Source organism: Gossypium hirsutum, chromosome D11 (assembly GCF_007990345.1).
Source record: "Gossypium hirsutum isolate 1008001.06 chromosome D11, Gossypium_hirsutum_v2.1, whole genome shotgun sequence".
NCBI lineage: Eukaryota > Viridiplantae > Streptophyta > Magnoliopsida > Malvales > Malvaceae > Gossypium > Gossypium hirsutum.
The window spans coordinates 38,925,644-38,997,732 of NC_053447.1; the positions used below are offsets into that span (position 1 = coordinate 38,925,644).

A 72,089-nucleotide genomic window follows, 5' to 3' on the forward strand; every position below is an offset into this window, starting at 1 on the left:
ATTACAAAGGGTGGTTGCTGTGTGCTGAATCCACCGTGTATTTGTTATTATTCCAAAGTGTTCATCGGAACATTATTAAGTGAAAATACATGAGATCATGTAACGATTAAGTGTGACTGAATTATGAATATAGGTGTGGAATTGAATTGAATAATGATTGAAAGTGAAAAAGTGAAATTATGAAAAAGTAAAATTAGCAACAAAATAGTTTTGGACAGTAACAATAGTGTGACTTTGAAAAATCACCAAAAATGGTGGAAATTGAATTAGAGAGAGAATAAGATATAAAATGGAATCGTGATGAGTCTATTTTTACATAAAAGAAACAGATCAAGCAAAAAGTTATATATTTTGAGATATTTGAATTTTAGTGAGGCAGGGTTGGATTGATTTTGGAATCCCCTATTCTGAATTTGAAAAATAATTAAAAATTGTAAAGAAATAATTATGAGTTATAATTTATATGCTTATAATACTTAATAAGTCTATTTTCAAAAGAAATAAACAGAAATATCATCTGAATTCTGTAAAATGAGATAATTCATTTTTAGCAAAGAGAGGTCAGAGATGTTGAGCAGTGAAATAGAGGTGATTTTAAAGAACAAACTGTACTAATTGGCTAAGCCAAAAATTCTGAAGATTTTATGGTAAGAAGATATGTGAGTTTAGTTTTGGGGAAAATTAACAAAACTTAATTTGGAGCTCTGTAGCTCCAGATAAAAATAATTTAGTGACTATAACTCGACTAGACAACTTTGAATTTAAATATAAGTGAATAGTGAAATTATGTATAATGCTATTTAAGCATGTTATATACATAAAGGATGTGAGATGGAGAGGGGGAGGAGGACAATAAAGTATATGAATGAATTGTGTATAATTGGTTAAATGCCGGATTATAATCGATAAATGTTGAAATAGGAGTGATGCTTATATTGGTGCATTACTGGTCATGGTAAGCTCATGAGAGAAAATAAAGTTTCATAGCACATGCGTGTGGTATATTTGGCATGAAATGATGTCATGAGTGGCTCATGAATTAACTCATGTTGGTAAGTTGATGCATGATTATAGTATTCAAATATATACATATTTGTAATATTTTGCTATGTGATTCAAAAAAAGGGGATTAAGTAGCATACTGCAAAATTCGACCATGGTGCTAGTTTATGTTAAAGAAGTGTTTTATGGCATATCTTAAGTAATGGAATGTTATGAATTTTGAGATTAATTTGCTAGCCAAATAAATGATAAATGAATTCATTACGTATTCGTAATTTTGACATATGCTTGGTATATGAAACGTAATAATATATGCTTGAATAAACTTTAAGTATTCGAATGACATGGATTTGATGGTGATCGATTCGAACATTGAATTTATGAAGCATAGGTGATGTATTATTGTTGTGTGATAGCTTGGTTCGAGAAATTGGTTAGGTAAATGGTAAGTGAAAGCATTTATGGATATAGAAGAAAATTTGGAGTGAATATGAAATTTAGCTCAATTAAATGATTTCATCAATTAAATATTGTGTATACCAGAATGTTTTGGTGAATTACATATTCGTAAATTGACATTCAAAGTTCAGTTAGTGATATATGAAAATAACATGAAAAGATTTATGATTGTGATTAATATTGATTCTGACTTAAAGTGGATTCTTCAATATTGGATTGATTTAACGGATATATTGAGCATATGAATAGGTATGTATTGGGCCTCGTAAACCCTAATTAGCGACTCGAAGATAATAATTTGAAAGTTTTTAATTTGGATGAAATTTTATAACTCGGTTTAATATGTTTATAAGTGTATTTATTCTGGTAATGCCTCGTACCCTATTCCAGCGTAGAATATGGGTAAGGGGTGTTACAATGTGACATCACAAGATTCGGCCCTAATGTTTAGGCCGAGTTTTGGGTGTCACATTTAGTGGTATCAGAGCTATGGTTTAGTCAGTTCTCGGACTAACATAGCGAATGTGAGTTTAGTTATATATGTCATATTATTACTCGTGATAGTGTAATATCTTCTGGCTCGAAGGAAATTGTTCTGTTAAGACAGAGATGGCTTCTAACCGAGCTGCTTTCAATAATGCTGAAAATTTATATTGAGGTAATTGAAATGTGTTTATGAAGAAACGAAATTTAGGAAGGTATAAATAATGAAAGAATAAACTTAAAATTATATGATTGAATTTTTCCTCAGGTAAATTTGATTAAAGTTAATGAGTTCAATCAAAATATTTGTTTCCTTAAACTAATACAGTTAAAGGATCTTTGGTTTGCATGCTAAAAGAATGTTGAAAGATTGTGTGTTTGAGCTGTATCCTCATCATGAAGAAAATAGTATCTTGATATGTTAGTGTTTGATAGTTGAAATCAATAAGGTTGTTTTATTAAAGTGAATTGAATTATCGAGATGTGATTTGAGTTATATGTAACTAAGCATGTCCTCAGCTAAGAGAATAAATTCAGTACACTTATGAGTATGAAGATAGATAGTCGGAATGAAAAAAAAATCCTATATTTCAGAAAGTATGAAAAGAGATGATCATAAGTTAAAAAAAAAGCTTATATTGTGATAAGCTCATCTAAGTATGTTGGTGATTATATGATGCTATGTGCTCAACATATTTGATTAAGTGAATATGGTAAGCGAATTTACTTAAATAGATTGAATGTGTGTTTATGTATATCTGTTAGAATAAGTGAAATCAGTACGTGCATATGGTAGAATCTTATGTTTAATTGTTAAGTTAAAGATAATAAGATATTTTGTTTTATGTCTTTACTATTAAACCATGAATATTATAATAGTATGAAAATTGAATTGGAAGATTAAATTGAGTAGAACGCAAGAATAGTACTTTCGTTCAGTGATATGTGATGAATTAACAAAAATACCATGGTTGGACCATGGCAACATGTGATATGTGATTTCCGTATAAGACCATATCTGGGATATGACATCGATGTGATATGTGCTACTGTGTAAGACCATAACTGGGCTATGGCATCAATATGTAAATATGTGTAAGACCATAGTTGGACTATGGCATAGAGAAAACGAAGTACTCAATTCTGTAAGACATTCTCTAATTGAAAAATGTCGGTAAGTAAAATAGAAGCTAAGTATCAGAATATAAATAGATATTAATATTGAGCTCGAGTAAGTAAATTAATTGTGTGAAATTGTGGGTGACAAAAAATATTCATAATAAATAGATGTGTTAATTTGTTTGGAATGAACTACGTGGTTATGATGGTATTACATTGATGATGAATGCAAAGTCATATATATATGTATGTATCTATGAGAGTAAGTTAAAAGTTTTATGTCCTCACCATTACCCCCTCATCAGTATTGTTTTATGATGAAAATTATCTTGATGAGACAGATATGTTTTTCAACTGAATTAATTCTGACAGTATAGAAGTAAACACTTAAACGTTTGAGTGAAAATGTATTGATTATGAGTTGAAACTCATAAAGGCATGGATCAAAGAGTATAACATTTTGTTATTGATAGATGTTATAATTATATGAGCACATGAGTTATGATATTTGGATTATGATGCTATATAGAAATTTCGATTGTGAATTAGTGATTTGAGTTGGCATATGAATTATGTGTTGAGAACAAAAGTGATTAAAAGCAAATGTTTATTAAATGCTTTGAGAATGTGAAATTAGTAATGAATTGGCTATTTGTGATAGCATGTGTCATGCGCATTTATGTGTAAGATAAATTTGAGGCTTTACTACACTCACCCCCCATATCAGTAAAATGTTACAATGAAATTTGTAAGATGTTGGTTGAATAAGCTTACGAGTGTAGTGTTATAGAAGTTTGTGTACGGAAGATTAATAATGTGGTCGAAAAAGTGAATGAATTAGCAAATGAAGACAGTATAAAAAGAGAGATATTGGATAGTTCTAAAAACTACTCAGATTATGCAAAGTTACTGTCGCAAAAGAAGTTAAATCCGATTAAATGATTTATTCAGGTATGTTCTTTAAAGAAAGAATTAACCGAAAGTTTTTCTGGATCGATTTCTGTTACTAAAGAGATAATGTGAAAATTCTGATGACAGAATTAGACAATTGAGTAATGTTTGTATTGTATTAATAGCTGAGTACAGTAGCTATAATGGGGTAATTACTATGATTCCTTTTAGACATTCTGTGTGTACAATTATCCTCAGAAGTATATGTGATTGTTTAGTTTCAAAAAGAATTCTTATCGTATGAAAACATTAGCTAAACATATTAATAGATGAAAGAATTATTGGTTTGTTTGGGTTATGTTCGACATTGCCATGTTTTTTTTGTATTTATTCCCTTGTGTGAATATGAAAATCGACGGTAAAGTCTGAGTGAGGCTAATATTTTGTTTCTACTGGTTATTGTTCTATTGAATATACGTGAAGATTATATTGCTTCTGTTACTTTGGATTCCATTAATTATGAGTGACATTGATCTTTTTAGACATTTTCTTTTATCATAGGAATGGATATCATTCTATATGGATTGTAATTTTTCGATACTTTGTGTAGCTTCAAATGCTGAAATATCGCTATCCTGATTTTCTTATGAATTTATGTGATTATCTATAAAAGATATGAAAGTCCAAAATCATGTGTGAATTTGAAATGTACTTAGTGGAAGAAAATCATTAATCTACTATCTGGTAAGATTTTCGTGGACGAAAATCCCTAAAAGGGGTAGAGTTGTAACAGCCCGAATTTTGGGCTAGTCGGAATAGTGGTTTCGGGACCACAAATTTGAAAACAAAAAAAATTTATTTTCATTATATTTTTATGGTCTACGATTTTACAAAATGATTTCGTGAAAATTTCGTTCGAAAATTTTGACGTTTGGGCACTCAATTTAGTCAAAAGGACTAAATTGTAAAAAGTTCAAAAGTTGAGTTCTACATGTTAGAACTGTCCAATTTTTATGAAATTTTAAATTGGAGGTCCTTAAATGGTAATTAGACCATTGGTTAACTTGTTGGACAAAAATGGACAAGAGATAAGTGAAATAGGAAATTTTTATGTTGGGGGCATTTTGGTCATTTAGTAATTAAAAGAATTAAAAAGGCCAAAATAGCCAAAAATTTGTCCATCTTCTCCATGGTGAACGAAATCAAAAAGGGGGAAGCCATATTTAGGGTTTTCAAGCTTCCAAGCTCTATAGTAAGTGATTCCAAGCCCCTTTTTAATGTTTTTTTACGTTTTTAGAGTCCCGGTAACTTGATTTAGCTTATTCTAGCAATAATTTAATCTAGGGTTCATATTTGGAAAAATACCCATAGGTGAAATATGTTTATTTCGATGTTTTATGGTAGAATATGAACCTTGAAATTATGTTAAATAACTTTTGCTAGCCGATTTTAAGTGAAAACGAGTAAATTGACATAATCGGTAAAAATACCTAATGTTCATAAGTAAGTGTTAGACTGAGAATTTGATGTTTCCATAGCAGGGAAAAATGTTCAGCATGTCATAAAACATAAGAAAAAGGAATAAAGTTTAATTTTTGAGCCTAGGGGCAAAATCGTAATGTTATGAAACTTGAGGGACAAAAATGTAATTTTCTGAAAATGTGATTTTTGGACTGGATTGAATAATGTGGGTGTTAAATAAGTTAAATCTGTTATTATAAGTCAAGAAAGACAAGGAATTCACTTTGATTAGTGAAAAAGAAAAAAATGAGAAAAAGTGAGAAATTTCCCGATTGAACATTCGGAATAATAAGGGATACGAATGAAGTGACAGAAATGATCACATGTGTGGCATGGACTGTGTGTAGGCCACTATGAGAAAGTGAAAGTGATGGTCACGTGTGTAGTATTATGTGCACGCTACTACGTGTACCAGAATGATAGGTCGCATGTGTAGTACTATGTGCAGGCTACTATGCGTACTGGATAGCTTCAATCATGTATGTAGTACTATGTGCAGGCTATTATGTGAATCGGTATCATTAATTATGAGGTGGTTGCTATGTGTTGATCCCACCGGATATCATTGATTACAAAGGGTGGTTGCTGTGTGCTGAATCCAGCGTGTATCTGTTACTATTCCGAAGTATTCATCGGGAAATTGACTAAGTGAAAATACATGATATTATGTAACAATTAAGTGTGATTTAATGATGAATATATGTGTGGAATTGAATTGAATAATGATTGAAAGTGAAAAAGTGAAATTATGAAAAAGTAAAATTAGCAACAAAAAAGTTTTGGACAGTAACAATAGTGTGACTTTGAAAAATCACCAAAAATGGTGGAAATTGAATTAGAGAGTGAATAAGATATGAAATGAAAGCTTAATGAGTATATTTTTACATAAAAGAAATAGATTAAGTAAAAGAGTTATATATTTTGAGATATTTGAATTTTAGTGAGGAAGGATCGGAATGATTTTGGAATCCCCTGTTCTGACTTTGGAAAATAATTAAAAATTGTAAAAAAATAATTATGAGTTATAATTTATTTGATTATAATCCTTAATGAGTATATTTTCAAAAGAAATAAACGCAAATATCATCTGAATTCTGTACAATGAGATAATTTATTTTTAGCGAAGAGAGGTTAGAGATGTTAAGCAGTGAAATAGGGGTGACTTTAAAGAACAAACTGTACTAATTGGCTAAGCCAAAAATTATGAAAATTTTATGGTAGGATTATATGTGAGTCTAGTTTTGGGGAAAATTAATGGAACTTAATTTGGAGCTCTTTAGCGCTGGATAAAAATAATTTATTGACTGTAACTCGACTAGACAGCTTTGAATTTAAATATAAGTGAATAGTGAAATTATGTATCATGCTATTTAAGCATGTTATATACATAAAGAATGTGGGATGGAGAAGAGGAGGAGGAAAATAAAGTATATGAGTGAATTGTGTATAATTGGTTAAATGTCTAATTATAATCGATAAATGTTGAAATAGGAGTGATTCTTATATTGGTGCATTACTGGTCATGGTAAGCTCATGAGAGAAAATAAAGTTTCATAGCATATGCGTGTGGTATATTCGGCATGAAATGATGTCATGAGTGGCTCATGAATTAACTCATGTTGGTAAGTTGATGCATGATTATAGTATTCAAATATATACATATTTGTAAAATTTTGCTATGTGATTCGGAAAAAGGGGAATAAATAGCGTACTGAAAATTCGGTCATGGTGCTAGTTTATGTTAAAGGAGTGTTTTATGGCATATCTTAAGTAATGGAATGTTATGAATTTTGAGATTAATTTGCTAGTCAAATAAATGATAAATGAATTCATTACGTATTCGTAATTTTGACATATGCTTGGTATATGAAACGTAATAATATATGCTTGAATAAACTTTAAGTAATCGAATAACATGGATTTGATGGTGATAAGATTCGAACATTGAATTCATGAAGCACAGGTGATGTATTATTGTTGTGTGATAGCTTGGTTCTAGAAATTGGTTAGGTAAATGGTAAGTGAAAGCATTTATGGATATAGAAGAAAATTTGGAGTGAATATGAAATTTAGCTCAATTAAATGATTTCATCAATTAAACATTGTGTATACCAGAATGTGTTAGTGAATTACATATTCGTAAATTGACATTCAAAGTTTAGTTAGTGATATATGAAAATAACATGAAAAGATTTATGATTGTGATTAATATTGATTCTGACTTAAAGTGGATTCTTCAATATTGGATTGATTTAACGGATATATTGAGCATATGAATAGGTATGTATTGGGCCTCGTAAACCCTAATTAGCAGCTCGAAGATAATAATTTGAAAGTTTTTAATTTGGATGAAATTTTATAACTCGGTTTAATATGTTTATAAGTGTATTTATTCTGGTAATGCCTCGTACCCTATTCTAGCGTAGAATACGGGTAAGGGGTGTTACAATGTGACATCACCAGATTCGGCCCTAATGTTTAGGCCGGGTTTGGGGTGTTACAAAATTTAGGGAATAATTAACTATAAGCATTTAATTACATAACTATAATGTGAAATTATACAAGTAGAAATTCATTTACATATTGGAATACTATGAACTTACATTGACAACTAGAGCGTAGAAATGCAATCGAGCTAATCTGTGATTTTCACCTTTCCTCGATTTCGATCCGGTTGAGACTTATCTTGATCTAAATAAAAAATTATATTCAATTAGGTATTTCAATCAGTCTGAACATTCAATTTAAACCATAATTCACTTTTATACATAATTATAATTTTGCCCCTAACATTTTAATTTTTTAGAATTTAGTTCTTAAGCTCATAATTTCAAATCTAAACATGTTCATCCGTAATCCATATTGGCCAAATTCTTTAAGGACCCATATCAACCCATATAAATTATTCTTTCACAATTTCACCACGAATTTTAATACTTTTACAAATAAGTCCTTAATAACATTTTCATCAAAAATCAATTTACAAAACCTGTTTATTCATCCAAAAAAACTCAATCTACCATCAAAATTCAAGAATCATGGAAGAACTTTCATAGTAAAACCCTATATCTTTAACAATTTTGCAAATTTGTCTCTAGGCTAGTTAGATTAAGCTACAACGATCCCCAAAACATAAAAATCATTAAAAATGGGGTTCAAAAATATACCATGCACTATAATTTAAGGTTTTCGAATGCTTATCTTTTCCAATGGCTATTTTAGGGTTTCAAATAACAAAAAGATGAAGATGGCAACATTTGGTTCATCTTTTGTTATTAAATTTTCTTTTAATTACTAAATTAACCTTTAAAAACTATCATAATTGTGACAGCCCTAATTCGACCCTAGTCGGAATGTGGTTTCGGGACCACAAAACCGAGTCATAAAATTTAGTTAAAATTTTATTTGCATATCTTATATGTGTGATAGTACTTGTACAAAAATTTGATGTTTTAATTTTATATTAGGAATGTGAATTTTGCTTGAAAGGATCTAGTTGAAAGACTTGGAAAATTATGATAGGTAAATAAGTAAGGACCAAATAGTATTAAAGTGGGAAAGTGTTGTCCTTGCATGTCAAATTAGCCAAACTAAAGCATAGTGGCCGGCCATGCTATGGGTGGAAACATGTCTCCAACATGTTATGCTAGTGATGTATGTTAAGAAAAATAAAATAATGAGCATGGTGATTAAATAATGAAAGGAAGGGTGATGAAAAAAAAAATAATATGGTCTCATCCATACCCCCTTGTTGCCGTGAATTGAAGAAAGAAAACAAAAAAAAAAGTGTTCATTCTTGAACATCTTTGGCCGAATAGAGGAAAGAAAGGAAGGGGAAAAGCTTGAGAAAATCGGCTATGGTGGTTTGCTAGACTAAGGTATGTTTGATGTTGTCCTTGAGATGCATGCATGTTTTAGTAATTGACTTGAGTTCTAAATAGCCCATGTTCAAATCTTGAATCTTGTTGGTAACATGAGCAATCGGTCATGAGAAAGTGTTCAAGAAATGGTTGTTGTTCATGTTATTTGGATGAGAAATGGTGAGTTTTGTTGTTTCATGTTAAAGTTAGGTGAATGATGATAGAGGAGTGTTTGAACTATAAAAAGAATCGGCTACCTTGTTATGAGCTAGGGCCGAATGTGAGTTTGGTTGTGTTTGAATATTACATGATTGGTAGAATGGTGGATGAAGGTGCCGAATGTATGTTGGATTGATAGAGTCTCCAAATTGATTTTATGTGTGTATGCATGACCGAATATACGTGGTCACATGAGTAAGGAAATGAGTTATTTGATATGTGGTAAAAGTTAAGTACTAAATCGAAGGTTGCTAAAATTGCCATTTCTTTAGCCGAATATGTGTTTGATCAATGAAGGAATTGTTGAAGAATATAGGTGAACTTGGTGAGAGTATTCGGCTTAGTGTATAAATGATATAAAGATTTTAGGAAATTGTTTTGGTTAGGTGTATGTATGATTAAGTATATTCGGCAATATACTTAAAGTGGGTACATGATATTACATTATAATTATTGAGCTTAAGTATATGGATATGTGTATATGTGGTCATATAATGACATTTTGGTTTGAAAATTTAATGATATGTGATTGCCGAATGTGATAAATAAATTCATGTTATTGGGTTAAATGTTGAATACTCTTATTTGTATTATTTAAGCTCAAGAACCTAAAGGAGAGGCGTCCAACAAGGGGAAATCGAAGGTCATCGAGTAGCCGACTCGGAATTATTTTACCCAACATAAAGTAAGTCATTAAGCATATAGTTGGTATTAATTCAAATGGTCATAACGTTTATGTAATGATGCTGAATGGAATGAATAAATATATATATATGCATGTACGTATGTGATGATGAAAGTGTTGAATGAAAAGAAAAGAGGTGAGATGTATTGAGTTGTTGATCTCGGCACTAAATGTGCGGGTATAAACATTTATGACCATGAGATTGGCGCTAAGTGTGCGGGTTTAAATTGTGCAGCACTAAGTGTGCGAATTGACTATGTAGCACTAAGTGTGCGAGTTTGACTATGTAGCACTAAGTGTGCGAGTTTGATTATGTAGCACTAAGTGTGCGAGTTTGACTATGTAGCACTAAGTGTGCGAGTTGACTATGTAGCACTAAGTGTGCGAGTTGACTATGTAGCACTAAGTGTGCGAGTATGATTATGTAGCACTAAGTGTGCGAGTTGATTATATAGCACTGAGTGTGCGGACTTAATAAATATTCTTGAATCATTATGGACACTAAGTGTGCGACACTATTGAGTCGATCACGGATAGCGGATCGGGTAAGTATCTTGAGTTCATGGCTAATAGGTGCTATGTTTATATTTGGAGTTGAGCTTGGTAAGTTGAACCTATGTGACGAATATACTTGAAGTCACGTACATAAGATTTATCGTGGAATGGGTGAAAGGCCGTTTAGTTGTATGATTGTAACGAAAATAAAATGATTTATGAAAATGCCTCGAATATTCTATTGATGAGTATATGGAATGTGAATGCATGATTTGGTATGAGATTGAACCGATAGGTCGGAGGAACTATGGTATGGTTCGGTATGGATGGAGTAACTAGCCTCGTTCCATTTTGTTTCCTCTTGTGGTAATGTTATTAATGGATGGTAGTGTATTGCTTATGACTTACTGAGTTATAAACTCACTCGGTGTTTCCTTGTCACCCATACTAGGTTTCTTGGACTCGTCTCTTTTTGCGTGGTCGGGCCGTCATCGAAGTCATCACACCGGATAGCAAGTTTTGGTACTTTCTTCTTAGTTGGCTTAGGAGAACATTTCGGCATGTATAGGCTATTATGTTGTGTTTGAACTTTGGTATGTAATCTTTTAGCCATGCGAAAATGGCATAAATGTTCGGTTGGGTTTGGACTCATAACTTAGGTCGCAAATCTTGATAATTCGACCTTTTTATGCCATACGTCATGGTTGATTATTTTGGTGTTAAAATTCATGATATGGCAATAGTGTAGTAGGGGGAAGTTTGACAATGATTAGCCTTTGGCATGGCTAGTCATGATCATAATTGGTGATATGTATGATGAATTACTAGTTAGATCAAGGAGAAATCACGAAATAGGCATAGTTGCTTTCGTAACAGATGCTGGCAGCAGCAGTGACGTGAGATCGAAAAATCACTAAAAATAGTAGGAGTGGAATTAATTTATGAATAAATTATGTATTCGAAGCTCGATGAGTCTATTTTCATATAGAAGTAACAAAAAGATCATATGGACAGTATGTTAAGAGTTATTCAGGTTCTCGTGAGACAGGGCCAGAACGGTTTCTGGATTCCCTGTTCCGACTTTGGAGATTTATTATAAATTAACCAGAGATAATTAGGAGTCATGCCATATATGTACAGATTCCTCTCTGAGTCTAGTTTCTATAGAAACAAACGACATCAGTATTGAAGCTCTGTGCAGGGAGATATCCAATTCGTAATGCGCAAGGGTCAGTGTAGTCGATCCCTGTAACATGGGAGACTTTGACTAATAAACTGTACTAATTGGCCCGACCAAAAATTCTGAAAAAAAATTATGGAGATGGGCATATGAGTCTAGTTTCAGGGAAAAATCACGAAACTGATTTTCGAGTTGTGAAACTCAAGATATGATTTTTAAAGCGACTAGTACGCAGATCGGCAGCTTGTCTGGGAAATGTCGAATAAGTGGTTTGAAGTCTGTTAACACCTCGTGTTCGACTCCGGCGACGGTATCGGGTTCGGGGTGTTACAATAATTACATTATAACCTATCCATGTACATCCACTATCAACATGTATGGTATAATTACCATTCAAGACAACTAACTTTCATTTCCAAAGTCATTTAACCCCTTTAGCTAATAGAACTCATCTTTTACCCTTTTTTTACGATTTAGTCCTTTTTACTTAGTTAATCATGCAAAAATCAAAATTTCTTAATGAAATTTTAATAAGACCTTACTAACATCCCATATAAAATAAAATAAAAATTTTACTAGTCATATTTGTGGCCTCGAAACCACTTTTTGATTTCACTAAAAACGGGTTGTTACATGTAAAGGAGAGGAAAGAAAAGAAAGATGAGAAGAACTAGGAAGAGGAAAGAAAAGTTTGAATGGGATTTGAAAAGAAACATAATTCAAGTATAATTGGGAAAATTTAGACTAAATATCTAGGATTTGGGAAACCTTAGGGGCAGCATAGCAATTTTCCCTTAGCTGACAAAAATAGAAATGCATTTTGGGGAAAGGGTGGCTCGAATTTGGGTAAACAAAGGAGGGGGCATGCTCTTAATCATTATGCCTAAAGCCTATTTCTTTTTAAATTTTTACTCCTAACAATACTTGCTTTAGTGCGGTTTTCATCCTAGCTTGTTGAAAATAAAAGAAAAGGAAATGGGATAGGAGTGGCTTGACCTTAAGACCTCTAGGATATAGGAGTGGTACTTAACTATCAAGCCTATTCAATTTCTTGGTTATTTATTTCAATTAACCCCCTAAATTTTGGGGCGTGACAATGTCTAAGCCATCTTTTGATTAGAATTTGGTTTGAGCATGAAATGTGTTTTCAAACTTATGAGTTTTAGCCATCTTGGTAAAAGTATCGATACTAGGGACCAAGGTATCAGTACTTTACCAAATGAATAGTTTTTAAAATGGACAAACTGGCAAATTGGTATCGATACCTATAAAATTATCGATACCTATTTGTTAAGGAATGATACTTTTTAAAGGTATCGATAAAAATGGTTTTTTTCGAAATTTCCAAATTTGGCATATTGCCAAAACGGTATCGATACCATATTTAGTATTGATACTTCTTGATGGGAGTATCAATACCACTTACTATGTATCGATACCTAATTCCAAAGTTTTTAAAATTTACAAATTGGTCCTTATTCATGCTCGAATCTATTAATGATTGGAAGCTCGATTTAGTCCCTGAAATACTCATAATTTCTATTATACTTGTGTTTGGAATAATCTGTTCATTTAAATTTGATTAAATGTTGTAAATTGTGTGTGACTATTCCGATAACTATAGTAGCATCTTGAGACTTGGGTCCTACGACCGGTCCGGGTAAGGGATGTTACAAGATTCTTTGCAGAAGTGGAGAACAATGGGGTTAAGCTAAACTATAATACAAAAATTGAAATGGTATTCAAAACCATGTCTAAATACTTTGCAAACTTTAGGGCTACTTACAACTTAGGAAACAAACAACTTAACCTTACATAGCCAATGAAAAGTTGTAATTTTATAAGTTGGTGTTGAATGGTAGGCAACCAATCCAAACCAAACCAGAAGCCAACTTGGCAATCATATTATCCTTAAAACGGAAGAAAAAAATAAGTTAAGGGAAAGAACATGGGTAAAAATTCAATTTTTTCGAAATAAAATAGTAAGAAGGGAGTGAAGCCCAAGGACATCTTGAAGTCCAAAAGCTTCTTTTGCAACAAAACTGGCACTTAGAGTTGGCTACAAAGAGTACAAGGATTACCTTGTCTCGGAAGGGAAAGATAATGAACTATTAGTTATTGAAACTTGTTTAGTGGAAGATCAAAAAACCAATCGGTAATTACTTCTAAAGCCACTAATCATGTTTATGTTTCTTTGCAGGGGTTCAAAGAAACGAAATGTGTACAAGATAGGAACCTCTTGTTCTGAATTAATGATAAAATATTGTGTCAATAGAAGCAATGAGAAAACTAAATCTTTATTTTGTTAGTTTTAAGACAATTATTTTGAAATTCATTTTTATGTTACTAATATAAAAAGAAATTAACTTTATTCACTATCGAATTCTCTTCCTCAATGGTAGTAATTTATTTACTCGAATTTAAAAAGAGTGAATGATTACTAAATGAAAAAAAATATTCAATTAATTTAAAAAATTGCTCATATAATTGTACTAGAGACACGTCAACAGGAGTGAAAAGTTATATTAAGATACTAAAAATCCTATCACACGTATATGCGTATGAAAATCACAAATTTAGAATACAAATGTGTTTAAAATTAACATACAATAAATAATGAAATGCATGGTTTGAAACCAATTAATCATAATAACGCAAAAAATATGCACCATATTAGAATAAAAAAATAGATTAAATTGTGAGTAAATGAAATTTAAACACATAAATACATAAGATTAACAATACTAAATGTTCTACAATTATTTATCGTGGTTTTGTAGATATACAACTAATGGAAATAATAAATTGTACATGTTAAAAATATGTATAAATTATATTAAAATGAAGCTTTAGTTGAGTGGTAAATTTAATATTTTATCAGTTCAATTTACATGAGGTCAAATATCATTATATGCATATTTTTATTGGTTTTTGTTAAAATAAAACGACTAAAGTATCCTCAGATAATAAAGTAATTTCCTAATTGAATTGAGACCCGAGTGATGGGTACCACCAGCTCAGTAAAGGGTTTTACAAATAGTATAGATATGTCAAATTCAGATTATGTACTTTGCGTGACTTATGGATTTCGTACTTGTAGTTTAATTTGATCAATTTTAGTCCTTACCAATGGTCGCATTTAAATATGTTTGGATAACTTATGTTATTAGTCTTGCGTTATGGGTAAAGTTATAGATTAGTTTATGTTCTCCAACTAGATCATTCTTAATAGCTATATTTTTTAATTTTTGAAATTTTAATTTTATTGTAAACGATAGCCGTCAAATCTATCAATTAATATTTTGTGAATAATATATGAAAATAATAAGCTGACATAACATTATACATATGATAATATAGTTAATACATCAAATTTTAAAAAAAATAAAGATTAATAAATTTAATAATATCATTTAAGAAGGACTAAAATTTTTCAAATTTTTAATAATCCAGGAACCGAAAATAACCTAATCAAATAATAGAATTTAACTGTATGATACATAAGTTATATAAAAAAAGATAACACATTTATATCCAACTATGACAATGTAATAATGTAGCATGTGCCTATGGAACGAAGTCACCATCATAATTATTAAACTATGATACTCAAGCGAAAAATAATGTATAATAAATATATTTATAAAAAAATTATATCAAAAACAAATTAGTAAGTTGAATTGATAAACTTAAAATTTTAAAAATCATTTTGACTTGTGTTTAAGTTTTAATATGTTATTTAAATTGATTTTTATATGTTTTATATAAAAAAGTAAAAAAATAAAATATTCTTAAAATAACATTTATTAATTTATAATATGAGAAATTTATTTTATTATTTTTTAACTAAATTAATATTTAATTAATTCGTGGTAACAAGTTTAGTTTTAAATTTTATATGGAAATTCAATAGAAATACGACATAGTTAATTAATTCGTGATAACGTGTTTAAACCTCTACACCATGACCACAGTCTTCTTCACCCTCTTGCGCCTTGAAGTTGAAATCCTTATGAGACCCATCACCGGCGGCGTTTGTGACTCTTGAGACACGCCTGATTATAACGGCGCAGTACCTGAAACTCATCGAAGAAATGAACCCAACAATTCGTTACTCGAGAAGGTCGTCACGGCCGACGCAGGTGGAGCAGTGTACAGTGTGTTAGCAGAGCTTGAAGAAGGTGAGAAAGTGAGGAAATTGAAATGCAAGTACAGTTTCCACAAGGACTGCTTGGATTAATGGCTTCAACAACAGTATTGGGTGACTTGTCCACTTTGCAGGACCAAAGTTTTGCCAGATGAGATTGTGGCTAATTATCACAGGCAGGTGGATTATGATGAGAGTAGTGATGACGATATGATCTTCTTGTTATCTGCATTACACGGTAATAGTTTACACAGATTGTAATGATTTTTATACCTATTGCAACTTACTTTTTTTTTCGTTCTTTTGCTTTTGGGTGAACTTCGGTTGATTTCTATAATATATTTCTATATTTGCAATCGTGTGAAAACTGAATATCTTTGGCTTCAATTGCTCACTGGAACTAGAACAAATTGCTTGGATTGGAAGACGCACATGTAATTTTGTAGCGTGGGAACTGCCAAGTCCTTGTTTTGGGTATGGACGGTTCTGATTTTGTGTTATTAGTGTATTGAGAGGCCACAAATTAAGCTCACTTTCCATATGGCTATCTGGGGAAGAGTTTATAGAGGGGAGGGTTGGTGATGTAATTTACGGAACAGCTGCATAGTAGCTATCAATGCTTAAATACTGCCAAGAAGTAGGCAGGCAGTTGCTATAGCTATTGATAAACAGCCTATAGTTGTTAATTCACTATCAATATCTTTCTTTTCAAGGACCAGTGGTTGGTCAAGACACTGTAGTTATTCGTTTATTAAATTAGGAAGTCTAGGACTATTAATGCAAGCAAAACTTTAATTTTCATTAAATTGTATATATAAAATCTCAATACAAAATCCCATTGCATGAGTATGTTGTGAATAACAACAAAAGCAGGCACAAACTAGGATTGTAATTGCTTTGGATCACAATGCCATTAAAGTATCGAACTTAAATTTGATTGTCCTCTCCGAGTACAAGCAGCAAAAATTCAACAAAACCAAACCAATTTGGTTCACGCAACTGAAACCTGACTCAAACAAGTGAATACTGAACTCTCGAGTCAATGCCTTGAATAGTTGAGTTGCTGAGTTTCTTATACCCAGCTGTTCTAAACATGGAAGCGCGTACTTAGGTTTTCAGGTTTATCTGTATGTAAAGCACATAAAATCTGCAGGCGACATGGTTTATGCAGAAGATAACATATTAAGTAGATATTATAAGCTCATTACAAGTATGGAAGATAGTAAATATTCACAAACGAAGAAGAGAGAAAGGCATCAGCAAACATACAAAGCTGCATATTCAAGTTTGGGTAAATACATTAGCAAAGTGTACGCAGGTAACAAATCAGCGAACAAACGCTTCATTTGGATGAAAATAGATTCAGATAAGGAACCAATCTCAGGAAGAGATAATTGCATATTGTCAGTTATATATAATGGAAGTGAAACTAATGGCAAGCATTTCCATAATATGGTGAAACAAAAGAAAGTGTTAAGAACTCCACAATATCATTCACAGACTTCTAACTGAATGATTTTGACAATCTTTCGTAACTTTTCTAGCTTGATAACTGCATAAAACACTTTTGTTGAAATAAGTGGATTCATAACAAGCCTGTAGTCAAGACTGACCTACGAGAATGGGGAGTCAGTCCATCTTTACATTATGTTGTTTTTGTCAATGGCAATATAATTCTGAACTCATAGAAGGCCAAGTGTTTTCAGCTGCTGAATATGGTCAGGTGGGAGAGGAGGAGGAGACCAGTCAGATCCATTCATTTCTCCATCAACATCCTCAACAACATATTCCTATTAGAGTACACACAAAACCGAATCATGTTAACCACACAGCAATTCCACACACACAAAAAGAAAGGCACATTTCTAGAGAAACAAAGTTTGGGAGCTAATTTATAAAATAGCTGATGAATCAATTTAAAAAAAAAAAGGAAATTTGAATGGAAAATATCATCCTCTCAGAATCTACTTCATCTAAGTTTTGCAAAATGAACAGTATATATGCAACCAGCATAGATGGACCGTATAAGCACTGTTGGTATACTTCACATGAAATGGTGAACAAGCTAAATGTCGAAAGAAACCTAAATTATATGATCTATTGCCACAATTAACACCAAATTTCCTGACAATCCTTACATACAACCTAAGTTAAGCTTTTTGCCTATCCCATCATAGAAGCTGATATGATGAGTGATGGAAAAACTTTTAACCATAAAACAAACAGGGACAAGGTGGTAATGTTCAGTCCTTTCCATTTCATGTTTCTTATAGGGGTAGCTTATTCATCTACAAGCTAGCACCTAGAAAATAACTTCCTCAAATAGTTTGGTTGGACCTAGTTGACCTATTGCGGTAAAGAATTGTACTTAATGATAAAGAAGTACATGAACCAAAACTGAAGAAATGTTAATGCAACTCACCTTTGTCAGCATTCTTTTTGCGAGTATGTGATAGTGACGCTGCCAAATCCTTTGCCCAACCATTGTAGCAACCAGAACACTATAAAATATGCCAATCACCGTAAATAGTCCGAGCACAATCAATGCCATTATGAACAGTAATGGCAGCCCTGCTTCACCAGCACCTCCTAGGCAACCACATTCAGTAGCAGCACTAGCACAGCTTTCAAAGCACGTAGTACAGTCAGTCCACATACAAAGAGTGCCAGGCAAGTGGCAGTCAGCACACATCCTACACGAGTTAAGAGAATCAACAGATTAATAATTTGACTAGGATTACCTAATTAATAGGCCAATACTCCCATAAATTAATTAGTAAATTACATGTACGTGCCTCACCCCCATGAATAGACCGTATTCAATAGCTTAATATATCAACTAAATAAGAAGCAACTGCAGTCCATCAAATATTGAAGCTTCTTACTGACCATTTGAAGTTAAATGATTTCCCTAGTAACAATTTATTTATTTCCTCCCCCGTCATTAGCACCACTTAAATAGCTTAGTATATCAAAATAAATAAAAAGTGAAAACAACATGCTTTAAACTAAATCAGATCGTAGTATACGTTAGTACTGAAAACTTATTCGGATAATTTTTAGTTATATTCCATTTCCCCCAGTGGCACCAGCCTAGTTTCAGCAGCAATAACAATGGAACCCCATAACAAAAGGACTAACCAATGAGAGGAGCACTGGAAAGGGAAGGAGGGAGAGAATGGTTTAGAATTAGGTAAATCACTAGAATGAGCAAAAATGAAGCCAACATATGTTGCAAACTTTAAGTGCAATGTAGAAGAGACTCTTCTAAACTATGCAGACGATACATGATAACTAAATAAATAACAATGCCAAAAGGAAAAAAGGAAGCAAACCCAAAGACGCACAATATGACAAGTGCCAAAGAGAGGAAAAGCTGTGTGCAGATCTGTCAGAGATACAGTAATAGCTACAGAACATCTAAAGGCATCATCAGCTAAAGCTATCCATTTGTGCTCCAACTGACGTACTGAACATGTATACAGCGGCACAATGAACATTAAGCATGGTTGGAGGATGTTAATATATATGTATATATACTTCTGAAAGGGTTAAACTGGAATAAACTGATGTTGCTCTGACTCTTCATTTTTCTTGGAATACCTGCGTCCAAAGCATTTTTTGGACATGGGCATGATGATATGAAACTTCAAGGACCCTCCAAGCACATGAAAAGTAAAAAAACCATACCCATGTAGAATGCATACTTGTATCCAACACCTATCGTAGGAGTAAACAGATATTTGCTAACTTCATTACAATTGCTAATATTCCCTTGTCATGATTTCATGGACAGATAAATGGCACGTCATATCAGTAAAGAAAAAATAGGAAATGGGGGGAGTAGGGGTTAAAAAGGCATTTGATGCCTCCAAATACATGAAAATTGACAATCTGAGTGTAAATTTCATTTCAGATCAAAGGAAGCTCAGAAGTTTCTATGCAATGAACAAGTAAATAGCACATTGCACAGAACTCAGAAAAGAGATGGGGAGTGGTACAACACATGCAAAATTTGGCACACTACTATGAAGAACTTGATGAAAAATATCTGGAGGTGTAACAATAGAGATAAACATAAAATGTACTCTGTTATATCAATTATGAGACATAACATTTCACAGAGGGACAGGGGAAAGAGAGAAGATGAAGTAAATGATGATAAATCAGGGCAGCAACCTGTTTAAGTAATAAACTCATTCTACTTTAACATACCAATACGTAAAGGGCAAAGTTTTAGCAGAGTAATGATAATGAATACTAATATATCAAAATGACAGTAAAACTCGACACCGATAATAGTTTACAAGTATTAGTAGAGTTATACCCAGGCTGACAACAACAGAGGCATAATTCTCTACAAGGCTGAGCCAAATCATTACGCACTCGTCGATCATAGCATGTAATAAAGCACCCTGATAGCCCCAGCAAAGCAAAAAATAGCAGTGCCCCTGAATTCAACAACCAAACTATCAATAACAGAGCAATACCCAAGATGAAATAATGGATATTTTGCATAAGTAAAAAATACATAAAAACTAGTTAAATAAAAGTTTTATTCAAGCAAACTAGTCAATTCACCCAGCAGCATTTGGTAAATTTCAAAGAAATAAATACAGAGAAGATTTTGGAACATAACTAAGTGTAACATGAAAGACAATGAAAACAACACAGCAATATAAGTTGTGATTTCTACAAATGATTTAACAAGGTGTTGAGTACCATTTTCAAGATGGAAAAAGTTAAACAATTAAAATTCTAATCGGTTAAAACATGAAATCAATCAAGCAACTACTCATTATAAGTTGTGAATTTAAATGTTGAAATATACTCTCATTTATAAGATAACATAAAGTTAATTCAATATATATATATATGTTAATTCTTGTCCTTGGTTAGGTTATTTAATGAAAAGAGGAAGCTTTATGGGTCGAGTACTTCAAACAAGGAAACCTTATAAGTTTAGTGTCTCGAGTCTCGACAAAAGAAGAAATCTTTATTGGTTGAGCAAGGAAGAAAGCTTTATCATAGTTTCAAACCAAGGAAAATATGTTCAGTGTTTTCAATCAATGAAAACTCTTTATAGGTGAGTTTCTCAACCAAGGAAATAAGCTTTATAGGTTAAAGATTCAACCAAGAAATGTAGCTTTATAGGTTGAATATCTAAATTAAGGGAAAAGTACTTTATAGGTTGAGTATTTCAACTATGGAAAGAAGTTCTATCAGTTGAGTATAACAAAATCAAGTCATGTTCAAGAAGCTACAATAGTAATGGTGACAGTTCAGGTTTTCAAGCTCAGTTTTCTAGGTTGTTCTAGTTAGCTTATAGTTTTCAAGCTACAATATTATTTCTTTAAGACATGCTTAATCTTGTGAAACACTACTTTATCAACGACAATATACTTCTCAATCTCCTTGGACAACTTACATAATCTATTAGATAGCTTTTGTTGAGACACGTTGTTTGAGAAATGAAAGACTGTCTCTTTGGTTTCACTTTCAACTTTGACCAATGCTTAAACTTTTCAAGGTTCAATCCTTTTAAACTTACAAACTTGTAGAACTTAATCAAAGTTAATCAAATTTCTTAAAGCTTAAAACTTTCATGGTTTGTTATCTTCTTAATATGGAAATCTTAGGCTATCAAACCTAGCAACTTAAGCAAATCAATCAAGATAACCTTCCTAACAACCTACAACATTGAATAGAACTAATAAAATTAGCAAAACTCCATTTAGTTGCGTCATAAGTAAACAATCTTACTTGGTTCAATTAACCATATTTTCTAATTAAGTTTTCTCATTGCTACTAAATTACCTTCATAAACATTACTTTAATTCTTTTATGATACTCAATATACAAGGCATTTCTAGTTGAAATACTCAAATCAATAAAGCTTCTTTCTTAATCGATAATCAACCTATGAAACTTCTTCCCTTCTTGAAAAGCTCAACCAATAAAACTTCTTTCCTTCTTCAAAAACTCAACTGATAAATCTTTTTTTCTTTGTTAAGACACTTAACCTATCAATCTTATTCCTTAGTTGAAATACTCAACCTAAAGCTTTTTCTTTTGTTGAGAAAATCAATTAATTCTTTTTAGGTTCAAAAACTCAACCTGTAAAAACCTCTTAACCTCTTTACTTGGTTAAAAACCTCAACCTATAAAGTTTTCTTCCTTCGTTGAGAAAGACAGCCCATAAAGCTCCTTTCCTTCATGACACATGAGCTTTTAATTATATTACAATATTTTATTATTTCAGATTTATGTATTAAGTATTAGATGCATTATTGATGGCTAGGGTCATTAGTTATCTTTAGGATTTAAAATTAGGGACAAGAATAAACTTTATTTGCAAGAAAGCCTAATAGCTTTACTTGCAACTAAGAAGGGTTACATAAATAGTTGTAAGCTTAACAGCCAGCATTTTTGTTATTATTATTATTATTTCTTTGAATTATTATAAAGAAACTAAAGGTTTTTTAAAACCCTAAGTTCCTGAGTGCCAACTTTTTCTTACTCATTTGTTCAGCCCTAATTCTTCTATTGTTGCTGTTTTCTCTCTTAAACCACACCAATTTTGGCATCAGAGCTTAATTAGATCCTAGTGTTTATATTATGGTTTGCTTTGAAAAACGGAATTGGCTGCAGTACGATGTGTGATGAAAGAATTGTCACGTCCAGATTGTGTTTGGTTGCAACAGGAACAAGCAGAAACCCAAATGGAGATTCCAAAAAGTGCCCACAACCAGTTTGACAAACTCGAAGGTAGTCTTGCTGATAAATCTGGTTTTCGTGATGAAGAAAGCCCCTTTCATGATGTTGGACCTGCACATCGTGAAGTACGAGGTGGATTGGAGGAGCGGTTGGTGTATGCCCTTGGATTAAGCAAGGGTGGAATCAATATTGAAGTTGCTGGTTTTCATGGCAAGATACATGTGGAAGAGCAAGATTATAATATGTTAGAACCTATCTATGATGAATATCCTGAACAAATTGAAGATGTACTTCCAGTTCAGGGAGAGCCCTTGATTGTTCATAAGGTGAAGAAGAGTCTAGTGCCATGGCAGATGCACTTGACCAACGATTTTCACTACAAAAGGCGTTGAGTGCTCATGTGAAGGATTTTGAACAAGTTAGGGATCAATGTGAGACTGACCTGTATTTCAATCCCATCATGTTCGAGGGCCTCAATATGTTCAACATGATCCATGAGATCTATGAAGGTGAATTGATGAGGAAGATCAAACACAATGATAATGAGATCAAATCAGGTAGTGAAATAGATGTTCCCTTAAGTGGTGATAAGGAGATTAGCGTGCATTCCGACAAGAAGCTTCACCATCGCCATACCCAACATAAAGTCGAAGAGATGGAAGCATTCTTTAAAGAGTGGTATGACCTAGATGATCATTCCTTGCATGATGTTACATTGTTACTATGGATGTGGATTATATTCTTGTAGGGATACCTTGGTTGAATGATATTGTGGTTATCACCACAATAGATAGAGAAGTGTTGATGAAACAAAGACAACTTTTAAGACTATAGATGGCCTTTATGAGTGGTTAGAAATGCTAAGCGTATCTATGTGGATCGTGAGGTGGGCAGACTACTAGACTTTGCAAAAAGCATGCTCATAAGTTGGTTTTATCACTCTAAATGCTGTAATTTTCTCTGAAACCTGCTCAACAAAAACTAAAGTTGGCAAACCTTGTGGATGTGAGAGCAGGAATACCCCTCCTGCTCATATATCATGCCAGACAATGTTTGAGGTAGACAAGAAAATTTTGATGGTAAATCAACTATCAGTGCACCATCTCATGAAAAAGCTGTTTCAGCTTGTGATGTTCCAAAAGAAGAAAGAAAAAAAAGGTATATGTTATTGAAGCTGGTGCGAAGGAACTAGAAAACAGTGTGGAAAACAACAGACCTCTTGTCGTTATGAGCTTTGTTCAGAGAGCTAATTCTTTTAAACCCGAGGGTAAAACCCATATTGGCTTAGAGAATGTTGCCAGTTCAAAACAGATTCCAAATAAAAATTTAATTACAAAGAGTAAAATGGAGGTTGATAGTACATGCCCTCGAAGTGTTGGTGACAAGAAAGATGTTTCTCAAGGAACTCTTGCTTCTGGTGGTGATTAAACAGACTAGTGTTCAGCCTAACTTTACCAGTCCAATGGAAATACCTCAAATTGCAGAGAGTGATAAAACCAACTTATGGCCTAGTTTTAAAGAATATCCAAAAGCTGATACTATTGGTAATAGTTCTAGAGTGGTCCTACTTGTTGCAGGTAAGATGAAGACTTTTGTTAATGATTCTGAAACCAAAGAAGAAAGTCCTACTATGATTGAAATATTTTCTGGAATTGAGGTGGAGCCTTCTTTGAAAGGGTCTCCTAGAACTTCTCATGGAAATAATAGAAGCGTTGCTCTTAATGATATTCCTGTAGAAATATTGGTTTTTGATTGATCTGTTGTTTGTTTGAGTGGTATATCCTTGGACAGGTCAGAAATGCTTTTTATGTAAGAGGTATTTTACAGTAGTTGTTTTTAAGAGTTCCAAAGCTTCAGAAAACTTAAACAATCTTGGAGCTAGTTCTTTGGTGGTTGACTTGAAATTTACTTATGTTGCTACTTATCGAAACAGTAGAAATTAGGAAAGGAGTGGAGACTGTTGTGCAACTGACATCCTGAATTTGGCGGTTAATGATCCCTCTTGCATATATTGACAAAGTTGAAGAAAGGGAAGGTGGAAGAGTTCAGAAAGTTTACTATTCTGTAGTGGTTAAAGGAGCTTATAATCTTGAGCAGAAAATCTATCGAATTAAGTTGCTTGGGAATCTAAAGTTAGGAGGAAACCTGAAAAATAGACTCATACTCCAACTTTTACTTGTGAAGAAGCTTTTCAACCATTGATATGAATCAGGACAATTACATGAAGAAGAAGCTGCAGAGAGCTGATCTAGAAAATTATATTGATGTTGTGAAAGTTTTCTCACTGGAGTCGAGTTTTCCAAGCTGGGGAGAATGACACAGAAGCTTTTAGTTATTTTATAATATTTTATTATTTCAGATTTATGTATTAAGTAATAGGTATATTATGGACGGCAAGGGTTATTAGTTATCTTTAGAGTTTAAAATTAGGGCTAGGAATAAACTTTATTTGCAAGAAAACCTAATAACTTTACTTGCAACAAAGAAAGGCTATATAAATAATTGTAAGCTTAACAGCCAGCATTAATGATATTATTGTTACCTTTGAATTATAATAAAGAAATTAGATTTGTTTTAAACCCTAAGTTCTCTAGAGTTCCAACTTTTTTACTTCTTTGTTCAACCCTAATCCTTTCTGTTGCTGCTGTTTTCTCCCCTAAACCACACCACTTCATTAAGATACTCAACCAATAAACTTCTTCATTTGGTTGGATAATCTAACCAAGGACAAATATTAACAACTTATTTTGGTTAAGAACCACATTATTTTGGTCAAACCTTTAAGCTAAAACTATATCTCAATATTTAACTATACAGTTTATAATGATTAATTGCTTGATTAATTTCATGTCATAACCAATTCTTTCTGGGTTCAAATACTCAACCTATAATAACCTCTTTATTTGGTTAAGATACCTCAACCTCTAAAGATTTCTTTCTTGACTGAGGATATATTTAACCTATAAAGCTCCTTTCCTTCATGGGAGGTAACCAATAAACTTATTTTTTTAAGTGATCTAACCAAGGACAAATATTAACAACTTATTTTGGTTAAGGACCTTATATGATTTTAGTCAAACCTTGTAGCTAAAACTATATCTCAATATTTAACTTTTACACTTTATAATGACTAATTCCATGTCTTTAACTGCATAAGAATTTTCAATTGATTAGTTTCTTCCATGTTAAAAACGGATCTCAACACATAGGTTGCTGCATGAAACAAGACATTTATTGCTGGGTTCAATAGAGAAGGAAACTTCAGTAATACAAATAAACTTGCCAGCAAATATATGAAATTTAGGTCACAACCAAGGATTTAGCACTACTTATTATCCATCTATTAACATGAGACAGATCTTGCATGCAGCAACCTCCCACATGACATAAGCCCTTCCAATGTTACATTTAGTATTTGCATGTTAGGAACTGTATCAGTTTGCTTCTCAAACTGAGGGACTTATAAGAAAAGCATTCCAAATTTTTCTAAGGGAAGCAACAATATGCGATAAGAAAGTTTGTGAATTATACTCAAGTTGCTCAATCCGTTGCAGTAATTAATAAATTTTGAAAACAGATAAGTGATCAAACTTAGATAAGCCAAATTCCTCCTATCATCCTATTTATCAATCAATAACCCAAAAGGCAAACTAACAAATCCTGTTATTTTAAAGACAAACAACATATCACTTCAGGTTATTGAGATTTTACCACATATGTAATAGAAACTAAGCTCACTATCAAAACCCCATGCAAGACGGAGCCATGACTGCTGGTAACCATCAATTAGATAGACCAAATATGCAAGTGAAGCAATGACCTGAACACAATTGACAAAAGATCCAAGCATTATAAATAAGAAACATATTTAGAATAGAAGTAAACTTAGAATAGAAGTAAACTAACAATGGCAGACAATCAAGAACAGACTACATACTAGTTGAACCGCCAGAAATATGGATAAAATGTCTCTCGTCACAAAAAAACGGAATTTCAAAGTTCGCCATTTCCTATCAGCAGCAACATGAACTCTCAAATGATAAGGAGCTTTACAGGTTGTGCAATGAGCAAATGCAAACCCTTCCTGGAAAAAAAATAGACATAATGAGAGACGGTAGCTAGGAAAAAGGAGAGCAGTGTTATGCCCATTAAAGACACACACAGATGTTAGCTTTGCCGATATCTAATTCCCTCCTGATAACTGATCATCATTCTATTCGAGTGTGTGGTCACAGGCATAACCAGCCCACTGTCATTAAGGCACTCACATAGGCGCGCCTAGGTGCTAAGGTGCACCATGAAATCAAGATTTCGCCTTCAACCTTCTCAGGCGAAGCTATTTTATTGGGCGCTTGCCCTAGTGCACTTTATTGCACTTCATTGCACTTTGGACTTCAACAATGGGCGGAAAAAAAGCTAGCTTGAGTGAAGCAATGGAGCCAATTCTTAAGATTCTTTTATTATTATTGTTATTTTAAAATTCAAATACCCTCTAAATAGAAAAAGAAAAATAAAAAAACAAAATCAAAATACCCACTACAGCTGACTGTTAACTTTTAAGTTTCCCTTTTATTTTATATTTAGAGAACTCAAATATCATTATTTCCTTCACTTAAGCCTACTTTTAACTTCTTTTTTATATATATTTTTTAATTTTAAAACTCAAGATGCTATTATTTCTTTTAATTTTATCAATTATAAACCAACTAGATTTCTCAAAACTTTGTTAAAACTTCATTAAATCATCAAAACTCAAAACTTCAATCTCCCTTGAACATTTCTCTTCAAAACCAAATACCAACACTACCAAGCAAAAGGTAAACATTTGTTTTTATTCTCTATCTATTCTATTATTTCTTTTTTCCTTTAATTCTTTTTCTCCTTCTCTATTTTTTATTTTCTTCTATTGTAATTTTTTTCAATAATTTTTGTAATATGCATTTGGAGGAAAGATTGAGAATATTACAATTCTTTGTTTGTTTTTTTTCGTAACTAAAGGACCAACCATAATGTAACATAAATACGTATGCGCCTTTACTTAGACGAGCTTTTGAGCTCTTTTTTTTTTTTTTTTTTTGCACCTTGCACCTCAGGCTATATAGAGGACTTCGCGCCTTGTGTGCGCCTAGTGCCCTTGACCACACTGACCCAGCCAGTGTTGTAAAGGGCACAAGGTGCACTCTAGACATTAGAATCCTTACATTGCCTAAGATGAAAAAATGTGCTTGCCTAAGTGAAGTAAGGTGCAAATGCATGTGTGTTTTCATGTGTCCCTCTGTGTGTATATATAAAATATGCTTATGATATGCGATTATGATAACAAACTCCAAAAAAGGCCAATTTTATCCATAAAACATTCACAATTTTCTTTTTCTCTTGTTCGTCAACATACATGATTTCCTTATGATCTTATGTGTATTGTTGTGTACTCAAATAATGAAAAGCAGAAAGTTAGATGTTATCCCTTTCTCACTCTTAAAGGTACATCTAGTGAAAAGAAAAGTTCAAAACAAATTAAATTAAAGAGAGCTTCAACCAAATTGCTTCTTTTAATGCCTAACACCTTAACAAAAAGTGTGCCTAGGCACACCAAGCAAGCGCCTAATCAAATGCACCTTGTCCAAAAATATCCAAAGCACTTAATCAACTTTGTCCTATCTACTGTTAGGTAAAGGTAGCCTTCAAGAAGGTAACATAGGTTAATTCTTGTTTAAGTTTTAATGATTGTTGTAAATGTTGTATAAACGTGCAAACAATTTACCTATAAACTTTTCCTGTGATCTTTTCCAAGGGATTATCCAAGAACAACTGTTCTAAACCGAACCATATTCAACAATTACTATGTTATTTATAAAGCTATTTGTGTCTCAGAAAATGTAATATAGGTGCATTTCTCAAAATTCTATTAAATTTTAGTATAACATACTGGACTTTTGAGTTGATTATTCAATGTTTGGAGTTACATGTTATGCTTGAGGTTATTTCAATTTTCAAGCAATACAGCATAACGTTCTCCAAATTCCTGTTAGGGACACTTTAAGATGGACTATATTGGAAGCTATCAAAGTAACCTGAAATCATTATGCCTTTGTCTTTGTCTTTGATCAAGGCAAATTGGTAACCGGTATCAAATTGCTAGTAGGTTAAACTTTACACAATAGACAAACACTTAATACTTTATGCCTTTGTCCTTGATCAAGATCAAGATCAACTGCATTTGTAAGATTGGGCTGGGAGTAACTGCTATTCAGTCTGCAACCACAATCCTCATTCAATATAATGAATTTTTATATAGAATGAAGCTGATATCTGACCACATTAACATGAATTGGAATTTGTTCCCAACTTTTTATCTTTGTGATTTCATTAGTGATCCAATTGTCAGCACACAAGATCTGCAATGCTTGTGCCATGAAAGAGTTATACTAATTATCACAATGTTAAAACCACACATTGAGGGGAAAAGACTAGGAGAAGGCTCCCCTTAAGTTAAATTCACTAAACTTGCATTTTGGGGGGGGGGGGAATATAAAGTAAACGCAGTTTTTGTTTCCATTACTGAACAAAGGACTAATGTTGCAGGTATATATCTTTTTTTTATGTTGTATGATTGTCTAACTTTTTACTCTGTTACCAGACATATGCAGAAGAAAGAAATTGAATCTAGATTATCAGAACAATTGGCATCCAGAAACTAACACAACAACACTAGCATTGAAATTTAGTTCAAGCAATGAAATAACAGCTGTAAAGAAAAGCACTCCTACAGACGCCAGTGAAACCATAGTACAAGTAAAGTATAAAGCATTCCAATTTCACTGTTCAAAAATGAAGAAAAAGGGCATCAATGTTTATACCTTTACAGCTCGCCAATGATCTAAACATTCCCGATGTACATATTTTGATGTTCCTTTGCACTTGCAAGGAGCAATAAAATCTCTACCTGAGGTAAACAATTGCACATTGAACTAGTTATTAGCACAATCTCCTTCAAACAACACCCTTAGCAACAAAAAATAAGTTTTCTTTTTTTCATAATTGTTAAACATTACTGTGTAGGATGACCAAAAAATTTACTGCGAAGGAATTATTTAAAATAAAAAAAGGGAATTGAAAATAATTAAATTGCTATTTTTATCTTCTCTAAATTCGTTTAATAATCCAATCAGTTCGGTCGCCAAAATTGAACCCGTTATACTAGAGTGATGTACGTAGTTGAATTTTGAAGGAAAAAAAAGACCAGAATTTTTTCGAGAGGAAGGTTTAAAATATGCAAAGTGATCGTGGTTAATAGCACAATCGATGAAACCAATTTTTTAAAATTTCTTTAAAAAAAGGAAGTTAAATTTGAGGAAATAGGGTTTAAAAGTAGAACATACCGTCGGTTTCGAGGCAAATTCGACACTGAATTTGATCGGCTGGACCGGCCTCGAGGTCGATCTCGCTGGGCTCGGTGATCGGTGGGGGAGCCATGAGAGGCAATTCCTCCGATTGATCGCTCATTGTCGATTAGCAAATAAACAGAGGAAATAGCCGTTTTCGATAATAATAATTAATTAAGACTGAGTCTTAAAACCTAGAAATTTATAGAGAGTAAAAGAGCAATCTCGAATTTCTCTCCTCTGATTCTTGAAGCTGATACTGATGTCTTTTTTATGGTTCTTCCAGCGGAATTTCAACATCAGTAATTCAGTATGTATATTTTTTCTATTATTTTACATATGAATTCTTTTCTTTTCTTAATTTTGCAAGAAAAAATAAAGAAAACAAAGAAAAGAATTTAGAGATTTTGGATTTTTTTTTTAGCCTTCCGGTAATAACCTTGGCTTGCAAAACAATTTGTAACTTGTTTAAGGCTATATTACACAGTGGTCTTCCAATTTTCATATATTTTCATTTTGGACATTAAAAATAAAACAAATCGCAAATCAGGCACTGCCGCTTACAATTATTTTATTTCAGTCATTCATCTTTAATAAATTTTTATTTTGATCACTTGTCATTAATTCAATGTTATTTTACAACGCCTAACTTTAAAAAATTTTCATTTTGTCAATCATTTTATCAATTTTAAAAAATAATTTATTTTTCCTTTTTCTTATAATTAATTTTATTTTTTAAGTAAAAGGGAAAAACATGAGAGTTTATAGAGAATTACTTAGGCTTTTAGTGGAAAATTTTGGATTTTTACAAAAAAATCATTTTTATTTTTTAGAATTAATTTTAATTTTATGATAAAATGGAAAATTTGGGATTTTAAAAAAAAATTACTTGGGCTTTTAAAAATTATATTTTCAAGATTTTAGATTTAAAACATTGTATGTTTGCAAACATATTTAAAAATAAAACAAACATCCATGTAAAATTTTTAAAAGAACTTCAAATTGTATTTTAAAATTTCTTGTAATTTCTCCTTTAACTCTAACTAATATAAGAAAAATTTAATCAACCTGAGAATTTTGAATGGTTAGTCTAATAATATAAAATATAAGGTTAATATATTATTTGTCCTAAAGTTAGATTCAATTATTACTTTGATTTTTAAAGAATTTTTTTGTATCAAATTAGTACTTAAAGTTTTTAATCCGTTATCAGTTTGTCCCAATCGTTAAGGACGTTAAAAAGGGGTGACATGGCACTTTGAGTGCGGACCACATCACACAACTTTATTTTCAAAAAATAAATTCTAAAAAATAAGGAAATAAGAGAAAATAAGAAAAGTATTCTCAAATTTTTAAAATAATTAGAAAAAAATTAAAATTATATAAAACTCCTAGAAATTAAAAATATTTATTTTTATTTTTTACAAATACATAAAACACAAAAAAGAAAGAAAATACAAAAAAAAGGATAAACATATTCAGAAAATCTCAAAAAATTTTATCAAATCAGACAAATATATGAAAAGTTATATAAAATTTATAAAATTTAAAATATATATTTTTCTATTTAAGAAATACATAAAATTTAAAAAAAAAAGCGAAATTACAAAAGTTGTCAAAAAAATTCAAAAAAATCTCAAACTTTTTTTTAAATAAGAAATAAAATATGGAAAGCTTTAAAATATACGAATGAAAATCTAAAACCATATTTTTTTCCTGATTTTATAAAAAAAAAATGCTTCTTGTATTTTCGCACTTTTTTTAACCTTGTGTATTTTTAAACAAAAATATATTTTTGTTACTTGTGGAGATTTTATATAACTTTCTATATATTTTTCTGATTTATTAAAAAAATTATGTTTGACAATTTTTTATACTTTATCTCTTTTTTGTGTTTTATGTATTTTTAAAATAAAAAATAAATAAGTTTTAAGTTTTGGGATTTTCATAGAATTCTATATTTTTTTTCTTTTTCACAGAAAATGACAATTCTAATGATTTTTTTTTTACTGATTTTCCCGTTTATCCCATTTCCTTTTTTAATTCATTTTTGAAAATTAAAGTTAAGTTGATGTGGCGCGTTTTTAATGTGCCAGGGCATCCTTTTTTAACACTGTTAATGGCTAAACAAACTGATCAACTGATTGAAAACTTCATCTACCAAACTAATAAAAATATTTATTCAAGTACTAAGGTGATAATTGGGTATAACTCTGAAGGGTAAATAGCGCATTAACACTAATATATATTGTATGATGCATGGGTTTGATTAAAAAAACAAACCTAGAAAATGGGGAAAATTATTTAATCAAAAACAGATGTAGAATATAAAGTTGTATTGGAAATTTTGTTAATTGAAAATTTTGTTAGCATTAAAAATTTTTAGACTAATCAAAATTTAAATAAAAAAATTTAAAACCATTAACTCCAATGTAAAATTTAAACTAACAAGAATTTATCAATTTTGAAAAATTTATTTAATTCTATAATAAATTATTATAAAACCATTAACTTCCTTGCAATTTCTCCATTAACACCATTAAATATTGAAAAGTGTTGCATTGAAAAATTACTCGTTGTTAACCAATTAGATTGACAGGGGAAGAAAGTGGTGGTCGGATTGATGGTTCATCGGTAGACAATGTGGAGAGCTACTATAGATGGATAGTTTCTGAGAGTGTGGTTAGGAAGAAGTAGTGTCCGAAAGAAGTGTCTTCTAAACTATTACATAGGCCCTTTTATAGTGGGATACAAGATTATCTACTTCTTTAGAGACTACTGACATTGAGATTTGATGTAACGTCCTAGGATATGACATTTTAGAACAATTGGGTAATCAATGGTTCTGAACTTCCCATGTGCGTCTCATGTATGTTCAATGGAGGTGTGGTGTTGTGTGAGGTTCGCCAGGCTCAAGTTCGTCTGTGGTAATGAGTAGAAAGTACACTAGCTTAGTCAAGTTCGCTAGATACACATGGTTCGCTAAAGGGTCAGCTCCGCTAGAGGACATATGTTAGGGTCTGTGGTAAGGTATAATAATTACCCCTAGACAAGGGAAGGTTATACAGTAACCTTTCGTGAGTCTATTGAGAGGTTTGCAAAATGGTGTTCAAACTTGCGTAGTTGAATTAAAATTCACATACTTTTCGCGTATCCTTCTCATGTATGAATGTGTATTTTTATACTTCTTTGTAAATTGAATTTTAAATTTTGTCACTTGAGGCAAGATATGTATTTTTATACATTTTCGATGAGATTAGAAAGAATTATTATTATTCATCTACATGTTTTATTGTGGTTGGGTAATTTATATTGTTTACGGGAATAGTGCACGAGTGGGCGTGTGGTAACTTGCTCAGTAAGTTCATAGTAACTAAAGATTTTTAAATTTTTTTAATATATTGGAGATTGGGCTTATTTTTTTAGTACTTCTTTCTACCATTTGCATTTTCTTCTTCAGTTTCCCTTGTTGTCTAAAAACCTTTACTATTTGTGGAAGAATGCCTATTATTTTGACCAAAATTTATTTTGACTTTTCTTCTCCTAGTTAAACTCTATTTTTAGTTTCCCACATAAACTCTAATTAACCTAAAGTTGTTGTTGTCATATATGCTACGAAGTTCAATCTATGAATAGGCCTTAGTTACTCTAGGTTTTACTCAATAAAAATGATTTAGATTGAGAGAATTTTTTTCTTTGCTTCGAAGGGTTTTTCTTGTGAAGCTTTGGGTTTTCTCTTTTAATTCTCCCCATCTTTTGTACTCTCCTTTATTATAGTGAAATCTCCTTTTACCCGTGGTTTTTTATCCTCTTTTGAGGAGTTTTTCCACATAAAATTTGCGTGTTCAATTTTTTCGATTCTTATTTTATTCACTTTATTCATTGCTTAGCCGTGTTTATCCCCCACAAACTTGTATCAAAACTAGTTCGATTTCTGCAGTCAACCCGTTCAGAGATGGTAGCATCAAGGTTCAATATTGAGTAGTTCGACGGAATTGTAAATTTCAATTTGTGGCAGGTTTAGATGATGACAATTGGTTCAGAATGGTCTGAATAAAGTCATTATAGGGAAGAAGCCCGTAGATATGGATCAGTCAAAATGGGAAGAGCTTAATGAAAAGGCTCTATCCACTATTCAATTATGCTTCATAAATAATGCGTTACAAGAGGTTCTAAAGGAGAAAATAACGTCTAAGTTATGCAAGAAACTAGAAGCATTATATATGAAGAAAACTCTAACCAACATGTTAGTATTAAAACAACGCCTTTATACGTTCAGAATGGTTGAAGGTGAATCCATTAGAACTCATGTTAGTGAGTTTGTTACCCTTCTTAATGACTTAAAGAATCTCGCAGCAAAGATTAGTGACGAGAATCAAGTTATCTTGTTGTTATGCTTTTTTCCCTCTTTTTATAAAACTTTCATGGAAACTCTGATTTATGAGAGAGAGAATCTCTTATTCGAGGATGTGAAAGGGAATCTTCTGAGTAAGGATAAACTCGACAATGAGTTAGGCCAAAATAAAAAATCAGATGGGCAAGCCTTAGTTCTAGTTGCAAGAGACAAATAATAAACTAGAAAGATAGACCGAAACAGGTCTAAAGTAAGGTCCAAGTCCAGAAATTGTGACAAATATTGTGGCTATTGTAAAAAGGTGGGCCATGTTAAGGCAGAATGTTGGAAACTTCAAAATAAAATCAAAAGGGATGCCAAAAGCGATGAGAAAGATAAGCAAAAAGCCAAAGTTGCTGATGCTAGTATAGTCAATGACAAAGGTGATGATTTCTTGTTGGTGTTAACAAGCAAAAGCTCTTATCTTACTTTCAAATGGATCTTAGATTCAAGGTGCTCCTACACATGTGTCCCAATTGGGCTGGTTCTCCACGTACAGTTCAGTTGAAGGTGGAGTTGTGCTGATGGGAAATAACTCTCCATGTAAAATATCCAGAATTAGAACAGTACAAATTAGGATGCACAACAGAATTATTCGGACACTTTCAGATGTCAAGTATTTTCCTGATTTAAAGAAAAATCTTATCTCATTGGGAATTTTGGATTTTAACAATTGCAGGATAGTCATTAAGTCAAATAGCTTAAATGTTTTTCATAAGGCTCCTATTGTGATGAGAGGACAGAAAAAGGGTAGCCTATACGTTTTGCAAGGGTCAAAGGTTACTGGTGTGGCCACAATTATCGAAGAAAAATTGAAAAATAACCTATACGACATGACATGACTCTTTCTCTACATATCCTGACTCAACCAAACTTTGGTACATGTGACTGGGTCATATGAGTGAGAAAGATATGACAGTCTTGCGCAATAGATGTTTTCTCAAAGACACTAGAGTTGGTAAGTTAGGTTTCTACGAGCATTGTGTTTTTGGGAAAAAAAACCTGAGTTAGTTTTTGATTCAACAGTGCACAAAAAAAAGAACTCTAAATTATATTCATTTTGATTTATAGGGCCCATCTTCTAACATCTCAAAAGGAGGTAATAAATATTTCTTAACTTTTATTGAAGATCACTCCAAAAAAGTTTGGGTTTATTTCTTGAAACAGAAAGTGAAGTCTTCGGAATCTTCAAATAGTGGAAGACACTGTTAGAAAAACAAACCAGAAAATATGTGAAGTGATTGAAAATGAATAATGGTCTTGAGTTCTATTTGTCAAAGTTTAATGATTTCTGCAAATAGAAAGGAATTAAAAGACATCGAATCGTTTTTGGAACTCCACAGAAAAATAAAGTTGCGGAAAGAATGAACAGAACCTTGTTAGAAAAGGCTTAATACATCCTTTCTAATGCAGATTTAGGAAAGGAATTTTGGGCTGAAGTCGTAAACCTGGCAAGTTATTTAATAAATCGATCTCCTTATTGAGCATTGAACGGTAAAGTTCTAAAGGAGATATAGTCAGGTAATCCTTCCAATTATTCTAATCTTAGATATTTTGGTTGTCCTGCTTATGTTAAAGTTAGCCAAGGAAAGCTCGAACCAAGGGTTATTAAATGCATTTTTCTGGGATACTCTACTGGTACAAAAGGTTTTAAGTTGTGGTGTTCAAAATTTGACAAAATAATTGTTAGCAAAGATGTTACATTTGATAAATCTACCATGTTTCGATTAGAAAATGTGACTTTTACTTTTAAAGACACAACAAATCAGAGTATCTTGAGCAAGATAGAGTCAAAAGCTGAAACAGAGGGTGACATAACGAAGAGAAAATGCCTAACGAAAAGTCTCACAAGTTTGAAGCTATTTCAAATCTGTTTAGGGTTCCATCCGACCATCTAGTACCCTCACTATCTCAGTTAACCAATTATAAGTTGGCTCGTGATAGGAAACGACGAGAAATTCGACCACCACAAAATATTACCTATTGGCTTATGCTCTAAGTATTGGCGAGAGCATTGATTCAATCGATCCTTTGTGTTATTATGAGGTAATTCAAGCTTCTGATTCTAGCAAATGGCTCATTGCAATGGAACAAGAGATGGAATTACTTCAAAAGAATGAGACTTAGAGGCTAGTTAAACCACTCATCGATAAAAGAATCGTTGGATACAAATAGGTGTTTACAAAGAAGGAAGACTCTAGTCCTAATGACACTAGATACAATGTAAGACTAATTGTAAAGGGCTATATTCAAGTGGATAAAGTTGATTTTCATGATGTGAAACATACGTCCATTCGGGCACTTTTGGCTCTTGTTGCATCAAATAATCTTGAGTTAGAGCAATTAGATGTAAAGACTACTTTCTTTCATGGTGATCTTGAGAAGGAAATTTACATGCAACAACCGAAAGGCTTCAAATTTGAAGGTAAAGAAGATTATGTTTATCTTTTACAAAAAGTCTTTGTATGGTTTGAAGTAGTCTCCTCGACAGTGGTATAAAAAGTTTGACTCCTTCATGTTGAGTATTGGTTTTTCTCGAAGTAAGTATGACAGTTATGTTTATCTACAATGTCATGATGATGATTATTTTATATATTTGCTCTTTTTGTTGATTATATGTTAATTGTGGCTAAGAATCCATCTGATATTGATTGTTTTAAAACCATGCTTAACTCTAAGTTTGAGATGAAGGATTTAGGTGCAGTAAAGAAAATTTTAGGGATGAAAATTTTGAGAGATAGACATTCCAAGAAATTGTTTTCATCGCAACAAAGGTACACCAAGAAGATTCTTGAGCGACTTGAGATACAAGATGCAAAATTGTTAAGTACTCATTTAGTTACACACATTAAACTCTCAATTTCAGATTCCCAACGGAATGAAGAAGATGAAAAGTACATGTCAAAAGTTCCGTATTCAAGTGCAGTTGGAAGTTTGATGTATGCAATGGTATGCACTCGTCTCGATATTTCACATGTTGTTAGTGTTGTTGGCCGATACATGGGAAATCCTGGTAAGTTACACTGCCATGCAGTTAAGTAGATTTTTAGATATTTACATGGTACTTTTAACATGTGCTTAGAGTTTGGAAAAACTCAAAAGGGTTTAGTCGGATATGTTGGTTTTACTTATGCAAGAGACTTAGATCAAAGAAGGTCTCTCACAGGTTACCTATTTACTTTTGGGAATTCTGCTATTAGCTTAGAAGCGACACTTCAAGCTATAGTGGCTTTGTCGACTACTGAAGAAGAATATATGACAATTACAGAAGCTGTAAAATAAGCAATTTGGTTAAGGGGCCTGTTCAGTGAATTAATAAGTGAAAAGGGGGCAACTATCGTATATTGTAATAGTCAAAGTGCCATACATTTTACCAAAGATCAAATGCATCACGAGAGAATGAAGCATATAGACATTCGTTATCATTTTGCTCGAGAGGTGATCATTTAATAGGATATTCAGATTTTTAAAATTGGTAAACAACACAATTCAGCTAACATGTTGAAAAAAAGCCTTCCAGTTTCAAAGTTTGAGCATTGCTAGGATTTGGTAAGTATTCGACGAAGAATCAATTAAGCCCATAACAGGGCTCAGTAAGGGAGTTGGTCCAAATACGAGTCAAGGTGGAGATTTGTGGAAGAATGCCTCTTATTTTGACCAAAATTTATTTTGGCTTTTCTTCTCTTAGTTAAACTCTATTTTTAGTTCCCCACTTAAAATCTAATTAACCTAGAGTTGTTGTAGTCATATATGCTATGAATTTCAGCTATAAATAGGCTTTAGTTACCCTAGATTTTACACAACAAAAAATTATTTAGATTGAGAGAATTTTTTTCTTTGTTTCGAAGGGTTTTTCTTGTTAGGCTTCGGGTTTTTTCTTTTAATTCTCTCTATCTTTTTTACTCTCATTTATTATAGTGAAATCTTCTTTTGTCTGTGGCTTTTTATCCTCCCTTAAGAAGCTTTTCCATGTAAAATTTACGTGTTCAATCTTTTCGATTATTATTTTATTCACTTTATTCGTTGCTTAACAAGGTTTATCCCCCCCACAATTTTTATTGATCTTCATTGTTGTTTGGCTACTTTGTTTACTTGGTCTTACTTCTCTATAGTAAGGATTTTTGAAGAATTATAATGTTGGGCTTTGTAGTTGTCACTAATGGGTTTTGATTTCCTTCAATTTCTATATATTTTGACTTATTTCTATTCAGATTCCTTTGGTTATTTTCTGGGAAAATATGGCACCTAAAAGAATATGGTTGTACTTATAGAACGTGAAGAGTTTGAATGCTTGACCATTGTAAAGGAATTATGGAAGTTATTATAATTTGGGGGATTTACTTGTTTCGATAATTTGAAGTTTAAGTTTAACATTGTGAGAGGAAAACATTGATTGAGTGAGATGTATATGAAGAAAGGTGAAAGTAGTTGGGTTTCTTTTTTTCCTTTTACCTTTATATGTATTTGAGGCAGGTTTCCATTTACGTTTAGACTAATTTTTTGTTGAGAATTTGAACTTGTAAGGAGTTGCTCTTGGACAGATAGTGGGAACCTCCTAATGGATTCTGATGGCTTATTTTTTAGAGCTCCATTTATATGGGAAAGAAGACTCTATTAATGTTTTTAAGAAAGTGTACATTTTATCTCCTACCAATGAATCTCGCCCAAAAATGTTTCCTGATGTTTGCTACTCGAAAGGTTGGTAGAGCTATTATGGACAATTTAAAGAGTAAATGCATTCAGTAAGGGCAAAATATATAAAAGTTGAACAAATATGTGGTGGTGAGTTTCCTTTTCCCTTTACTAGGTGCAAACCTAGTAGTGAGAGAAGTACATAGAATCGTACCTTAGTAACGAACATAGAAAAATTGCAATTTAAGAGATTGCATGAAGGTCTACTGATAATATATGAAAGGGTAAACAACTTGCATAATGTATGTTGTGTTGGAAAAAAAATCCAGTTTGAAAACGATTTTCTTACACAGCGAAAAATTAAAATTTTGAAAACTGACCCAATTTGTGATATTTATAGTATGAGGGAGAATTTGATCGAGTCGAGTGGAATCGAGTCAAAAAATTTTAAGTTAGTTAAGTTGACGAATCCTATTTTAGCAACTAAACTCAATTTGAAATTTTTTGGAATCGAATGAAAAAATTTTGAGTCAAGTCGAATCGAGTTAAGAATCCTATTATTTATACACAATGTTGCTTTTACATGGACTGATTTTTTAACTAGTAGAAGAAGTACAAGATTATTTAACTATATAAGTATGGTTGATGGGTAAACATTTATCAAAACGACATAGTTTTACCTTTTAACATAATGGTTTTGACTTTTAACATTAGAAAAGGTAAACATTTATCAAAATTACTTAGTTTTACCATTTCTTCTTCGAATTTTCGGATAACTTGAATTGTGTAATTCATATTCGAGTTAAACTTAAAATGTTGATTATTTATATCTGAGTTTATCTGAATAAATCAATTAAATTGAACTATTTAATTCAAAATTTGAAATTTTTATCGAGTTTTTTAAATTGAATCGGTTTTTTCTCACCCTAACTTCTAAGAAAAAACCTTGAACCGAAATCATACCTTTGTTTTGTTGGGAACAAATTGCAAAGGAAGAAATCTGGGTTCAGAACACGAATTCTCGAACTTGGCATCTGGTACACATCTTTACCCAAGCTCTCATTAATGGAAGACCTCTTTTCTCTGCTGTCAATCCCTGCTTTTATTTTATACTTGGGTCCTCCCCTAGGGTAAAAGACATCAGCCAATGATTGTTTTTTCCCTAATTTTGAGGTGGATATTTTCCATTATACGTGCATATGGGGGGGGGAGGCCAAGTGTTGGGTATTTGTAATTTTATTCCTCAGCATTGCCATGGCAATCTCTCACAATGCCTCCACAAATCTCCATCATTTGCTATCTTTCTTCCTCAAACCTATCATTCAACCACCACAAAGCCTTTCCACCAAGAATTAAAAGTACAGATGCACTAAAGTAATCACCATCCCGAGTTTTTACATGCAATGCTCGATTAACTAAAAATAATCATCAAATTACTTAAAATGAAACTAATTTTACTTAAGTACAAGCAGTTAACTAAGTTTAAAATTATGAATTATAACTCTTTTTAAGAGTTACCAAACCCTCAAACCTGAATCATTTCATGCCCTCAAGCAAATATAAATCAATTCATGAATGCAAAATTTGCAATTGCACATAACTACCTTGTATTGCCAGTCCATTCAAAGAACAATTTATACATCAATTTTTAGCAATCTTCTGTGTTTAAAAACTTGTTCAAGTTTCAAAGGTTTTTTTTTAGAAAATGTAGTGCAAAGAATCTCACCCTAAAAACAAAATGCCTAAGAGTTCATGTGTGCATTTTGGCTATAGCTAGTATCTCTTAATTTACTTAGCTCGTCTTTTATCTAAACTTAGTTTTTTTTTGTTTTTTGCAGTAATAGGGGCTCAGCTCATCACAGAATTCTTTGACTCAACAATCATGTCACTATTTGAATGGAATTCACTCATGAAGCTAAGGTTTTTAACTGAGAAGATGGATGGAGCAAACAACTACCTCCTTAGCTACTCAACTTGTTACTATAGTGGAGTGCCCCTAATTGTCCTGTTTCTTTATAACACACTCTTGCTTAAGCTCACTTTTCTAGCCAACAGAACGATGGATCAAACAAAGTGTTGTTGACCTATTTGGCAATTCTAAGCATTGGAGTGTCTACTTGTAATTCTTTAAGTAATGCTTTGGTAATTTTATTGAGTTTAGCTTCAAGAATCTCTAAATTCATTAAAAGAAACTCACTATAGTCCAATTTTAATTGAGGTTAGGATATCTCGTTTTTAGGATTCAATTCTCAAGCAACCTAACCTAAAATAAATCCACCTAATCCACTGTCACATGTTCCAGGTTTATTAAAGAATTAAGCTCATCATCAAGCATCACAAGTAAAAATTGTACTCATCATAGTCTAACCAGTTCTTGGCAATTAAGTGGAAAAACAAATTTTGTTATATTAAAATGCCTATACTAAAATGAACATGCTTACTAAATACATGATGTATCCTAAGTGCTCGATACACCCCTAAACCTAAGAGATGCATTATCCTCAATGCATGAACATCTATGTAACATGAATGCATGAATATATATATACAGAAAATGTCAGAAAAAAATGAATGCATGAATATAGAAGGGGAAGAGAACTCCCCTAACTTGGATGTTGGTGATTGTTTCTTCATTGTCTGCAGGTGGATTTGTGTGCATTGTGCTTAAAATACAACTTCCTTTTCATTGAATAGAGTGGCACATCCTCCCCTTCTTTATCAGACTCAGTGATCTCATTAATGATGTAATCAATTTCATAGTCTTGGGCAGTCATGGCTTCAGGTGGTGTGGGTGGAATAGTTTCTTTTCCATTCTCGGTGGCTTTAGCGGCAGGTGTGGGTTCATTTTGCTCATTTTTGTCACTCTCAATATTAAGAGATTTTGTTTCCTCAAGCTCCTCCTCAGCTACTTTCACTGTGTCAGGATTAGCTCTCATGTTCACCAATTTGGCCTTGCCAGAGTGGATTTCAACTGGTTCCTCCTCAGCCTTGGAAAATGGTAGCAAAGATTTAGGGAAATCAATGAAGTTAGACATAGGCTTGGTGAAGTTATTTTGCAAGGACCATTTTAGAGCCACATCTCTGTCCCTCACATAGGACTAGTAGCATGCTTATTGTTCCTAGACCTTCGTCATCTCTTCAACAAGTTGAAATTACTGAATCTCAAACAGGGACATTCTCTGCTCTAGTTTCTATAATGATTACAACACTTGTTTTTCGAAAGAGCTCTGAGATGGTGAGGCTTCTATTGTGGGAAAGTACTTGGTAGAGGAGGTGGGTGCCTTACTATGCTGAGGTTGTTTTATTGTGTCCACTCAAATTTTGGAAAATATAGCCATGGACATTCCTCCCTTGTTTGGTGTGATGTCCTCATTGGAATTTAATGGTACTTGAGTTGTTCTACAAAGAGTAGTGATGAGGGAAGGGAACTTAAGGCTTCCAACATTCTTCATGGAAAATGACCCGACTAGTTTTTATTTTTTGACCCATAATGATTGAATGCAACAATAGCATTCATTCATTTGATACTCTGGTGTTGTGGGTGGATGGCATTAGTCAACTTTTGAGGAAGTGGCAGCGATTTTTACCTATAGGCTTTAGGGAAGCCCTCTCGATAGTATGACATTCTTGGCTAAAGATGGTCCATTGAGTGCCTGCAACACACAAATCTTTTAATACCTGATTTAAGCTATTAGCAGTGATGGTTTTGGTGAATGGAGTACGTTCGTCTTGGACATCAATTAACCCAAATTGGGCATTAATGCGGTCTTCATCAAATAGGACTAATGTTCCACGAACATAGATAAAAGGATTGTTAAGAGAAGTGATGTGCACATAGAACCCGTGAACGACTTTCCTTAAAACATCATCCGGATGTAAGCAGAAAAATTCCCATCCATGCTTCTCAAAAATGGAGGAAAATGACTCATCATATCCCATATAAGGCTAATCTTTGCACAGAAAACCTTGTTCGAAGCAAAATGGTCACTTGGAGATGTTGTTGTACTTCGCAGCAGCAACATTGTTGAAGAAGGTTTTAGGTTAGGTAGCACCTACTTGTGAAGATTCAACACCTTTGGAAGTGGTTTTTACTCTTGCAATTGAAGAATGTTGACAAATCCTTAAGAATGTGCTCTAGGTTAGTGGAAACACAAAAATATACACACTTTTTCATGCCCTTTTTAACTCAAATTCATGCAGTTTCGGTAAATTTCTTGTCGAAATATATATAATTATTTTGTACTTAACTTATTAACATGTATAATTTTAATTAATTTTATAATTATTTTTGATTAATTTTGAATATTTTCGACAGATTTGCGCAAAGGGCGAAAAATAGCTCGATAGATATTGCTAGAAGTACAAAACTGAGAAGCAATTTTGAAGCATCAAGGCGAACTAATTTTTTAGCCTAAGACGGTCCAAATTATGTGTATTAATTTTAATCCAATTTAATTTGGGTTAAATAAATTATTGTTAATTAATTATGAAAATGGGCCTAGTTGAGCTGAACCGAGAAAACCGATCCAACCGAGTATTGGGTAGCCCAAAACTGTCCCACATGCTGACCCAATCAATTTGTTTGGCTGATTATTTGGCTTGCAAAATAGCCTTTGAAGACAGTTTCAAATTGCATTCAAACCCCTCCACTATTTATGTCTTTCTAGATTTGCCTTGACCTTAAAATAACAAGTTTGAAACCTTCAAACATGCCACATGTGTGGTCGGCCATGGGGGGACCCTATGGCTGCATATTTTTTTTTTCTAATTTTAGCAGCCATCTCAACCTATAAATACCCCTCTTTTCTACTCACTTCAAACACATCTCAACCCTTTATTTCTTCACTTCTCACTCACTTTTCTCTCTTCACTCCCTTCTATTGTTCTTCATTTTCTTCTCCTATTCCTTTGTCGATTTCACCTCTTGAAAAAGAGTCCTTCAACCACCATTTCGAGTAGCATTCATGATACGAGTCACAAAGGCCTTAGATGCGTATACGAAGGAAAAAGAAAATCAAGATTCACTTTCTTGTTTTCAAGAAAATCAAGAAACCGAATCTTGGTCCAATTTTGTTGTTTTGAGCGATTTCAAGAATCAAGAAAATCAAGATTTCAAATCTTGGAAATCTTGGTCCAAGAAACCAAATCTTGCAACTAAAGCGCATTTGATCTCAGTTACGAGCATTAACAAGCCAATTTTGGGAGAGAACGGATTACAAGCCCAAGTTCTTGAAGACACGGCCCAATAAGATGTTCCAAGCCCAATCCTGAAATTTAAATCAGACTTAGTTGAAAATCAGGCCAAATTGTCAAAGTGGCCTAATTTGTAAAATTTTAATTCTTTAAATACTTAGTTTTAATTTTTAGACATTATAAATAAATTTCTATGTAAAAATTCAGCCCAAAGAGGCCCATTAAAGGCCTTGGACGAAATTCCCTTGAAAGTAAAAAAAAATTAGGTTTTTTTTAGTTTTCCTATTAGGACTAGGAAAATAGTTAGAAGGCCTATATGATGGCTTGGCCAGCCACCCTTATACACATTACAATTACATTGAAAATTTCAAATTTGCTTTGAGTGAAAATTCTCTTTGAGTTCTTCAAGAATTTTCTCTTGAGTTTTCTTTAGAAGTAGTTTTAACAATCTTTTTGATTGTGGGAGCCATCTTCAGCCTTCTTCTTGCCATTGTTCTTCATTGGAGGGGAGATTAGAGCCATTTGAAGGGAGTTGTGAAGTCTTTATCGATTTCAAGGCTTCTTAGGACTTTTCTTTATTCTTTTGCTGTTCATTCTGCCTTGTGCCGATTGTTTATCTTGATTTAATTGATCTTCTTGTGTTTTTAGTCCCTTCCATTTTAAAGAAATCGATCAACACTCCTCTCTTGGCAGTAAAGAAGAATGAACAGCAAAAGCCTTGAAATCGATGAAGACTTCACAACTCCCTTCAAACGGCTCTAATCTCCTCTCCAATGAAGAAAAATGGCAAGAAGAAGGCTGAAGATGGCTCCCACAATCAAAAAGATTGTTAAAACTACTTCTAAAGAAAACTCAAGAGAAAATTCTTGAAGAACTCAAAGAGAATTTTCACTCAAAGCAAATCTGAAATTTTCAATGTAATTGTAATGTGTATAAGGGTGGCTGGCCAAGCCATACATATAGGCCTTCTAACTATTTTCCTAATCCTAATAGGAAAACTAAAAAAAAACCTAATTTTTTTTACTTTCAAGGGAATTTCGTCCAAGGCCTTTAATGGGCCTCTTTGGGCTGAATTTTTACATAGAAATTTATTTATAAAGTCTAAAAATTAAAACTAAGTATTTAAAGAATTAAAATTTTACAAATTGGGCCACTTTGACAATTTGGCCTGATTTTCAACCAAGTCTGATTTAAATTTCAGGATTGGGCTTGGAACATCTTATTGGGCCGTGTCTTCAAGAACTTAGGCTTGTAATCCGTTTTCTCCCAAAATTGGCTTGTTAATGCTCGTAACTGAGATCCAATGCGCCTTAGTTGCAAGATTCGGTTTCTTGGACCAAGATTTCCAAGATTTGAAATCTTGATTTTCTTGATTCTTGAAATCGCTCAAAACAACAAAATTGGACCAAGATTCGGTTTCTTGATTTTCTTGAAAACAAGAAAGTGAATTTTGATTTTCTTTTTCCTTCGTATACGCATCTAAGGCCTTTGTGACTCGTATCAATTCAAGTGTTCCTGGAAGCTTCAGTTCAACAAGAACAAGGGGAGAAGGAGGAGAGGAGCAAACTAGTCAAGCCTCGGAGAAACACTGGGTTTGATTCATGTTCCTTATCCTTTTAATTTTATTGTTGTTGTTATGAACATGTGTATGAATAGTTGTGATGTTTATATGTTGAATTTAATTAATATGGCTTAAATTTAATTCGTGTTAGGTTGATTGCATTTCATCTACTTGAGTTATTAAAATTGTGTTTGTGTTGTTATAGGCCTTAGTAAGATGTTTGATGAAGGAATACCATGACTATGTTATTCTTGCATTAAAATTGTAAGGTAACTAATGAATTAATTATTTTAACGGATTAGAATTGTAATTAATTAACGCAATACTTAATCAGTGCATGTTTAATTATCTAAGGTAGCTGAGGGTTAAATTAGCAATAGTATCTAACGATATATTAGCCTTGCATAACTGTCAAGATTATTGTGATTAAACTGTTTCAAGGTAGAAATACATTATTACCTCATGTAATCTTTTATGTGCTTATGAGATTGAATTAATTGTTTGAATTGGCATAGAGATATGTACAAGAGATTATTTGAATTTCATAAGTATGTATGTGCATTAACACATTTGCTTATTAAAATTTGTTTAATCAGTTGAATTGACGTAGAGATATAGTCAAGAGATAAATGGATTTTGGTAGGTAAGTATGTGCATAAGTTAGTAAATTACCGAGTTGCCGTGAATTTATTCGTAACAACATGAACATGAGTTTAATAATTCTAAGTTAAGAAATGTAATTAATCTAACACAATTATGTCATCTTGATTGAAATCATCTTTTGAAATCGTGCATTGGAACTTTTATTTTATTTTTGTTTATTTTACTTAGTTTAAATCCTAGTTTTTAATCACCTCTTCAAATCAAAATATTTTTTTTCACCAAAGTGTTTTTAAAATTGCATTCATAAATAATTCTTGTCACAGTCCCTATGGGTATAATAAATCGACATTTACTTGTCACTTTATTACTTATTGCAATTGTGTACACTTGCATATTTTCGTCATTCCAAGTTTTTTCTGTTGTTGGGGACTGTTTCAAAAAGTCATTATTTGTGAATTTTGCATTTTTGTTTATTTTTCTATTCAATTTTAACTTATTTAATTTTTATGTGTTTATTCAGGTGTTTGTGAGTATTGACCGAATTATCGATTTACTCCTCGTAGACCCTGAGATAGAAATAACTTTTCGACAGCGGAGAAGACAAGCAAGTCAAAGAAGGACTTAAGAGATGAACTTCGAAAATCCAAATCAAGGAAACGGAGTAAACACTACTCAAAATCCTATCCTTATCGCTAATTATAGGGATAGAACTCTAATACAATATGCCATACCAGTGTTTCATGATCTTAATCCGGGTATTAGGAGACCCGAATTGGGGCACAACAGTTTGAGCTGAAGCCACTCATGTTCCAGATGCTTCAGACAGTTGGCCAATTCAGTGGAATGCCTACCGAATATCCTCACTTGCACTTAAGACTGTTCATGAAGGTGAGGGATTCTTTCAAGTTAGCCGAATTACCTGAAGATGCACTACAATTGAAGTTGTTCCAATATTCGCTAAGGGGCAGACGAGCCTAGTTGAACTCTTTGCCACCAAATTCAATTTCCACATGGCAAGATTTAGTAGAAAGATTCCTCATGAAGTATTTTCCACCTAGCAAGAATGCTAAGGTAAGGAACGATATCACTTCTTTCCAACAAATGGATGATGAGTCCTTGTATGAGGCATGAGAAAGATACAAAGAATTATTACGAAAGTGCCCTCATCACGGAATCCCACATTGCATCCAACTTGAGACATTTTCTAATGGTCTCAATGCTCACACGAGGATGGTAGTGGATGCTTCTGCTAATGGTGCTCTCTTTTCTAAGTCTTGCAATGAGGCTTATGAAATTATTGAGAGGATTGTCAGCAACAGTTATCAATGGCCAACCAATCGAGTAGCTTTAGGAAGTCGAGTCACTAGAATGCATAAAGTAGACGCTCTCACTTCACTCACATCTCAGGTATGCTCGATTTCCTCAATGCTTAAAAATTTTACCACTAATGGGTTTAATAGTTTTGCAGCATAACCACCGAATCAGTTTGAAAATGTAGCCTGTGTCTATTGTGGGGAAGGACATTTTTTTGAAGAATGTCCATTGAACCCAGAATCCGTGTATTACATGGGTAACCAGAACCAAAACTGAGGAAGGCAAGGACTACATTCCAATTTTTATAACTCATCGTGGCGAAACCACCCTAATTTTTCCTGAAGTAACCAAGGGGCTAGATCTAGTAACACATACGCCTAACCTATACTGACCCAGCCACCTATTTTTACCCAACAAGTTCAGAAACAACCTCAAGTTGAACCATCCAATGGCTTAGAAAACATTTTGAAGACATACATAACCAAGAATAATGCCTTAATCCAAAGCTAAGCAGTACTTTGAAAAACCTGAAAAACCGAATGGGCCAGCTTGCAACTGAACTTAGAAATCGACCACAAGGTGCTTTACCTAGTGATACGGAGAATCTGATGAATCAAGGGAAGGAGCATTGTAAAGCATTGACATTGAGGAGCAGAAAGACATTAGAGCCCAACACAGTTGAAGTTGAAGAGGAGCCAGTTGACACTCAAGACTCAGGGGAAGTTCAACAAAGTGTTGAAATTTCAGTTTCACCAGAACCAGAATCTGCAAAAACTGATAAGGTAATTTCTAAACCAATCAATTCTGATAAACTAACAACTTTTTTTGATACAGTTAGAATTACCATAAAATATGAATCAACTAGTTCCAGTAATGAAGCCTCCACCATCCTACCCTCAAAGACTTCAGAAGTAGAAGCATGAAGTTCAATTCAAGAAGTTCCTAGACGTACTCAAGCAACTTCATATCAACATCTTGTTTGTTGAAGCACTTGAACAAATGCCGAACTAGGTCAAATTCATGAAGGATATCCTGTTAAAAAATGAAGACTTGGAGAATTTGAGATGGTAGCCCTGACAAAGGAATGCAATGCATATCTTCAAGACAAACTACCCCTAAAGTTGAAGGATTCTGGATGTTTTACCATACCTTGCAACATTGGAGCAACATATTGTGGTAAGGCACTATGTGATTTGGGTGCGAGTATTACCTTAATGCCTATGTCAATAGTTAGGAAATTTGGGATAGGTGAAGTTAGACCTATTACAGTTATACTTCAATTAGCATATCGATCCTTAGTACATCTAAAAGGAAAAATCGAGGACGTATTGGTACGTGTAGACAAATTTATTTTTCCTGTTGACTTTGTTATTCTAGACTTTGAAGTAGAAAAAGAAGTGTCAATCATCCTAGGAAGGCCTTTCCTAGGAATTGAAATGACCCTTATTAATGTGTAGAAGGGCGAGCCTACTATGTGTGTTCAGGATGATCAAGAAACATTTAATGTTTTTAATTCTATGCGATTTCTTGACACAATTGATGATTGTTCTGCAGTGTTCGATTTAGAGGAATTAATCATGGACAAGGAACTCAACTATGTTGAGGACACATTGGAACAAATTTTGACATCAGACCCTCAAAGTGATGAAGATGAGGATGAACACTTAGCTTTTCTATAAGCTAATCAAAGAGGATTTAATCCACAATCTCGCTTTGAATCTTTAGAGTTAGAGAATGGGGATTATACCTAACCAAAAGCGTCAATCGAGGAGCCACTTAAATTAGAACTGAAGGTACTTCCTTCACATTTAAAATATGTTTATTTAGGTAACGCTTCTACTTTACATGTGATTGTTTCAGCGGAATTAACTGTTGAGCAAGAAGAGAAACTCATCCTAGTATTGAAGTAACTCAAGAAGGCTATCGGATGGACCATAGCCGATATTCGCGACATTAGTTCGTCTGTATGCATGCACAAGATCATCCTGAAGATGGCGAAAAAGGGACGATTGATGGACAACGAAGACTAAACCCCATCATGAAGGACATGGTAAAGAAAGAAATCATCAAGTGGTTAGATACGAGTATAATTTACCCCATCTCAGATAGTTCGTGCGTAAGTCCATTTTAGTGAGTGCCAAAGAAAAGAGGTATTACAGTAATTCAAAATGAGAATAACGAGTTCATATCGACTAGAACGGTTATGGGATGGAGAATTTGCATCGATTATCGGAAGCTGGACAAGGTGACTAGGAAAGATCACTTTCCGTTGTCGTTTTTAGACCAGATGCTGGATAGACTCGTAGGGCGAGACTATTACTATTTTCTCGATGGATACTCGGGGTATAATCAGATTATAGTAGCACCAGATGATCAACACAAAACAACATTCACTTGTTCGTATGGTACATTTTCATTTAGATGTATGCCATTTGGTTTATGTATTGCACCTGCTACATTTCAAAGATGTATGATGTCTATTTTTACTGATGTAGTGGAGAAATACTTGGAAGTCTTTATGGATGACTTTCAGTATTCAAAGATACATATGATGATTTCCTAGCCAATCTAGCCAAGGTACTAAGGTGATACGAAGAAACAACGCTCGTACTTTACTGGGAATAGTGTCATTTCATGGTACGAGAAGGTATTGTTCTAGGGCATCAGATAACGATACATGGAATCGAGGTAGATAAACAAAAGGTAGATGTTATTAAGAAACTCCCACCTCTAACATCTGTAAAGAGTGTTAGGAGCATTTTGGGTCACGCCGGTTTCTATCAAACATTTATCAAGGACTTCTCCAAAATTGCTAAACCCTTATGCAAATTATTGGAGAAGGACACGACGTTTAAATTTGATGAGGAGTGCTTAAGAGCTTTCAAAGATTTGAAGAGTCAGTTAGTTTCGGCACCTATAATTGTCACACCAGACTGGGATTTGCCATTTGAATTGATGTGTGATGCAAGTGACCTTGCGATAGGAGCTGTCATGGGCTAGCGAAGGAACAAAGTTTTTCATCCCATCTACTACGCAAGTCGGACTCTGACAGGAGCCCAACTGAATTATATGGTAACAGCGAAAGAGTTACTTGCTATTGTGTTTTCTTTCAACAAGTTTCGATCCTATCTTGTATGTACCAAAGTGACTGTCTATATGAACCATTCGACAATTAAGTATTTACTTTCCAAGAAAGATGCTAAGCCAAGACTGATCCGATGCGTACTTCTACTTCAAGAGTTTGATATAGAAATTTATGATCGAAAGAGAGTAGAAAACCAAGTAGCAGACCACTTGTCCAGATTGGAGCCAGAAGAAGGGAATTCTCCACTTATACCCATTAAGGAGAAATTTCCAGATGAACACATACTGAAGGTAAATCATGTCCATAATACCCCTTGCTTTGCTGATATTTCTAACTATTTAGCTTGTCGTTTGATGCTGATTGATAAGACGTATCATCAAAAGAAAAAGTTTCTTCACGATGTGAAGTACTTTTTCTAGGAAGAACCATGTTTATTTAAAAAGTGTACAGATCAAATGATCAGGAGATGCGTGGCAGAAGATGAAGTACATAAAATTCTACATCATTGCCACTCAGCTCTGAGTGGGGACACTTTAGAGGTACACGTACTATGGCCAAAGTATTGCAAGCCAGATTCTTTTGGCTAACACTATTCAAAGATGCATATGCTTACGTAAAGAGTTGTGATCGGTGTCAAAGGGTTGGAAACGTCACCAATAGAAATGAGATGCTTCAAATAAACATCATTGAGGTAGAATTATTTGATGTTTGGGGTATTGACTTTCTCGATCCTTTCCCTCCATCTTTTGGTCAAAAGTACATATTGGTAGTAGTAGACTATGTGTCTAAGTGGGTTGAGGCCGAAGCATATCTGACGAATGATGCTAAGGTTGTGATGAAGTTTTTGCAAAAGCATGTGTTCACAAGGTTTAGAACCCCGAAAGCTATCATCAGTGATGAGGGGTCCCATGTTGTGAACAAATGGTTGAAATGGTTACTCGACAAACATGGACTGAAGCACAAGGTTGCCACAGCTTACCATCCGTAGACAAATGGGCAAGCTGAACTGGCAAAAAAAAAGATCGAAGGCATACTCGAGAAGGCAGTTTGCCTGAACTGACGAGATTGATCCAAAAGATTGGACGATGCTTTATGGGCCTACAGGACAATATACAAGACACCTTTAAGGATGTCCCCTATAGGTTGGTCTTTGGGAAAGCCTGTCATCTGCCCTTGGAGTTAGAGCACAAAGCTTACTGGGCTCTCCAACAACTCAACTTGGATCTTAAGCTTGCTAAAGAGAAATGGATGCTCCAACTCAACGAGTTAGAAGAATTTCGAATGTTCTCATAGGAGAATGCCAATTTACTCAAGGAAAGACTTAAGAGATGACATGACAAGCACATTCGAGTTCGAGAATTTGAGGCAGGTCAGCAAGTCTTGTTATTCAATTCCAGATTAAGGTTCTTTCCAAGTAAGTTAAAATCATGTTGGTCCGGTCCATTTACTATTCACCAAGTTTATCCATATGGAGTTGTCGAACTTCAAAGTAAGGGATGTAATTTTCGAGTTAATGCTCAACGCTTAAAACATTACTGGGGGGATAAAATTGAACGGGATCAAATCTCGTTCGTTTTATCAGATATTTAATTTTTCTTGTTTTTCTTTTTAAATAAATGATTTAGGGTATATTTTTGGGTTTAGTATGTTTAAATAAATTCTGTCTAGGAGATTGGAACTTGAGTGGGACCGCTTGTGACCCTCCAATCTTTCCTGGGAATTGATTTTAACATAATCTTCTAAGAAATTATTCCCTAAATGGTAAAATAATTTTTTAGTGTTTCAAATAAAAGGGTCAATTTTGATCCAAGTTTTGATTGCAACTCAATTTCAAATTTTCTTTAAGTCTAGGTACTTAATTAAATTATTTTCAAATTTTGGTTACTATTTTTGTAAATACTAAAAATTCGATGTCTCTTTTTGTAAATATTTTAAAATGACATCTAGAATAAATGTTTTTAATTTAATTTAATAAATAAGATGATAATAACTAGTATATACTTATATTTATTATAATTTATATTAATTATTATCAATTTTGCATAGAATTAGGATTAGTTTAAATTTGATAATATTTTAGTTAAAATTTTTTAATAAATTAATAGCAAATAATAATTTAATTTTCATTATATTAATTATTAATTTGTTCTAAGAATTCTAATTAAACTCTTACTCCCTTCAATATAAATTTCACCCACCTTTTCCACTTTTTCACATCACCCCAACCTAGCCACACCAACACCCACCTTCAGCACCAGCAGCCCTAACACAGATCGTGTGCGCCAACAGCCCAACAGCCTACTCCTTGTCGCTGCACCTGCCTACACGTCCAACTCCAACGGCCTCTGTACCTACTACCCACTCTCCTGCATCCGCGCAGCACATGCATGCCCTACTGCTCGCGCAAGGATCCGCACATTGTGGCTGCCTGCATCGCGCCAAGCCACGCCTAGTGCACTGCTGCTCCCTAGCGTGCCACTGTCGCCTTGCTACTCACTCTTGCCTATTGCACCACATCATCAAGACACCCTACAACCATCCCTAAACCAACCTCTTTTGCTTTATTTTTATTTTCTTTGAGTTCTTAACTTCTATAAAAGGGTGGTAAGACAAATTTTTATCCTAAATTTCAATTTTATTTAATTATTTAAAATTTAAAATTATTGAATTATTAATATTTTATACTAATTAAATTTTTGAGAAAATATTTGTTCTATCTTATGATCAGGTCAATCATGCCTTGCAAAAGAACTCATGCCTCTGCTCAAATTTATGAATCATAAAATAAATTTCACTGTGAAGAACCTAAAGCGAGATATGAAAGCATTTTCAAGAATCAACAGATACACCCAGAAAAAGGCTTTACGTTGGAAGAAAGCAACTATATTGATTTCATGGCACTCATTCAAAAAATTACTAAAGCTCTCAATTGGGAGTTATTTTGTGAGAAAACACCTAGTGCAGATGAGGAGTTAGTTCATGAATTTTACGCAAATTTGACCTCAAGCGAATTGACGGAAGTTTCTATCCAGGGAATCAAGGTACTACTAACCTCAAACGCTATTAATGAATTCTTTGAATTACCTGATTTCGAAGACAACAGATATTCTTCCTTGATGAGTAATATTGAGTCTGAAAATCTATAAGAAATTCTCGAGGAACTTATAGTTCTAGGTTCTAAGTGGATTGTGTCAAAGCAAGGAATTCACACTTGTCGCAGAGAATATTTGACACCACTAGCGAAGGTATGGTTCTATTTCATTCGATTTATCCTTATGCCTATTTCACGTGGGACTACAATTTCATTAGAGCGAATGGTCTTATTATACTCAAGTTTAACTAGAAAGACCATTGATGTGGGAAAAATCATTCTGAGAGAAATATGGAATTGTGCCGCTAGATGTTCTGGCCCAGCTTACTTTCCTTTTACAATAACAATTTTGTGCTTGAAAGCTATAATTCTTGCAAACGTAAAGAAGACAGGTTATAGCTAGGGCATAATAACAGATTGGGACCTCTACCGAATAGTTAGAGACTCTGTTCTATAGCAATAAGTTAAAGAGAGCGAGGATCCTAAAGAAGAAGAAGAAGAAGAAGAAGAAGAAGAAGAAGAAGAAGAAGAAGAAGAAGAAGAAGAAGAAGAAGAAGATCCCACACAGATCAAACCAATGCAGGCAGTTGAAATCCCTGATAAGGTAGAACCAATGGAACTAGTAACCGAACCTGACATCGCAACTTCAATGTTCAAGACTCAACTGCCTCGCCTAGATCTTCAAGATGAGCTGTCAAAGTTGATGGACATAATGCAACATATGCAATGGCAGCAACAAGCTTACTAGAGATATTCAAAAGCACGAGATGACTCAATGAGAAGTGCTCTTATGAAAATATACAATGACCCGTTTATTTTTGTGCCTGAGTTTTCAGATTTCATATTTGAACCATAGAGTTCACTATCGAAGAGAGAGCGAAGCGATTCATGCAAAAACAAAGACGATAGAGCAAAAGATGAGTCGAATTCGGAGGGATCTGCAATAAATAAAAAGGAGGGGATATTGACCTTATTTTATTTTTGTTCTTAGGTTATTTAATAGGATTAGGTTTTATTAGGAATTTTTATTTTTGCATAATAGAACAAGAGGTGGAAATCATTAATAAAAATGAACAAGTTGCAAAGTGTAAAGTGTGGCAATAGATATATACATGTCTAGGATTAGATCTAGAGAGAGCTTGGTACAAAAGTAGTCAAATTGACTCACCTCCTATTTTCTAGAATCCTACCTGGTGTATAGTATCTATTCACTTTTAAAAATGAGAACATTGTTCATCTTAAGTAGGGGGATTGAAAAATTAAAATTATATCCATTCAGAATAAATTTTTCTTTCAATTATGATTAGGTTATATTTTATTCAAAAATTTGAAATTTTGTTAAGTATGCTAAACTTCAGTATGAATAAAGTTCGATTATTTCAATAATTATTATGTTAACTAAAATTTGACATAAATGTACTTTTAATAAAGCATGAAAATCATACCGTAAAATGTTTTTCCTTAGGAAAGTTAGGCACGCATGAAAGTTTTAAGTCTCTAGAATTGACTTAGTAGTTTCTTGAGGCAAAATCCTAGGAAGCATGGAATGTTGAAAATGATTTAGGCAACTTTTGTTTGGACTGTTTGAGCCTTTCAAGCCAACCTTGATGAATTTTTATCCTTTGAAACCTAACTTTGAGACTATGTGGCCTAATTTTATTTTGAACCCTTGTAATATTTAGCCATCACTTTTCTCTTAATTATCTTTAAATTTTCCAAACACTAGACTTAGTACTATTCATAATGTTCTTTGAAAATAAGTTTGGGGAAGTTGAAAAGAAGTATCAAATGCTCGAAAAATTGTAGTACATACAGTAAAATGCTCATAAAAAAGAGAGGATATGTACTTGAAAGAAAATAGATGTACAAAAAAGCATGTGAAAGCAAAGTAAGTTGGTGTATTGAAGGTGATTATTTTGAAGGTCCAATTAAAGTTGAGTCTAGGGTTTTTAGCCTAAATTTATCTATCTTTTACCTACCCCTAGCCTAGCCACGTTACAACCTTTGAAAAGACCTATTGATTCAAGTTTCTATGCTACCTGCATTACTGGAGAGAAATTGCTATGTTCAACATATGAAGGCATAAATTAAACTTGATGATTGTAGCTTATTCTTGAATAAGGAAATAAAACCAAATTGGTAGGGATTTAACATGTCTTTATTAGAAAGCATTTAGTCTATTTTTTCTATCATAATAATAATTGAGATTAATTTGAATGACATGTATACATAAGTAGCATAAATATCAAATTTCTTATTTTTGAGCATAAGTATTCTAAAATCATTATTTTGGGAAAAATGTTGTCTAGAAGGAATTTTTCAAAGGGGTTTTCGAGAAATTATTTTCAAATTTGTGCATTACTCGGGACGAGCAATGAATTAAGTTTGGGGGTGTGGAAACACGAAAATATACACACTTTTCATGCACTTTTTAACTCAAATTCAAGTAGTTTCGATAAAACTCTTGTCGAAAAATATATAGTTATTATAAAATAATTATTTTGCACTTAAATTATTAACATGTTGAATTTTAATTAATTTTTATTATTTTCAACAAATTTGCACAAGGGGCGAAAACCGACTCGGCATATACTGCTAAAAGCATAAAGCCAAGAAGTAAGTTTGAAGCATCAAGGTGAACTAACTTTTCAGCCTCAGACGGTCCAAATTATGTGTATTAATTTTAATCCAATGTAATTTGGGTCAAATAAATTATTGTTAACTAATTATGAAAAGGGGCCTAGCTGAGCTGAACCGAGAAAACCGATCCAATCGAGCAATAGGCAGCCCAAAACCGTCCCACATGCTGACCCAATCAGTTTGTTTGGCTGATTATTTGGCTTACAAAATAACCCTTGAAGACTATTTCAAATTGTATTCAAACCCCTCCACTATTTATGTCTTTCTAGATTTGCCTCGACCTTAAAATAGCAAGTTTGAAAACGCCAAACTTGCCATATGTGTGGTCAGCCATGGGGGACCCTATGGCTGTATTTCTTTTTCTAATTTTAGCAGCCATCTCAACCTATAAATACCCCTTTTGCTGCTCACTTCAAACACATCTCAAACCATTTATTTCTTCACTTCTCTCTCACTTTTCTCTCACTTTTCTCTCTTCACTCCCTTCCATTGTTCTTCATTTTCTTCCCCTATTCTTTTGCTGATTTCACCTCTTGAAAAAGATTCCTTCAACTACCATTTGGAGTAGCATTCAAGTGTACGTGGAAGCCTCAGTTCAATAAGAACAAGCGGAGAAGAATGAGCAGAGCAAACTAGTCAATCCTTAGAGAAACACCAGAGTTGATTCTTGTTCCTTATCCTTTTAATTTTATTGATTTTGTTATGAACATGTCTATGAATATTTGTGATGTTGATATGTTTAATTTAATTAATATGGCTTAAATTTAATTCATGTTAGGTTGATTGTATTTCATCTACTTGAGTTATTAAAATTGTATTTGTGTTGTTATAGGCCTCGGTAAGATGTTTGATTAAGTAAAACCATGACTAAGTTATTCTTGCATTACAATTGTAAGGTAACTAATGAATTAATTATTTAAATAGATTGAAATTGTAATTAATTGACACAATACTTTATCAGTGCATGTTTAATCATCTAAGGTAGTTAAGGGTTAAATTAGCAACGGTATCTAACGATACATTAGCCTTGCATAACTTGCAAGATTATTGTGATTAAACTGTTTCAAGTTAGAAATACATTGTTATATGTACAAGTGATTATTTTAATTTCATAAGTATGTATGTGCATTAACACATTTGCTTATTAAAATTTGTTTAATCGGTTGAAGTGACATAGAGATATAATCAAGATCTAAATGGATTTTGGTAGGTAAGTATGTTCATAAGTTAGCAAATTACTTGCCGTGAATTTTTTCATCACAACATGAACATGAGTTTATTAATTCTAAGTTAAGAAATGTAATTAATCTAACACAATTATGTCATCTTGATTGAAATCATATTCTGAAATCTTGCATTGGAATTTTTATTTATTTTACTTGGTTTAAATCCTAGTTTTTAATCACCTCTTCAAATCAAAATATCTTTCTTCACCAAAGTGATTTTAAAATTGCATTCATAAATAATTCTTTCCACAGCCCCTGTGGGTACGATAACTCAACATTTACTTGTCACTTTATTACTTGTTGTGATTGTGTACACTTGCACATTTCTGTCGTTCTAGTTAGACAGGAAAATAACACTACATAAGATAAGTTAATGGAAGTTGAAAGTGTAAGAAGAGAGGCCAGGAAGGTTTAGGAAAAAAAAATAGTAAACGTGAAGGAATTGTGGAAAATGAAAGAGGCGTGGGCAGTTGAAGAGAAGTAAATGGGGTATTGGTGTTGATGGTTCAAAAAAGCTTGTAGAGTAAGTATTGTGGAATGAAAGAGGAAAAATAAAAAGGAAAAAGAAATTGTAAAACGTAAATGAATTGAGGAAAATTAAAGAGGCGTGGGAAGTTGAAGAGAAGTAAATGGGGGTATTGTTGTTGACGGTTCAGAAAAGCTTGCAGATAAGTTTTGTAGAATGAAAGAGGAAAAATAAAAATGCTTTGGAGGGAACCCTAAAATGACCTAGCCCTAAAGCAACACGTTTGGCATTTTCTTCATGGGCTACCTAATTAGCAGAATGGGCCCAACTGTCCAAAATCTTTTCCTTAAACCGTTCTTTCTTGTCAGTCCTCATTTTCTCTTGCTTCAATATCCATTAACCCTGTTTTCTATGGCAAAATTCTTTTTTGAAATGTTAGGGCAAACGCCTCTTGGTACTAAATCATTGAAGAGAAGTAAATGGCGGAATTGGTGTTGACGGTTCAGAAAAGCTTGCAGATAAGTTTTGTGGAATGAAAGGGGAAAAATAAAAATGTTTTGGAGGGAACCCTAAAATGACCTAGCCCTAAAGCAACACGTTTGGCATTTTCTTCATGGGCTACCTAATTAGTAGAATGGGCCCAACTGTCCAAAATATTTTCCTTGAACCGTTCTTTCTTGTCAATCCTCATTTTCTCTTGCTTCAATATCCAATAACCTTATTTTCCATGGCAAAATTCTCTTTTGAAATGTTGGGGAAAATGACCCTTGGTACTACATCTAACAAGCTTGTACCTTCATTCTCTCCCTGTAATTCTTGCTAAAGCTGTACATTAATAAAAAAATATAACCAGAAATGAAAATAACATTAATTCATTAAAGAGAAAAACTGTAAAAACAAAATTAAAGTAAAACAACTAAAAAAATAAAGATAGAAAAATTTTGAGCTCAAAAATCTTGAAGATAAAAAATGAGACCTCTTATCACTATTGATGGCTCGAGGCATACCAAATCTTGTGAGGATATTCTTGTGCAAGAACTTCATCATCGACTGCCACTAGTATGTATAGGTTGCCAAATGAGGGTGGAAATGGACCCATAAAGTCTATTCCCCATGCATTAAACAACTCAACCTCTAGAATGTTTTACAATGGCATTTCATGTCTTTTTGAAACATTACCAGTTCTTTGACATTGATCACATGTTTTATAAAAGCTAAGGGCATCTTTGAATAGACTTGGCCAATAAAATCCTGACTAAAGTACTTTGGCGACAGTTCTCACTCTAAGGTGTCCTCGATGAAGGGCTGAATGGAAATGTTGCAAATGCTGTGCATTTCATCATTAGGGACACACTTCCTAATTATCTGATCAGCACACTGCTTAAGTAGGAAGGGTTCATCCCATATCTTGCATCATGAAGGAATTTTCTTTTTGTTTGGCTATTAAAATCAGGTGGTAGTAGACCACTTACTAAGAAGTTCACTACATCAACATAAAAAGGTAATGTCGTGGTAGCCAATAGTTGCTCGTTTGGGAAGTCTTTCTTAATAAGCTTGACATTGCCATCCTCATTTCCAGCTTCTAACCTGGATAGATGGTCTACTACTTGATTCTTTGTTCCTTTTCTGTCTTAAATTTCTAGATCAAATTCTTGTTGCAAAAGAATCCACTTGAGGACAATGTGGTATCTAGAGTGTGGGGGGTAGCACAGAAAATTTTTGTTTCAAAGGTTTTCTTTGATTTTTCTGGTCATTTGTGTGCTTGAGCTTGTATAAATAAAAGTGATTGGTTAGGAGCATGTACATAGGTTTCTTGTGTTTATAAATGAAATTGGCATGATAATAGGTGATTTTAATTTTTTTATTAGACTACTAAGTTCTATACGTTACACTGTAAATAGGCATGAAGCAATCAACTGTACCAAATGATATAGAAAATACAAGGAAACAACAATGCTAGTATGAATGATAAATGGTTGAATTTGAGTTTGTTTGGGTGATTAAATTTATGCATATTGAGATATTTAAAGGATGACCTAAGAAATTATTTGGAACATATCCAGAGCCAAAAGGCTGACCTGTGCTTGTCTACCCTTAGTACCTATTTTGAGCTTGTGGACACTTCTTGATGAACCTTATTACAAAACCTAATTCTGAAACGTTAATTTGTATTTACCCTCTTTCTTTGGTCCTGAATTGCACGACTATAGATGTCTAGCCATACGTATTGAGGGTTAAGTAGATACATCATGGAAGATTTTGTAAAAATAGAGTGAAATGGGAAAGAGTAGCGTGATATAGGAACTATAGTTTAGCCTAAAGTATAGAACAAAAGAAAATTTCAAAAAGAAAATCAGTATGGGTAGAAAAGGTACTTGAAAAGAAAAAGCATTTGTGAGTGAGATGTACTGAAAAAGAAAGTGACAAAGTCATGGGAATAAGAAAAAATCGTTGATTAGTGCACAGAAACTCGTAGACTAGCCATAGTTACTATGTTATGTTATGATTTCCTATGTGGAGAAATAAGGAAGGTAAGAGAAGGAGAAATAAGGTAGTGAGCAGGTAAGGGTTGCTAAGGGGGAGGAATAGGGATCAATACGATGTGCCAAGCTATTTTTGTGTTTGTAACCACTTTTGATGCTATTGTTTTTGAATTCCATACCAATCTTAAGCTTCAAAATGTTACAAGCCGAAAAGTCCCATGTGACCTAGGTATCCTTATGCATAAATGGACATTATACTAAACAATCATATAAACTGTTATTTGTATTCTGCTAGGATAATCAAACTACTTGTATGGTTTGTTGATGGATTCTTACATATGAGACCCTTAATGCTTGTTTACTTTGTAATGCACTGAACTTAGATATGTGAGGTCAAAACTAGTAAACCAATTTTTCATCATGTCAAAATTATTCATAAAGATGAAATGCCTAGTTATGTGCTCTGAAGTCAATACTTGTATCATATTTGCTCAAGGGTCATCTTTTCTATTTCTTGTTCTTGTTTGTGTAGCCTGAGGACAAGCAATGACTTAAGTGTGGGGGAGTTTGATCTGTCGTAATTCGATGTAGTAGATTAAATTAATTTTCGCACTTTAGGGACTTTAAAACAATCATTATCATTAGGTTTAATTATGTTTTAGTAAGTTTAATTAAATTCAATAAAATGTGCAAATTGAGCCTTTTATTGACATTAGGGGTTGAATGAGGCCTAAGGGAGCTAATGAACTTTGTAAGTGTGTAGGAGACCATTAGAAGGCGTGCTAAACCAATACTGGTTACTATGTCGCAATACAGAGGGTTCGATGTTGCAACATAGGGAGCAAAGTGGAGAAATTTCGTGACCGCCTTCGATTTCGTGACATAGCCTAAGGGTGTCGGTACATACCCTTGAAGACATCTTGAAGAAGAGTATACTGACTTCTATGTCGCGACACAAGTCCTTATGTGTCACGACATCGACTCTGGACGAGAATTAATGTGAGCCAGGGGTCGTTTTGGTCTGCACAATCAAACTTAAAGCTCAGGAACGTCAGCTAACCTAGGTTAAGGACGATGACCACCTTAAATCTATAAATAGGCTCATTTGTCACATGTTATGGACACCAATTACTTAGCTTAGAATTTCTCTGTTAATTTTAGTTTAAGTGTTTCTTTCCTTAGGTTTTAGATTTATTTTCAATTTCTTCTTTGTTTTATTTCGAGAGATCTTATTTGTGGATGAGATCAAAACCTTGTGGATTCCACTTTCATTCATAATACAAATCAAGCATTTTCCTAAAATTTATACTTTCAATTCAATTATCATGTTTATGCTTTATATCGACTTTAAAGTGTTTATGAAAACCATGAGGAACTAATCTCTCTATGGGGGATTATCGAGTGGAGGTATAATCTATTAATTGTTTTGTAGGGTTATTCAAGGGATCAACTATTTGGGAGAGGAAGAACGTAAAACCCTAGGCTTGATGACCCCATGAAGTTATCGAGGTGGGAATTAACCCAAAATTGGTATGGTCTATTCGTGAACACCTTAACCCCAAATCAGTCTGGACTGTTAGGTCGAAAGGTAAGTAGTCCTTGCCGACTTGTTATACTAGTGGACATATCGGAAAATCCTGCTAGGATATTGACTAGGTGATTGAAGAGGAACCCGAAGAATGAGTTGATGAAGATTACCAAAGCGAGCTAATCACCCATAATCAAATTTGATTAATTACACCTTTCAATTTCTCGTTAGTTATTTATTTATTTTTATTATTATAAAAAACCCAAAAATCCTGTTTATTTATATTTTCATACTATAACTTATTTCGAGTACTAATTAGATATTTTGGTGATTAGGTTAAAATTGACTTTGTGCTAGCCTCATTTGGGTACGATTCTCGGAGTACTCACCTACTTTGTTGTAACTATATTACAACTTGACCTATATACTTATGGACACCACATGAATTATATCTATCTTTTGCTACATTATTCACACTCTGGATGTTAGTACATCTGAAGGCAGTCAAAATTCAACCCTAAATGTCGTGACATCAAGGTATCTCATCGTGACATCCCTTGTTTGAGGTTGCAACGCCGACTTTATTTTATTTTGAAAAATTTACAATTTGGTCCTCAAGTTGGGAAGCTTTGCTATTGTCTTCAATGTTGCGACACCAAGCCCTAGAAGTTGCGTCAACAACTTGGAAAATTTTCAAAATGTTACAGTTTAGTCCTCATTCGACTTTGGGATGGTATTGAGCTTTCTTAAGCTCATATATAAACTAGGAACGATTATATATCAAGTTTTATGTATGTAAAATCTACAACTTATTGATAGTTGGTGAAAATTATATATGATTAATCGTAGTTGCGCCAGCAATGAAGATGGCATTTCGTAGCTCAGACTCGGTGATTGGGTCAAGTATGGAGTGTTACATTCTTCACTATTCTTGTACCAAAAACTACTCTTTATCAGGTCCAATTATATGTGTTACCTGAACTTTTAACCTAACACTTTATAATTTAATCCAACCCAATACATCTTTCTCTATTTCCCAAAATAAATATTATTTATTAAATTAATTCAAATAAATAAATTTTCCAATTAAGTAATTTTTTCAACCGAATTCTAATTCCGTTAATATCATGGCAACTTTATTGTAAAAGAATCTGTGAGAAAATATATTTAATTTCTACCTTCAATAAATTCACAATGACCAATTAATTTAATTCCATTTTTGAACTTCATTTATTTAATTATTAATAATTCAAAAAATTTAAATTAATTCTCAGGTTATTTCCATACTTAGTGAGAAATTGCATCCATTTTCGAATATAACCATTTCTCTAATTTTATCATTTCTATCCAATTTTGTTAATTTGATTCAACATGCAATTAATTTATGGTTCAACGATATAGCGTAGGGACTAATTGAATATATGTAATTAGGGCTCAAATGATTATAATTAAGTTTCGACTTTTCTCCTATTAATTATAAATTTAGTTAGTCACGAAGTCATTCCACTATATTATTTGATTGAGCTCTCCCTAATAACATACCATTATGAAAGGTACTCGATCATTGCTCGTCCAAAGGCCTTTCCATAAGTGTGTTACTCTCATAGGATATCCTTAATATTTTTGGGATAAATTCATTCCCCCCATGTGATCTTATTTTATCTCATGGTAACCATTACATCCTCTTTTAGAAAAGTCAATTACTATCAAATAGTAATTAAATCATTCATCAAAAAGGCAAATGACTCGTGGTCACGTTTACTTCTCATCTGTCATGGGACGCCAATGAGAGGATATCATTTACCCATGTATTGGGGTATGAATTCCACTATTTTGAATGATGCCACAAATTGTAGAAGTTGTATACCCAACGCACCATCTTTCAGTTCCTTATCGTTTCAAACACAAACTTTTACTTATATTAAAGCATATGAGTCATGCATACATAGTCTATTATCCACTTAGGATTATGGTATGTCACACTATGATTGTCACAAGTGAATAAATACATAAACAGGTTCAGGATATATTTTACTTCAATCCTGTCCTATGTACTGTCAGTCCATTGACCTGTCGTAAAATCTAGTCGTAAATTTTGTCTATTTTCGCACTTAAGGAGCTTATTTTCTAGCTAATTCAGTATTTTACATTACATTTATTGTATTTAGGACTTAGGACTGAATATTAGAAAAATAAGTGTTTTTAACACATTTTATGAGTGTTGTACCAAATTGGCCGACACGGTCCTTAGGTAGTACAAATATGTTCATTTTAGTGTGTAAGATGAAGGATTGTAGGGCCAATTGATGTGTAAGAAAGGGAAGGGTGACGCACAACTTCCTCGGGATGTCAAAGCACAAAACAAATGAATCAAGGTAGAAATTGCATGTCGTGTCGTGTCATGAAAGGTCTATGGTGCGACACAAGTTGACATGATGCCCAAGAATATCAAGGTTATTTTCGTCCACACAATCAATCTTATACGAAGGCCTAGGACGTGTCCAAGACCTAATTTGGGCTGCCAACACTTCTATAAATAATACATTAGGGGTTTCATGTAAATAAATCATCTTATATACACTCAAAAACCCTAGTAGTTTAGGAGTAATATTAGATTAGTTTTCTTTCAGCTTTTCATAACTATTTGTTTTTCCACTTGGAATCAGTTTTGATCCTAGAGTTTATTTATTTTATCTAAGTATTTCAGTTTATTTGTTATTTACATTTGATCTATTTCATTATTCCAATCAGTTGATTTGCTACTCTGTTCACCATTTGATATCAAATCCATAATTATTCTAATCTCATGTCTCTTTCGATTCAATTGTGTTCTTCACATGATTTATTCAATTGGAATTGAGATTATGAATAACATGAGTGGCTAAATATTTTAGAGGAGATTGGGGATGTGATTAATGGAGAATTTAGGGTTTTCCAGAAATGGTTACTTGGTATAGATTACATGTTCTTAAACCTCAGGCTTGAAAACCCTAGGAAGTTATCATAGGCTCGACAAGGTTGGGAGATAAGTTGAATCGAGTAAATCATAATTTATCCTGGTTGAGAAAGTCTAGTCGGGAGATAAGTCAGTACCAACCAATCAATTAATTAGTTAGAGGTCAAGAGGTAATAGTTTTTTAATCGGTAGCTAATCCACCATAAACCCTAATCCAAAGTTAATTTCAAACCTTGAAGCGAGCTAATATTCCTGATTGGTTTAGTGGTTTTAGTTTTTTTTTATTTTCTTGTTTATTTATTTATTTTAATTATTTAATTTCACTCAATTATCTATTTTATGGTTCGTCATAATATATGAATTAATTAAAACTATTTACACTTATTATTTTAAAAAGGGTTTTCATAGATTTATTCCATCCTCCCTTCAGTACAATCCTCAGAATACTTTCAAGTGTTTCGTTGTAACTAAACTATATTACAATTTGACTCGTGCACTTGTGGACACCGTCATTCTAAATTCTTATATAATTTTTGTGTTATATTTTACTATAAAAGATAACTTGTTTATAGGTGATCATTCATTCAATTACATCTATGTCGCTATCTTGTGGGAGTCATGCATTCCGATGCTTAAGACAAAGCATCTCCCCAATTGAACTTGATAGACAACATATTAGTCTTTCAATTGGTGTGCTCATTTCCAATTAGGTTAAGGCCATCTTTAGGTTTATCAACTAATATAAGTTGTATTTTTGTATTACCATCCGACCACGTAATAGTACTTAGTATTAGTTAAATATTAGATAACCAGTGAGCTAATATTTGCTTTTATTTTGTTTAGCATGCAAAAACCACATGAGGTCAATATACAAAGGATATTAATTTAATTAATGAAAATTTTTATTAAATCAATCTTTTTGAAAAAATTACAAGTACACAAACAAATATACTACATTTAGGGCATCAGATCCAAAACGATCTTAAGTTCTATCAAAGCCAAGAGGGTCAAAGAGATTAAAAAGAAGCTAATAAAGTGATTCTTATGTTGTGGTTTGCATAGAATGCGGGAGTGTCCATAGCGATCTAAGATTTCCACGTTCAGTATAGAAGAGAAAGTCGAGCTAGAGAGTGAGACTTTAAAGCTTGGTTCAATTATGCTCAATTCTCTGAAAGAGAAGAGGGATCACAAGTAGAAAAGGTTGATGTATGTAGACATCAGCATTGCAGGTCAAAGAAAGAGTGCTCTTATTGATATGAGATAAACTAAAAAAATCTAAAAAAAATCTAGATCATAAATTCCAAAAAGGTCCTAACTGTAGGTGTAGCACAATTATTTGAGAGGCAAATCAGTTGATGGATAAGAAAGGAAGAATTCGAGGTAATTCGCCTAGATGATTACAAATTTTTTGTTGGCTTGAATTTCCTTAACAAGATAAATACTCTTTTGGTTCCTTTTTTTGTTTGCATATTGACCACCTCCGGACGTACTAATGTCCAGAGTGTGAATGCTATAATAAAATATAGAATGACAAGGCGGTATTCATAAGTATATGGGTTGAGTTGTAATATAATGTTAACGAAGTAGGTGAGTACTCCGAGGATCATATCCAAGGGAGGCGAGTGCTAGATCAATTCTAACCTAAACGCTAAAAGAAATAATTAGTACTTTTAAATAAATTATAGTACGAGAGCATAAAGAGGGTTTTTATGGTTTTTATAGTAAAAAAACTAAGATAAAATAAAATAAATCAAACTCAAGAGATAAAAGAGTAAAGTAAATCAAATCTTGATTATGGGTAATTAGCTCGCTTTGGTAATCCCCATCAACTATTGTTTCAGGTTCCTCGTCAATCAACTAGTCACTACCCTAGCAGTATCTTCTGATATTCCATCAACATAACGAGTCAACAAGAACTACTTATCTTCCAACCTCACAGTCCAGACTGGCTTGGGGTGAAGGTGCTAACGAATGAGCGATACCAATTTTGGGTTAATTCCTACCTTGATGATTTCCTTGGGTTGTCACGCCCAAGGTTTGTTTCACATTCTTCCTTTCCCAAATAGTTGATCCGTTGAGTGACCCTACAAAATAGTTAACAGATTATACCTCCACTCGCTAATCCCCCATAGAGGGATTAGTTCCTTATGGTTTTCATAAACAACATGGAATAGATGGAAGAACTAATCATAATGAATGAATTGAAGTAAGGAGTTTAAGAAAAGCCTAATTGATATTGATAATAAATGCGAATCCATAGAAGTTGATCTCCTTTACAATTCAGATCTCTTAAAATAAAACAAAGAAAAATAACCTAAACTTTCAAAAACCTAAGAAAGCAAGACAAAAACTAAATATAAAGAAAGAATCTAAGCTAATGGAATGGTGTCCATAACATGTGCTAAAGGAGCCTATTTATAGCCTTTAGGTGGTCGTTGTCCTTAAGCCTAAGTCAGTTGATATTCCCGAGCTTTAAGCTAGATTGTGTAGACCAAAACTCCTTTGCTTCATGTTTATTTTCTGTCCTAAAGTTGATGTTGCGACACACCAAGACCTATGTCGCGAAAGAGGTGGCAGTATACTCCTCCTAGAGAAGTTTTTAGGGATATGTCACGATACCCTCAATCTGTATCGTGACATCGAAGGTAGTTTTATACTCTCTCCATTTTGCTCTCTATGTTGTGACATCGGGCCCCCGGTGTTGTAACATAGTGTCCAATATTGGTCTAAAATGCCTTTTAATGGTCTCCTGCACACTCACTGTAACACCCCTAACCCGTCTCCGTCGCCGGATTATGGTTACGGAGTATTACCGTACAATCGAAAACATTAAACAACATAATATTTAAATAAATTAAACACATATTTTAAATCATTCAATCTCATGCAATTTGTCCCTAAATCAAGCCTTCGGGGCCCTAAAAGTAGCTTTGAAGCAATTCGGAACTAATTTGAAACAAAACTGAAGTTTTAGTAAAAAGTTATAAAATTTGGAAAATAGTGGTCACACGGCCGTGTGACATCACCCTAGGCTATGTAACATTCAAACAAGGGACACACGGTCGCGTCCCAGCCTGTGTCCTCACCCATGTAACTCACTGAGTTGCCTTACATGCCCGTGTGCCAGGCCGTGTGCTAGGCCATGTAACTCATTGACTTGGAGTACTAAGAAATCTCTGATGACACACGATCGTGTCGCCAGGCTGTGTGACAACCCGTGTCCCAGGCCGTGTGAACCCAAAAATTTACCTAAATTCAAACCATTTTAAGTCGATTTTATGCATAACTAAACATTCCATTTGGGGACACAATCAAGGGTTTAAAAATCATGCAAATACACATAAACATGCCATTTCAAAGACCTTAATTCAACTAACCAATATGCCATTCAAAGGCACCATAATTAAATCAAAACATCAACTACAAAAACATGCCAATATTGCCTCATTTCATGCATGATAACCTAGTTCAATAATGTACCAAAACATATCACAGATAACCAATTTCAAACCATTCTCAACATACCATGAAGAACCTTATTTACATGCAGTTGCAAGTGACCAATTTAACATAACTTGATGAGGCATTAAAGTACACCAAAAAACATAACTTCAAAGGTTTAAACATACCAAAACTTACGTTAACAAATTCACAAAATAACCTATACATTCCATTTCAAAAACTACCGAAATGGTTGTTGGATAGTGTGATAGGTATCCGACGAGCTTTCAATAATCTATAAAACAAAGGAAAGTAACTATGTAAGTAATGAGTGCTTAGTAAACTCGTATAAACTTTAAACATAACTTACCATTTCACTAGTTCAATTCATAGATTAAACATAAATCAATATCAATGCCAAAACCTTAGTAAAAGCCTATACAACATCATCAAACTCACAAGTTAGTAAACTTGTCCATGATATAAATGAAACCAACCATAAGATGTGTAGATTTCCATATATAAACACATCATTTAACTCATCAAAGTTGTTATAAGATCATGATTCATTCCATTTGCATACTTACCATTTCACTTCCTTTTCTTACCTATTGAACCATCTAGGATTACATTGGATACTCAGGAAAACTCACACATAGTGTCTTTACATATAATTGTAACCTTTGTTTTACATCAATGCTCACACGAGCTATGGGTTGGAATGTAAGCTACACGATATTGCTCACACGAGCTGTGGAGAATCTGAAACAAATGCAGGACCTCAGCCATCGATAAGACATTCAAGACCAACACCCGATACATGAAATCCTTAATGACATGTCATTTGTATCCTAAGAATTCTTTAGGTTCAACCGGGACTTGTTATCCGTCAATTCATCACACCATTGATACATTTATATTCAAATTCAATTATATTAAAAACAACATAGAAAATAGTTAATTTGGATAACATTAAAACAATTGCACTCCATACAAACTTATCTCGATACTAAAGTCGTAGTAGTAAAGTTGAGTTAATCCGAAGCTTTGGCTTTTTCTCGGTTTAAATCTAATTGTGGTTTATCTTGATCTAAATAATTATTTCCATTCAATTAAGTACTTCTAGAATTCAAGTTAATCCATAACTCATATTTATGCAAAAGTACAAAATTGTACCTAATACTTTGACTTTTCACAATTTAGTCCTTAAGCTCATAACTTAGAATCTAACCATTTTAACCTAAATCCAACTTAACCAATGTTACAAGAGATCTTGAAACAACCCATTAATACCAATATTTCTCAACAAAACCCATGAATTTATACTTTTAACAATTTAATCCCTAAATGTAATTTCACCAAAAATCACTTAACAAAACATGTTTATTTTACAATAAATATTCATAATCTATCAACTAACATCAAAACCTATTCAAAAACATCCATGCCAAGTCCCTCAACCATTAACAATTTTGCAAATTAACCCCCGGGCTAGCTAGATTAAGCTAAAAGAATAAAAATAAAATATAGATCACTAAAAACTAACCTCAAAACACCAACATGCATAAACTATATTTGGCCGAACCTTCAAAGCTCAAAAATGGTGTTTCTTCTTAAATTTTTTGGTGGAGAAAACACTAAAGAAGATGATATCCTTTTGTTCTTTTAGTTTAGGTTTTTATTTATTCAATTACAATTTTAACCTTTAAAAACTATCAAAATTACATTAAAACCTTGTCCATGCACATCCATTAATACTTTAAATGGAATATTTACCATTCGAGTCCTTTATTGTAAGATTTCATAGTCGTTGGAGCCCTTTAACTAATAGAATCAACTTTTTGTCACTTTTTACGATTTACTCTTTTTTACCTAACTAACCAGTTAAATACCAAAATTTCTTCACAAAATTTTAATACAACTTTAATATAATCTTGTAGACTTTAAATAAATATTAAAATAATAATTCACTCATCAAAATGTGGTCCCAAAACCACTTTTTTGACACCACTAAAAATGGGCTATTGCACTCACAATGTATGTTAGCTCTCCTTAGGCCTCCTTCTACCCTTAGGGTCAATAAAGGACTTAATTTGCACATTTTATTAAAGGTAAGTAAAGCTAAATAAATTAACTAAAATATAACGAAAATCCTTGTATTCAAGCTACTTAAGTATGAAAACTAGTTTAATATGTTACACTGATTTACGGCAGATTATATATGTTTTTTGGATACCCAACAATAATAATGTGTTGTGCTAGTGTGTCGAGAGACGAGGGGTAGAACCAAGGTATTTTCATCAATCTAGCTAGCGAAAGATGTTCCATATGATGAGAATATTGACTTGGTAGATCAAAGTGCTACGTGGACCCTCTTGGAAATGTTAAAGGTATGACAAATCGATGTAAAGCCTATTGAGTTATCAGTAGGGCTACCATGTATGAAAGAGTTGGGTTGTGCATCAAAATTTAGGGAAAAAGTGGTGATGCAAATTGGGCAGTCGAATTGAGTAAATGCTACGAGTAGGGCTACCAACTATGAGAGAGTTGGGTTTTGCATTATGACTTACCATTTGCTTGGCAAAGGTATAATGGCCCTTTTAGTGTTCTGAAGTGGGTAAGCCAAGGGGCTTACAAACCAGAGTTTGCAACAATATTTAAGGTTAACCCATTATTTAATGTGGGTATGTCTAAGACTATTTGTGAGGATTGTGAGGATCCTGATCGGGGCAACTCACAATAGGGGCAAGTTGGAATGATGGCCTCTTGCGAATGAGATGTAAAAAAGAGAAATATAGATCGAGTTAATAGACGTCGAAGACATAAGCCAAGGAAAATGTTCTGAGGGGTAGAACTACCTGATGAAAGGCTAGTTTGGAATCGACCAAGGCATTGAGGTAATTTTAAGATGAGTCAAACCAGTGTCATTCTGAAAAAGTGATGAGGGCGTCACGAAAATTGATGGGGAAGAATGTCAGGGGCTGTAGATCTAAGCTCATGATGAATGCGCACAGAACAACCCATAGAGGTCAATTGATTAAATAGGAATCATTTGAGCCACTTGCGCTAGCCCAATTTGTGGAACACATGGAGAAACCCATCTACTTGAAGCCTTGGTAACCCAATGAAACACTCTAGTAAAACTACAATTACCAAGGTAATTATTGTAAATCCTAATGGACAAAGATGTATAGGTTTTAAATCCCTTAGGACTCTTATTTTGTAGATAGACACTAATCTCAAGCATTGATGCAATTCAATCTGTATTATTAGATCTGAGGGAGCTCAACTATAAATAGAGGCATTTTCGTCATTTA

At 33.2% G+C, this 72,089-nt stretch overlaps 1 protein-coding gene, 1 long non-coding RNA gene and 1 other non-coding gene across 3 annotated transcripts; 1 reads left to right on the plus strand and 2 right to left on the minus strand.

The window, feature by feature from the left end:
- The first annotated feature begins 15,745 nt into the window (after positions 1–15,745).
- On the plus strand, positions 15,746–16,862 carry LOC107911493 (uncharacterized). Its single transcript, XR_001687910.2, has 2 exons — positions 15,746–16,299; positions 16,466–16,862. It is a non-coding gene; the product is annotated as an uncharacterized lncRNA (long non-coding RNA).
- A 623-nt stretch (positions 16,863–17,485) lies between these two features.
- Positions 17,486–30,614, minus strand: LOC107911492 (uncharacterized). The gene is made up of 7 exons (XM_016839324.2): positions 30,158–30,614; positions 29,636–29,721; positions 26,716–26,862; positions 26,490–26,598; positions 20,389–20,512; positions 18,484–18,754; positions 17,486–17,851 (listed from the first exon to the last, which is right to left on the minus strand). The coding sequence occupies exons 1-7, from the start codon at positions 30,279–30,281 to the stop codon at positions 17,744–17,746; spliced, it is 969 nt and encodes a 322-aa protein (XP_016694813.1). The 5' UTR covers positions 30,282–30,614; the 3' UTR covers positions 17,486–17,743.
- Positions 30,615–47,610: 16,996 nt separating this feature from the next.
- Positions 47,611–47,717, minus strand: LOC121223868 (small nucleolar RNA R71). Its single transcript, XR_005921334.1, has one exon. It is a non-coding gene; the product is annotated as a small nucleolar RNA R71 (small nucleolar RNA).
- Between the last annotated feature and the right edge of the window lie 24,372 nt (positions 47,718–72,089).

Coding starts and splice junctions, on each gene's coding strand:
- LOC107911492 (XM_016839324.2), bottom strand. CDS start 30,281: ATGAGCGATCAATCGGAGGAATTGCCTCTCATGGCTCCCCCACCGATC. Junction 29,722..30,157: donor AATTTGCCTCGAAACCGACG/GTATGTTCTACT, acceptor TGTTTACCTCAG/GTAGAGATTTTATTGCTCCT. Junction 17,852..18,483: donor CAAAAAGAATGCTGACAAAG/GTGAGTTGCATT, acceptor GTACTCTAATAG/GAATATGTTGTTGAGGATGT.